Source organism: Arachis ipaensis, chromosome B10 (genome assembly GCF_059453495.1).
Source record: "Arachis ipaensis isolate K30076 ecotype BB chromosome B10, ASM5945349v1, whole genome shotgun sequence".
Taxonomy (NCBI): Eukaryota; Viridiplantae; Streptophyta; class Magnoliopsida; order Fabales; family Fabaceae; genus Arachis; species Arachis ipaensis.
Genome location: NC_142435.1, coordinates 136,387,839 through 136,459,927, shown reverse-complemented (window position 1 = coordinate 136,459,927; position 72,089 = coordinate 136,387,839). Strand labels below are relative to the sequence as shown.

General features: G+C 39.2%; 2 protein-coding genes and 1 long non-coding RNA gene across 5 annotated transcripts in view; 1 reads left to right on the top strand and 2 right to left on the bottom strand.

Annotated features, from left to right (window-relative positions):
• LOC107621494 (Mitochondrial substrate carrier family protein) overlaps positions 1 to 757 on the bottom strand; it is a 4,785-nt gene extending 4,028 nt beyond the window's left edge. The window contains exon 1 of the mRNA XM_088483698.1: positions 562 to 757. Within this exon, the coding sequence (XP_088339824.1) occupies positions 562 to 643 (82 nt within the window). The 5' untranslated portion in view covers positions 644 to 757. The remainder of the gene's footprint in view (positions 1 to 561) is intronic.
• A 41,253-nt stretch (positions 758 to 42,010) lies between these two features.
• Positions 42,011 to 45,024, top strand: LOC148581841 (uncharacterized). 3 transcript variants are annotated; one of them, XR_015880821.1, is made up of 5 exons: positions 42,011 to 42,128; positions 42,466 to 42,557; positions 43,613 to 44,243; positions 44,380 to 44,477; positions 44,568 to 45,024. It is a non-coding gene; the product is annotated as an uncharacterized LOC148581841 (long non-coding RNA). The 3 variants fall into 3 exon arrangements; XR_015880820.1 differs by lacking the exon at positions 44,380 to 44,477 and having other exon boundaries at positions 42,012 to 42,128; positions 43,613 to 43,688; positions 44,546 to 44,961; XR_015880815.1 differs by lacking the exon at positions 44,380 to 44,477 and having other exon boundaries at positions 42,011 to 42,557; positions 43,613 to 43,688; positions 44,546 to 44,961.
• Positions 45,025 to 54,704: 9,680 nt separating this feature from the next.
• Positions 54,705 to 59,088, bottom strand: LOC148581840 (uncharacterized). Its single transcript, XM_088494038.1, has 5 exons — positions 58,790 to 59,088; positions 56,566 to 57,061; positions 55,777 to 56,400; positions 55,207 to 55,698; positions 54,705 to 54,830 (listed from the first exon to the last, which is right to left on the bottom strand). The coding sequence occupies exons 1-5, from the start codon at positions 59,086 to 59,088 to the stop codon at positions 54,705 to 54,707; spliced, it is 2,037 nt and encodes a 678-aa protein (XP_088350164.1).
• Between the last annotated feature and the right edge of the window lie 13,001 nt (positions 59,089 to 72,089).

The window sequence follows — 72,089 nt, the reverse complement described above, 5'->3', positions numbered from 1 at the left end:
CCAAAAAGAGCCCAATTTTCTTATAGGGTTGTACACTTGTACTTCTCACAAGTAAAACCCTATGCTAATACCATGACTCGTTACCCAGAAATTCCTGAGTGTTAATCATGTATCAGATTAAGTACATATAGAGTGTATAAACCCCATATTCACCACATCATAACTTGATCCCAGTATGCAAATTTTTCTACTCATATAAATTCAACAACTAAGAAAAATCAAGAAGCTTCAAATATAAAGGATTTATCAGCTACCAAAAACATTCAAATGCAGCACTATCAACCTAGCTATCATCAACAAAAATAACAGAAAAATAAGTGAAAAAATAGCAAAAAACAAAAAAAAAACATGGGTTTTCATTCCTAATATATTACAACCATCCTAAAACTATAACTAGACGGTGGCATTATCCTAATAGCGGTGAACTTATAATGTTCCAAGTTCCAAGATTTCAAATAATGAGACTCGGTAAGTCGATCATGTTATTCCGTCGTTCAAGATCAAAGTGGTTACAAATTAAAATGAAACGGTTACGGAATATCGAGGATCAGAAGTGCTTACCGAAGAAGTGAGAACTGAGATCGTTCTTTGAAGGTTTTGCTTCGCGGGGATTGGAGCTCTGAACCGCCATAGAAGAGGTCATTCCCTCTATTTTCCTCGCTTATTAGGGCTTTCAAAGGGTTTTGGCAACACTGAAAAAGGAAACTACCTTCCACAACGAAAAAAAAATCATTCAAATAAATGAATAAATAAATAAGATTGATAATAATTAAACTCTTTTATTTATTTCATTAATTTTCTTTTATTTCATAACAACGCAACCTCTATCCTTTTTGAATTTAATGCTTCACGAAAATGGACTGACTTTTTTCAACGTAAAACCTAATTGCTAATTATTCGTGTCCATAATTTAGCCGGCCCAAAATGAATAAAACCTAATTTATAGATATTATTTTGATCTATCTCTATTCAATTTTATAGAGGTCAGTGACATGAGTTTGGTTTCACTTATTTAAATAAGACTGACTCCTAAAATATCTTCTATGTATTTAAAAGGAAGACTTTCCCAACAAAAAAAAACTAAAAAGTGGTTACCTATTTTACTATAACTATACTGACACCTCAGGTATATTAAGAACACAATCTACAAAAAAAATTTACTTAAAACCCTTGCTAATTTATATATAGAACATAGTTGTAAAAATCGGATCGGACCGGCCAGTTCGACCGAAAAACCGGTGAACCGAACCTTATACCGGTCCGGTTTAATATTCTAATCGCTTAAAGAAATGAACCGGTCAAAACCGGTACAAACCGATCAAACCGACACGGTTCAGAATCGAACCGGTCCGGTCAACAAGTGGTCAATGGTCAACCTGCGTGCCGAAGACCAAGTTAACAACCACTAGACTAACCCATTTCCTTGGCGTTTTAAATGCTTTTTAAAATATATATATCAATTCTTTCTAACTAATACATATATATATATATATATATACATGGAAATACTTAACTCATTTTTTAATTGAAGTATAAATTAATTAATTTTAAAATAAAAATGATAATGAATAAAAAAATAAAATAAAAATTACTTATTCTGAAAAAAAATTTATATAATTATTTAATTATATAAAAATATTTAGACCTTGAAATTATTTTTTGGATATAATTCATAGATTGTTATTCTTATTGTATCTAATTAAGATACTATATAGTAGTATGAACTAATTATATGTTTATATTTGTATTAGTTATTTATAGAATTTGACTTAACTGTTCTTAAAATGTTAGTAAAAATATGTATTTCAAATTTTAATTTTAAGTTTTTGACTATTTTATATTTTTTATTCATGTGAAACCGGTTTTATCGGTTCAACCAGCGGTTTATCGGTTGAACTAATAAACTAGTGAACCAGTAATCTGACCGATTTGATCACCGGTCCGGTTCTTACAACTATGATATAGAAGTCTCTTGTAGATACTATCTTTCACCTCCTCACAAAAAACTTAGACGACAGTACCTCGCTACTAGCACAAGTATAACTATAACTCATGGAATACTAATATTTTTAGAATCTATTATCAGATTATTATTATTTTTAAAAAATTTAATTTTAATGTATTAATAATATAAAATATTTTATATAATCTTTTAATTATAATTTTTTTAAATGTTCATTCATAAAATTAATTTTAAATTAAATACTTTAAAAATACTATCATGTCATCTTTTATTTTTAATTTATTATTTTTTTAGCATTTCCTATGCCAACCGTATAATGCACATAATATTTTACAAAAGAATTACTAACACTCTATGTAAATGACAATTTCCAAAAACTTAAATTATTATTTAATGTTAATATTTTTTACATGGTTTAATTCAATTTCCTTGTGTCAAGGATAATGATGTAAGTAAGTAATAAGTTTGTTAATGAAAAATAGTTAAAAAAGAATTTTATTATTCTGGTGTAACTTGATCACGAACCACATAAAAATTAAGCTAAAATTCAAAAAATACATAGTTTTCAGCACTCAATTTTGACACATTTAAAAAATTCTGATTTTTGTTCGATACATGCAAAAAATTGTTCAGTTGATAAGATATATTTCTACATTTATCATACAAGAGAGATGAACCACGATTTAAGATAAAGACTTTTTTTTGTCATTACACTCATTACCAACATAGGCTTACTCATTTGAAATAGAAACATCTGTAGAGGTTAAAAGATTTATATGACTTGCCCCAAAATTTGCATACCATACTGAGCGTTGTACATTTAAAAATCAAAATGTGGTTAATTGGTTAAAAAATTATAATCACATTTTGGTTAATTAATTTAATAAAATAATTTTAAAATTATATTTATATTTTTTAAAATTAATTAATCAAATGCATATTAAAAAAAATATTTTTAACCGATTAATCAAAATTAAAATTAAATTTTAAAAAATTTTAATTTTAATTTTTTAGATTAAAAATTTAATTTAAAAAAATAATTTTTTTAAGAAACCGGTTTTTTGTTATTTTTTTAAAATCTAATTTTTTTATTCAAAAATCAATTGTTTTTTTAAAATTGATTTTTATTTTTATAATTAGTTAAAAACCAATTTTCATATTTTATAATTGGTTAATACCCAATTTTATCATATAAAACTAATTTAATTAATTAATTAAAATTAAATTTTTGGTTAATTAAAAATAAATTTGGTTTTTTAATTAATCAAACCATGTATAGCCCTACATAATGAGTCTGGCATTACTGAATTGGTTGAAAGGTAAGATCATGGTTGTTGGTGGAAGGATATAGAGGATGGTGGTGGGTTGGTTCGTTTCATTATTTCTTGGGACTCGAAGGCTCGAAGCACATTACCTTCTTGACGAAAAGCTATTGATAACTCACAAAATATTCAATTCAATATTTCCTTGTGTCAAGGGTAATGATGTAATTAAGTAATAAATTAGTTAGTGAAAAGTAGTTAGAAAATAAGGGTTAATGTTGAAATTCGTCCCTGAAAGATCACGCGATCTTCATTTTTGTCTCCAAATAATTTTTTTAATCAAATTAGTCTTTGAAAGATAAACTGTTAGTCAAATTAGTCCTTCCGTCAATTGGATGATGACGTGTCACGTTAAGTGCCATGTGGCATGATGACGTGACACGCCACGTGGCAGGTCAGTAACACGTGGCACGCAAGGGTGTGCCCACAAAAGGTCAAATTGAATGAAAGATAAGCCCCGTTTTCTTTGCTGCGCTTTTCAGACTTATCTGTCAACTTTTCCACTATCACCCCCAAAAAACCAAACTCTGCCTTACGTAAAGTTGCCAGAGGCTATCTACCGAACCAGAGATTTCCATTCAAGTATGGTTTAAGTGCCCTTAAAAGTCAGTCTGAACGGAAGTCTACGGAAGATTCCCCAGTAGAATGGTTAAACATGATTGGATCTCTAAGAAGATCTACGGCACTAAAAGCTGGTCTTTAAGAAACCAACCTGGTCTTTCCCTTGCTGGCTGGATGACTACTATGGACAAAGATGACGACTACTCCCAGTCTCTGGTCAATCCATGCTGATGCTAGAATGAAAGGGTTTGTTTTCAGCTCATAGCGGTTGGCCCTAGCTCAAAAGGAAGAGTGAATCCATAGGGATTCCAAACTCCATGATGAATTAAGTGTCCGCATCCACGATTGGGAGAGGGAGCAGCTTTAGTACTGTGGATATGCCACGTGTCACTTGACATATAAAAAAGTTTTTTATTAGTCAAAATAGTCCTTGAAAGTCCAGACATAAGTCATTTTCATCCCTCAAATTTTAAAAATTAGTCAAACTAGTCCTTATATAATTTTTTTATAATATTAAATTTATAATATTTTTTTATACTACTAATTTTAATATTATTTTTTAAACCTTAATAAACAAAATTCTCTTTACATAAAATAATAAAAATAATTAAATTTTTATAAAGTTATTTTGTCATTTATATTTTAAAATTTTACATTTTCAAATTGTAATTTTTTATGTGAATTTTTTTATTTAAATGAGTTTATCAAATTATTGTTGATTATATATTTAAAAATTTAATATTTTAAATTTTTCTAAATAATATAGTAATTATTTTAAATTTTAAATTTTTTAAATTTTTTAAAATTATAACTTTTATTATTATTTAATTTATATAGTAAAACTCAATAATTGAAAAACTGGTTTATGGAATCACTTTTTGAATCTTAATATTCTAATATAATTTTTTAAATATTTCATTTAAAACAAAAGGAATTTTATTTTAATACGAAGCATATCTATTTATATAATGTAGTAGTGCGGATTAGCCTGTGTTATGCATAGGTATAATATTTTCTATTTCATTTTATCTCATTGATTTGTGAAATTAAAAGAAAAATTATATAATCTATCTCAAACATATGAAACACACAAAAATTTATTATGATGTTTGCACGTATTACGCTTAAGAAGCAATTCGTTTATAATAATAATAATAATAATAATAATTAACCAACAAATTTTCAATATTTTGTAAAATTTGGAATTGAAGCAAAATTTGTAAATCTTCTTGAATTTTGACTCTAAGTATCACTACCATTACATCCTGTATATAAGTAATATCGTAATGGAAAAAAAAAAGTAATAAAAAAAAATAGTGGTATAACTTTGTTTAGGTTAACATACATAAATTTTGATTTTGAGCATATAACTTTGTTTAGGTTAATAAATACATACACTTCAATTTTGAGTATATATATATATATTCCAGCAAAATGTAGTAATGTAAGAAAAAGGTTTTAAAATAGAAAAGAATAAGAGAGATTTTGAGAAGAATTAAAGGAGAGAGATAATTTTATGAAGAAAAAATAAAAAAAATTATATAAGGACTAGTTCGACTAATTTTTAAAATTTGAGGGATGAAAATGACTTACGTCTGAACTTTCAAGAACTATTTTGACTAATAAAAATTTTTTTTATATGTCAAGTGACGTCACGTGTCACTGACCTGCCACGTGGCGTGCCACGTGTTACTGACCTGCCACGTGGCGTGTCACGTCATCATGTCACATGGCACTTAACATGACACGTCATCATCCAATTGACGGAAGGACTAATTTGACTAACAGTTTATCTTTCAAGGACTAATTTGATTAAAAAAATCATTCGGGGACAAAAATGAAGATCACGTAATCTTTCAGGGACGAATTTGAACATTAACCCTAGAAAATAATTCTGTTATTTTGGTGTAACTTGCGTGTGTGGTAAGGTCATCACTGCTCAACATACTAGTATATGTGTAAAATACTCAAAAAGATATCTTCTTTTTCTTTAGGTTGTACCTCAAGTATCTTTCTCTTTGAGGTTCTGTGTTCTTGGTTCTTAGTTAGTGTTCATTTTCTTCGTAAGAATTTCACGAACTAGTCTAAATTGTAACACTTTAATGACTGCTTTACATCAGATAATTTTGTAATGGGATAATACATCTAATTTGATAGAACAATTTTATAATAAAAAAGCTAAGTTTTTGCGTGTAGAGAATAAAGATTGATATTTAATCTTATTTTAAACAATTAACAAAAATAAAATAACATAAAATTTGTTTAGGTATTATTAAGTTGTTAGAAAAAAATTATTTTTTTAATATAATATATAAATAAATAATATTTTTATATTATTATACTCAAATATTTTATTAAATAAAAATATTTTATATGAAATATTTAAATATAAAATTATTTTTATTTTTTTAAATTAAAAAAACATTTAAAAAATAATATTTTTGTAAAAAGTCACACAAACAAGTTTATACTCTTCTCTTTAATAAATGAAAAAGTCTAGAAGATCAGCATTTTTATTAAATCTGACCGACACTTAACCAACTAAAAAAAAAATAATTTCACATTATTAAATATAATCTTACACTATTAAAAATATTAATAATAATTAATTAATACATACACATTACAAAATCTATTGACTTACTAGTACTTCTCATAATAAATTAATAACTATCCAACTATTCCTAACAAAGAATTTCATCCTCCTTACTATTTTTTCTCTCCACATGCCATGCACCTTAAGATTGGAGAAATAGATGTGCCAACTTTACTTACAATTTATATGGCTCAACATATATTGATACGAAGGAGGAGGAGACTCCAATTAGCTTGAAGTAGCACCGGTGAAGGTGAAGAAGTATTGAAGAACTATAGCAGTAATGTTATGGTAAAAATGATTCTGTAAGTTTAGAACTCTTAAATATAATTCTGTGTCTAGAAACTTAAATATTAGAAAAAAGTGATAAATAAATTTTTAATTTTTTAATTTAAAAATAAATAAATTATTGATTAATTAAAAATATAAAATGTTCTTTCAAGATGAAAAACGTTTTTTGTATTTTTTTTTTTTGTATTAGAGTATCCATCGGGCCGGTTCTTCGGGTACTGCAGAGGCATACAAAGTGGACGATTCTCCCAAGCAAGCAAGCTCTATTCCCATCCTCTAGTGAGTATCAAACTCGGAAGAGATAGTTAAGGGACACAGACCCTCATTCATCTGTACCAACTTGCTTTGGTCGTTTTTTGTATTTTCAATTAGTTAACGACTTATTTATCTTTGAACTAAAAAAATTAGAGACCTATTTATTTTTTTTTAATTTTTAAAAGGCCTAAAGGCAAAAGAACAAAAAAAAAACTAAGCAGCAGCTCTGATTCTAGAATATATCCAAAGCAATTTCATAATCATTCAATACCATCCTCAATATGCCAATTGTAAGACTCCAAATTTTAAAAGGTTATTAATAAATTATTTATGATTCATTATATTTATTTAAGATTATATTTTTAGAGGTTTTTATATATAAGTTGAGTAAATTCTTATTTATTATTTAGAATTCTTATAATTAAAAAATAGTAAATATTTTCTATGCCTTAATTTTAAATATTTAGATTTTTAATCTTATTTTACAAATAAAAGAGAATTAATTTACTTATCTCTAATTTTTATTAAAAATAGGCATTTGAATGGAAATAATTTACAAATTGTAATTGGAAGGTATTTTAAAGATGGAAATTTTATATTTGATTTGGTTGTTGATTATTATTTTACCTTTTTAATTATTTTACAAAATTACACCACTAACCTTACTTTTAATAAAAATACCTAAGTTACCCTACACCACCCCAAACCCTAACACTACACTCATCTCTCTCTCACCCACTGTCACCCTCACTAACACATACACTTCTTAAGGAAGAAAGAAAGAGGGAAAAGAAAAGAAAGAAGGAAAAGGAAAGAGAGAAGAAGGGGGATTCGAGAGAGAGGGAGCGCGCCGGGGAAGGGGGAGCCGTTGCGCCACCACTACGCCGCTCAGGACCGCCGCCTCGCCATAGCCGCCGTCGCGTCGCCGTTTGTGCCAGCGCCGAGGAGACCGCGCGGGGAAGAGAGATGCGCGAAGGAGTGGAGGCCACGGGTTGCCAGTCCGTCCACGAGCCGCCTCCAGAACCGCGAAGAGAAGGAGTCGCGCTCGTCCAGTCGCGTCGCCATCCGTGAAGTCCTCAACGTCAGCTGTGTCGTCGCCGCTGCGTTCTGTTCCGTGGTCACCTTCGCGGAGGTTCATGTCGCCGGAGCTTCACGCCTTCTTTGCCGCCCGAGACCCATTGCTTCGTTCTCATATTATAGTAAGTATTTTACGTTTTGAAAACCCCCGCGTTAGTGTTCTATTACGTGTACTAAAGTCTTTGCCATATTAATGGGTTAGAAGTTAGTAACCGAGGTTGCATGTTGTGTTTTAAAGCTGTTTTTGCTATTGAGAAAGCAAGCGGAGCTGAGGTTTTGGTTGCCATCGATCTTGGGTCGAGACGAAAGGATTTTTGAGAGGCGTTTGGGTTATAGTTTCGACTTATTGAGGTAGGGGCCGTTTTCAGAAAATTATACTTTATAAATTGGAATTATTATATATAGATATCCATGTGAGAAATGTATTTTTAGTGATTATATAAGTCTTATGTGTTGTTTGGTTGTCTTGGATAGATATGAATGCTTGTTTGATTGGATTGTCATTCGGTTTTGTGAAACAGATTGTTTTAAAATGTTTCTTTAAAGTTATTTCTTCTAAAGTCTTGAAATTGAGTTCAATCCGTTGGAGGTTGGTTTGAGTTGAAGTGGTTTTCTTGAAAATAAAAATGGTATGCATTTTTGGGAATCAACTTGATTTTAAACTGATTTGGTTTTGAATCCATTAAAGAGGGTTGCGTAATGGTTTGATTGGTGATGAGTTTGGAAAACTCTAAATTAATATTAGTGATGACTAAACATTATTAATATAATTATTTACAAAATTATTAATTTGATCTTAATTCATACTTGTTTAATTAATAATTTTGTTGGTGCAGATTTTGCTATTGGGCCGGAAAAAATAGCAAGCCCAAAATGATGAAAGTGAATCAGCCTTGGTTATAAAAATTGCTAAATATTGTGGCTGAAGCAATTTTTGATTATTGGGTCAGATTGGTTTAAGCAAGCCCAAATTAAAATTAACATTCAGCCTTATGCAAAATTATAATATAAAAGTTGGCTGAATTGTTTAGTTGGGCCAGAATTCAATCATTACTATGAGTCCAAATTATTTTGCTTGCTTGGTCCGAAATCAATTGAGAGAGAAAGCAAATATTTTTGCTTCATGCTTCCAACGGATCCTATTTCATCATGTGGTGGATTTCAAAATTTTCTTTGTTTGAGTTAATTACCTTAGAAACATGAAAGAGAAAATATCAAAGTGATTTGATGGCAATTAAGTGTAGCTTACACGCTACTACACAAAGCATGGAGAGTTGCACCTAATTAATTTATTTGTGATAATACTCATAGCTTTGCTTTTTTTCTCTTTCTTCTCTCTCTACTCTCTCTTCTTCTCCTTCGGTCATTTCAACAGAGAAGGCATGGAAGCTAAAGCTAGCTACCGAAAAGAAGAAGAAACAAGCAACAAGACCATTGTAATGATCACAAGAAAAAGAAAACAAAAAGTACGTTGTGGCTGAGATTTTCATCATATATGGTAAGATTTGGTGAAGAGATCTCAGCTTCTCCATACCAAAAATGGAAGAAGAAGATTTCGGTCAAAGGAAGAAGATCCTTGGAGGAATGACTTGTCTCTGATTTTGCTCAACCACCACAGCGGGTAGCTACAGTGGCTACGTGATGGAGGAGGCAGAAGTTGGAGCAGATGAAGCTGTCATCATCATAACTCATCAAGGGCTAGGAATCCGTCGTGAAAAGCAAGGCAAGATGGAAGGCTCGGATTGATGAAGATTGGTGACCGAGGAAGAACCAGAGGTAATTGCATGTTGGGTTCTACATTCAGTTTCCTCTCCTCTCTCTCTGGCCGAACCGGTTTGTATGAAGAAGAAGAAGATTAGCTTGGTTTATTTGGTTTCAACCGTGGAGGCTTTCCCCTCTATATAAGGGTGAACAGCTGGGGCTTGAAGCAAGGAGTGAGAGTGCAAAGCACATGATTCTCAGAGCTACCTAAGCTTACAGAAGTTCTTCTCCTTCAATGTTTTCTGTTTTGTAATTTTCTGTTTAATTTTGTCTGTCTTGAGTCTCATGAAAAAAGGCAAACAGTGAGGTTTGTATGAAAAAGCCATAGAGCGGAAAAAGGCAGAGAGTGCAAAATTAAAAGAAAAAGTCATAGATGTCCTTAGAGGTCCTTTGTACATCTGTGTTGTGTTTCATGATTCTGTGGGAATCCCCTTACAAGTTGGGTTAGCACTTAGCAGTTGAAAGCTTAGCAATAACCAAGTCAAGTTCAGGATTGGGATTTAGATTCTGGACTTGTCCCGGATAGGAAGGGTAGTTCCTAGGGAGAATTGGTATTTGTAATCAAGGATGATTATAGTGAAATTCCATCATCATTGTGATGGAGACTGGATGTACGCTGCACTGCACTTAGCAGCTGAACCAGGATATATCTGGGTGTAATTTTCTCTCTCTTCTACTCCATTTCTGTTTCTGCTGCACAGGAGATAAAACTGAAAAAATATCTCGTGCTGGGTCAAGAGATAAAAAGAAAAAGTCTCGTGGCTGGGTACGAGACAAAAATCAAAAAGTCTCCAGAAGTTGTTTTAAAGACCAGCAAGTGTTATTAAGTGAAAAAGGGGCTAAGATTCAACCCCCCTTCTCTTAGCCACTGAAACCATCAGTTGGGACCCAGAAAGGGTGGCAAAGTCCAAATTTTAGAGGAGGTGCTGCCGAAATTCCTATGAAATCCGATGTTTTATTTGAAATGTTAATTGGAAAGTCATAAATTTAAGATTGGTACTATTTTATTGAACTATTTAAAGTGATGAATTGTATTTTGAAATGGCTTATTGAAGAGAGAACTATGATTTAGCTTTATTTATTAAGAAAGGTATTATATTTTTAGGAGCTAGACATTTTAGAAGAAACTTATGTTTTAAGCTGTTTTAAATGTGAAAAGGGTTTACGTTTCTGAAATCAACTTGAGGATTTCAATTGGAGGAGTTTACGTGCTTGTGAAAGAAGGTGAATTTGATTGATAAAACCTCATTTTTACAACATTTTAGAAAGAAGTTTAAAGTACTCTTTAAATTCTGAATTTTGCTCCGAGCCATTGGGAACGCTTTCGATTTTATCAGGCAATTGAAAGTGGTTTTTGGTCTAAGTAAAAGAAATAGTTTTGAAAATTGTTCGGGGTAATCGATTACCTGATTTGGTTTGGCTTGAATTCTGTTTTATTTATTCAAATAAAAAAGCTAAGGTTTTAAAAGATTTTAAACGAATTTGAGAAAATGAGTTATGTTATCCTTTCCTAAAGTCTTGAGAATCTACTGAGGAATTTTTGTTACCAAATCCTATTTTAGGGTAAATGATTTTGAATCTCTCAGAAGAGACTTTTAAATTGGCCTGGTTTTTGAAATGTTTTGGAAAGATGTTGTGTAGGGCGAATGTGTTTTAAAAAGAGGAATTTACGTTTGACGAAAAGTGGCTTATGAGCTTAAAATGATTTGAGAAATGAGGATTTTAAAGTTAAGACTGAAATGGATTGATTTTGGTTTCCAAGTAAAGAGATTTGAGAAAAAGTGACTTACGGCTTGAATGATGATTGATTTTATATGAATGGTTAATGAAGTGCAAAAATGATGATGAATAAATGAATATGTGGCTTTTGTACTTCTTTTATCTAAGATATGAGTTTTCCTGGGTAAAGTACCGTGGCTTGCCACCACGTGTTCCAGGTTAAGACTCAATACTCTGTTGACCCTATGACGTAAGGGTGACTGGGCACTTATAAATTCCCGAGAATGGTACCCTATGTATAGACTCATGGGGATGCACGTTGGGGGACAGTCCAAGGGTTTAGCAAACCGGACTTGTCGGGTTGGTAACCGATATATGAGACTCATCAGCCATAGGACAGGCATTCATCATATTCATCTATGTGACATTGTTTGTGTGTGCATATTGTACTTGATTTGCCTATGTGAATAATTCTATCTAATTGCTAATTGCTCTACTTGATGTAACTGTTTGATTGTGCTTGAACATCCCTACTTGTGTTTATGATTGAAATTGGTTGAATTTGTGGTGAATTGGCTATGGATTGATTTGTTTGGCCTAGGGCCATGGATGATTATGAGATAGACCGAAGACCATATTTGGTTGTGTTTTTTTTTTTTTTTTGCTTAGAAAAGTATGAAAAACTAAACTGGTTCAGCATAGACTTAATGAATCTATGCTTGGAACAGGTTGGTCATTCATGCTGTTTAGGAAAAAACTTTTGAAAGGCTTTTGAATTTTTGAAGAAATAACAGTTTTCTCTTTCAAAAAGGATTTCAGGTTTTTAATGGTAAATCTTTGGGTTTTAAAAGGATGCATAAGACGGTTATTAATCACTATGTTTTAAAAAGAGTTTTACTTTCGCGTATCCTATTATAGTAATTCTCAAAAACCCTCTACTGAGAACCCTTTCGAGGATGATGTTCTCACTCCCCTACAGGTCTTTTCTCATTTCAGGTTACGGACGATGAGGTTCGGAAGAGCTTAGTTATTTCCTTTTTGTTTTAAACGATGTTTTATGTTGTATTAGTTACTTTTCCCTCGCCCTCATCTGTACGATTTTTTATAAGAGGGATAGGAATTTGGTATGTATGTATGTATGTATGTATGTATGTATGTATGTATTCTCTGTAAGAATTGTAATTTGTATTGTAAATATGGACGTATGATTTTTAAAAATTTGGTTTAAGTTTTAAGCAGGCTCCTATCTTAGTATTAAATATTTTAAGAGTTGTCGTAATACCCAAACTATCAGAGTGGCACAGCCGGAAGCGCGAAATTTTGATAGTTAGGGTGTTATACCAATTCTTAAGGTTTAACAATTCTATTCCAACAATTCTCCATCAAAACCATACAACTCATCATTTTCAAAATCATCATCAAAGACTCAACATTTACAACAATATACAACTCAAAATCATCATTCTCATCAATCATCATCAAAGTTCATGACAACTCAACATTTATACCAAATATCACTAAACCTTATCAAGTTTACATAGTTTAACCTATCCTACGGTCATTTAGCCTAAGTTTCTACATTACATTATATATTATTTACGAGAAACCAAAACCATATCTTGGCTGACTATTTCTCCCTAACATTCGGGCATCTCAAAATTCCTCCGTTCCACAAGCTTTAAAGCTCCAATTTCCAATTCTGCAAGTCCAATCACCCAAATTTCGTTTTAAACTGCCAAATTGAACTCCAAATCAACAAAAATACAATATACTTCACACAACATCATTATAATCATTATAGGGCTCACTAATTCAGTGATTCATTAGGGTTTAATAAGTTCTTAGACCAATTTCTCAAAGAATGGACTCGGAGTCCGGAGTTAAAAGGCACAGTGCATTAAGACAAGTTCATCCTCGAAAGGGTTCTCAGTAGAGAGTTTTTGGGAATTGCTGTAATAGGATACGTGAAGGTAAACCATACCAGTGATTAATAACCGTCTTATGCCTCTTTTTCAAAAACAACGGTTTACAATAAAAGTAAAGTCTGAAATCTTTTTTGAAAGAGGAACTGGTCAATTTTCAAAAACTCAAAAGCCTTTCAAAAAGGTTTATCTATGCTGAACCAATTAGCCTTTCATATTTTTCTAAAACAGAAACACAAAACCAAAATCAACCATCGGTCCATCTCATTTCAACCACGGCCCTAGGCCCAAACAATCCAACAGCAGCCAATCCACCACAATCCAACAAAGTTTCAGTCACAAACACAAGTAGGAAGGTTCAAACACAAACAAACAGTTACAGCAAGTAGAACAATTAGCAGTTAATCACAAGTAATCACAAAGGCAAACCAAATACAATATGCACACCCAAACAATGTCACATAGATGCATATGATGCATGCCTGTCCTAGTGGCTGATGATATCATCTGTCAGTTATAAAGCCAACCCGACAAGTCCTGGTAGCTAACCATTGGACTGTCCCTCTGTCGTGTATCCTCAACTCGAGTTATTCTCGATCATCATCATGATCATAATCCATATCCAACACCCTCACTGGTGTATATTCACGGGGGCGAGCTCATCCGGGACTTTCACAATGTCCAACCACACTTACGACATAGGGTCAGCAGAGTCTCGAGTCTCCACCTGGAGCACGTGGTGGCTAGCCACTGCTTTCACCCAGGGAAACTCGTGTCTCAGATAGTGGAAGTGCAAAATCACAATTATCAATATTTCAGCATATATGCATTCATTCTCGGCCATGAATCAACATTCATCTCAGCCATCCGGCTTAAATTCATAATTCATAGTCAGCCATCTGGCTCATAACATATTTCGCAATCAGCCATGATTCATTATCATACACAGCCATTCCGGCTCATAACAAAATAGCACTTCCACCATTCAACATCATCAAATTCATAAAATCGGCATTTAAGCCACAAATCACTTTTTCTCAACTCATTTCACTTTGAAATCAAATTTCAACTCTTTTCAGCCTTGGCTTTAAAGTTCTCATTTCTCAAATCATCTCAGGCTCATAAGCCACTTTTACTCAAAGTAAGTTCTCCTTTTAAAACAAAGCCACCATCAGCATTCTCTTTCCAAAACTTCCAAAAACATGGCAAGTTAAGGATCTCTTTGAAATATTCAAAATCACCCATCCAACAATGGAATTTTATAACAAAAGTTTCTCGGCAGAGTCCCAAGTCTTTAGGGGAGACTAACTCAACTCGTTTTCTCAAATTCACTTAAAATCATTAAAACCTTGGCTTCCTGGTTTGAGTAATAAAATAGGATCTAAGCCAAACCAGGTTATGTAATCAATTACTCCTTTTAAAGCCGTTTCCTTTACTTAAACAAAAACTAGTTTCAACCTCATGAGAAATTCTAAAGCGTTTCAAACTGCTCAAAAATTGTTTTAGTCTTGCAAAAAATCAGAACTCAAGGAGTACTTAAAACTTTTCCCAAAACATTTTAGAATGAAACTTGTCAATAGACGCTCAGGTTCTTTCAAAGTCACTGAAACTTCTCTAATTGAAACCCTCAAGTCAAAATTCAAAGGCATAAACCCTTTTCACATTCAAAACAGCCTTAAAGCATAAGTTTCATCTAAATAATTTGTTCACAAGGGAGATATAGTACTTTTCTTAAGAAACAAGACTAAACCACAATTTTCTTTTTAATATTTCATTTCAAAAGCATAAGTCACCCCTTTCTTAATAATTCAAATACAATAGTGGAAGTCTTTAACTCATAAGTTTCCGAATAACGTTTCAGTAAAGTCCTGGATTCTACCGGAATTTCGATAGCACCTCTCCTAAAACTTGGACTCTACCACCCCTTTCGGGTCCCATCCAAACCAATCCAAAATCCTTATCAACGGTTTCAAGCCCAAAATCAGTCCAAAAACAACTGAATCTAACATTCAACTCATTTTCATATCTCAAGGAAACCGTTTCAAAATCAAATCACTATCAACAGAATAAATTCATTTCCAAAACTTTAAAGAAACCATTCAGCAACAATTCGTTTATTAAAACCTAATCAACTAAAGCAAACCAGGCTGAATCCAAAAGAGTGTTCTATTTTTCACATTATCAAGAAAATCAACTCAACTCAAACCGATTCCCAACGGATTAAACTCGATATCAAAATCTTTAAAAGAATCAACTTGAAAAGCATTCCGTTTCTCAAAACCGCACCACAATCCAACCAAACAATATTCATAATCATTCGAGATAATCAAACAATACATAAGGCTGATACAATCACCAAATACACATTGTCTCACATCAGTATCCATATGTAATAATTCCAATATATAAAATATAGTTTTCGGAAAGAGCCCCTACCTTGACACGTAAATCCATAACCCAAACGCGTCACAGGAACCTTCCTTCTTAAATCGAAATCAACAACAACCGCAACCTTAGCTCCAAGCCACTTTCGCGGTAACTACAGCAACACTAATCACGACATACAACAACCGAAATTCAATCTCATAGCAATTAACGCCGCAAAACCTCAGCATATGATAACAAAACAGTAACTAAAGGGTTTTCCAATCGAAAATGCTTACCGAACCGAAGAAGGAACGGCTGAACCGAAACAGCGGCGGTCAGTTCAGCGGCAGCCCGACTGCCACCTCAAGTGGCAGCGGTGACCTGAAAAATATGCAGAGACAATGAGATTCCCAGAAGCTCATCAGAAAGGAGAATCAGCTTAAAATCCTTACCGACAAAATTTTTCAGCGACGACAGTGGCATTTTTCAGCGGCCAGACACGGCGGCGCGACTCAACATAGAACCAGACAGAGCGGTGGCAGCCTCCAGCAACTCCGGTGAGCTCCCTCAATGACGATGATGGCTGGAGCCTCGGTGGCGCTAACGGTGGCAGGAACGGCGGCGTTAGCTTCGTGCAGCACGGGTCAGTGGCGGTCTTTGGGCAATGACGCTCGCGACGGAATGCACGGCCTCCCTCTCCCCACAGCTCTCTCTTCCTTCACGTGAACTTTTCTCTCTCGGGATTCAGCTGCTGTAATGCTTCCTCTCTCCCAACTCGGCGATGACAGTGACGCGGTGGTGCGGCGGCTGGACGGCGACAGATCTGACAAGAACGCGACCCTCGGCGGTGCAGGATGTGGCGGAGCAGGCAGCGGTAGAGCGCCACGGAGGTGGCTCCCTTCCCCTGGCCCCTGGCTCGTTCGCGGTTCTCCCTCTCCATGACCTGACAAAGATGAAGCTGGCTCGACGTGCACGGCGCGACGGCGGCAATGGCGGGACGCGGCGCGACAGCGACGAGGTGTGGGTCAACGGCGGGGCGCGATTCCATCTCTTTCTGTCTGCGAGCCCCCTCTGCTCCCTTTCCACTTCCCGTTTACCCCTCTCTGTTTCCCCTCTTCTCTTCTTTGAATCCCGTTCTCTTTGTTTTCCCATTCCTTCAGCATGTTTGCTGCTGAGTTAGGGGGAAGTGGGTTTTCAGTGGCTAGGTCAATGGTTTGGTGGTGTGTATGTGTGTAAATTAGGGTTAGGGGCAATATAGTAATTTCACATAAAATTGGGAATAATATTAGTAATTGAAACCCAAATTAAATTCAACACTAATCATATATAGGAAAATACTATTTGCTCATCAATTTTATAAATTATTTTCAATAAAATGTTCAAATCCAAAAATCAGAAATAATATAATTAATTTTTCTATTTTCCAAAATAGCAATATCAATATATTAAAATATTGATTATTTAGTCCATATCATATAAAATTCTTATTATTTCATAACTACCAACTTTATAATTTAAATATAGAAAATAATCTAATAATATTAAAATTGGATAATAAATTTTAATTTATTCCAAATTCAATTAATCAAAACTTGCTTTAATTATCTTTAATAAAGAATTTCTGAAATTAAAGCTACAGAAACACTGAATTTGAAATTAGCTAATGATAGCCCTTTTTCAAAAGTTCTGGGTACTTATAGCTAGAGTTCACCTAAACCATCGAAATCATTCAATTTCTCAATATCAAAACCTAAGATTTTCGAAAATGAAAAGGGGAGAAATGGGTAAGAAAATGTGATTTTTTTACCAAATCGTTCGGTGAGTTTTGTAGAGAATTTCGAAACGAATGTATAGCCGTAAACGACTCGTCAATCGGAGCTCCAGATTGAAAGTTACGTGAATTTGAATTTTGGGCAAGGGTTGGTTCATGTTTCTTGCTCCCCCTCTTGCATTCCACGTGTTTTCATGTGGTTTTGAGGAAGAAGATGACACTTTTGGGTTTTATACAATGGGTTTTGGGTCCACTCCAATCGGTTCGGTCTGTTGACTCGTTTTTTTAGCCAAAAATTTTAAAATTAGTGTTAAAATTTATTTTTTAATTATTTTAACTTTCTTAGACTATAAAATTTAATTTTTTAATCTCTTTGAATAATAATTAATTTATTAGTTAATTATTTATTAATAACTCAAAATTTACACTAACAAAGCATAAAATAATACCAAATTAATTAGATATAAAAAAATTATTCAATTTTTTAAAAATTATATGGAACAATATAATAAAATTACTTAGAACTTAGTTTTAAAGATTAAAACTTTAAAAGTTGTAACTTATAAAAATTTTTTATTAGTCTACCCTAATAAAATGACACCAATAATTAAATAATATTTTAATATTTTGTGTAAAAAATAAAATAAGACCAATAAGACATAAAATAGCATTAAAAAATAAAGTAATTATTATAATGATTATGATGATGAGTTTTATTGTATCGATTACTTTATAAAAGACCATTTTAGTTAGTGCATTACTACGACCAAATTCAAGAAAAATAATAAGATATCCCATTAATGTACCAACTTGAAGAAAAAATAGATAGTCGATTAATCTACGAATTTGAAGAAAAAATAGTAAAAATATAAGACATTTAATATAGTGTATAAAACTTTTGCCAATTGAACTCTAATCGTATTTTATATAATTTTATTATTAAATATTTTTAACAATAAAGTATATATTGAAGAATGTAACACCCTAACTTTTAGCACGTCATGATCGTACCAAAAGTAAAGTGTTACGGACCTGATTTCCTTTATTATAAATTTACTATTGAGCCTTTACGTCGATATCGCGTTTCCGTTTTTAAGAAAATTTCAGAAAATTTGTTTTAGTAATTAAAATCACACAATTATTAATAATAATAGATGTCGTACAATTAAATTCAGCGTAAAACTTAAATACAATACCTATCCTTCTGGACAAAATAAAAACCCTGAAGCAACAGGAATCACAAGGGCGAGAGAACTCTATAAAAACAACAGGAATCACAAGTAAATCTACTAATCGTCTGCAGCTTCTTACTGAATCTCCGAACCTGAGTCTCTGAAAGGGTGGAAGATTTGGGGTGAGAACAAATCACACGTTCTCAGTAGGGAATAGGAATGCCGTAAAAGTAATGGAATAAAGTGCAAATAATTAACTTTACTCAATAAAAATATATTTTTTTTATCAAACCCTTTGAAAATACTCTTGGTTCTACTTTAGATAATTAACTACCTCCTTTTAAAATATCTTAACTCAAAACAAAACCTAAATATAAAATTAGTCACACTTTCTGTCTCTCAGCCACATATTAATCCTCAGTCAAATGTCAACTCGTAATCACTTTAATACACTCACAAACAAGTAGTGCAAGCAAGAGATTCAATTCAATGTACAAGCAAGTAACAACAAGACAAACAATACAATCACAAAGTAATAAAACAGGCAAGCGCAATCAAATGCAAATGCGCAATCAATATGATGCATGTCTATCCCTAACGCAGGCCATGAGCTCATGTGTCGGTTGCCTACCCGCTCCCGACATTACCCGGGCACAAGTCCCAGATATGGTTTTCCAGATGCATCAGTGTGACTTTAAGTCGTACGGCTAGGCCGCATCAGTGTGACTTTCCAAATCAATAATCATACATCTGGAAAACAGTTCTCAGTGTGTGGGCGTCCCCACTTTACATTTGGCACTAAGACCCAAACAATGTCACATCTGCTCTCCTGTGGCAGACACTTCATTAATTAATATATTCTTTAAATCCTTGTTCTCTGCTCTCCTGTGACAGAGATTCCTTTTCTTAATAAATCGAGCTCAAATCTTTACTTAAAACAAAATCTCTCCTTAAAAGATTGGGTTTAAAACATTATATTTTTCTTAATAAATCAAACTTTAAAATAGAATAAATCTTTTCTTAACTAAATATATTTTAAATAATTTAATTTTCCAAAACCAAATCTTTTAAAATAACTTTTCAAATAAAACCTCAGATTTTATAAAATTTCGGCGGCATTTTCTCTAAAATTTGGTCTAAACCACCCTTACGGGTTCCCTCTTTTCAAATTCGGCTCAATCAAGACCAACATTTCGAATTAACATTTCCAAATCCATTTTGCATAATCAATAAAAACCATTTTCAAACCAAGGCTCAAAATCAACGTATTCAATCATTTTTTTTCCAGAAACTCAAAAAAAATGATAAATCAATAATCAATTCAGCCACAATTTCAATCACAGCAGAAAGTCATTTTCAGCACAGAAATTAATTCACTTGCATTAATCCACTAAACTCATCAGGTATTCAGCCCCAAAATATGTTAACTTTTAAACAAACCCCTACCTTCGTACGTAATCGAAATACTCGAAATTTCGGAGAAACTTTTGACTGAGCTGCTGAAAAGGAAAGCGTTAGAAATCATCTATGTCTCCTAGAACTCCAGTTGGCCGAACTCAAGGGAAAGAGGAGCTACGTCACCGTCAACTTCTACTGGATAAAAATAACGCCAACGTATAGAAGAGAAGGATACGAACACTTTTATCGAATTAGATTTTTTATTGGAGTTGCAGATCGCAAATAATCGAAGTTGGAAACTCACGGTTCCATGGTTTCGTTCTCTTCTCTCTCTCACGGTGTTTCTCTCTCTCTTTTTTTTCGTTCATTCGGTGATATGAAAGAGATGAATGTGATTAAAGGCTAAGGGTATTAATGAGAATTTTGTGATACTAAAACTCATTAGGTGTCCAAGTGTTATATATATACAAGCCACGTTTCCTTTCTTTTTGTTTCTTAATTGACTTGTTCATGATTTAAAAGAAAGAATGGATTAGTGCTGAAGCTTTTATTAAGAAAAGGGTTAGGTGTCATGAAAAAGGACATACCTCATTGGTTTTATATATATATATTAGTAAGTATAGTAAGCATAGTAAGTATAATAAGCATAGTAAATCACATTCTATTTCTTTCTTTGTTCTCTTAATGGCTTCGGCCATTCTTTTCTTCTTTTTTTTTTTAAAGTTTAATAAAATAATAATAATAATATAATAATAACAATTATAAAAGTTAATTTAAATATTTTGTCTATTAAAATAGTTTTTAATAAATATTTTAAATTAATAGAATAAGTCATAATTGAATTAAACTTTAATAATCATAAAATTCTATTTAATTATTTTTGTTAGAAATAATTTTCTTAAAAACAAAATTCAACAAATATAATAACTTATAAATAGCTATTTATTTAATTTTCAAAAATCTGGGGTCTTACAAAAAATGTTGTGATATCCATTATAACTAACTGCAAAACCAAGTAATTGTAACTTATTGAGAAACCAACAAATCTGTTAGTTGAAAGATTTATTTTGAATCAAATAGTTTACATAGTCACACAATTTTGACTTTATAATACAATTCTTTCTATTTTTTTAGTATCTCCTTCTTCATAAGTTAATTTAAGTCATTGTATATTTTGTTCAGGCTAGCATAATATTGGAAATGCATTTAATACTAACTCTTAATTTTTATAAACTAATTTTTATCTTTACCGCTCTTAACCGCAGCTAACACACTTATACCTTATGAAATAGAGTTTCATTAGAATATTAAAACACACATAGAAAGACTTAAAGACTTAAGTTACATAGCATTGTACTTAAACTTAATAACATTGCAATTACAGAAATGTTGGAAAACACTAATCTCTTTGCATCAAAACCTAGACTTGTGAGTTAAGTAAGATCTTGTTACGGTCTTTTACATAGTAGTTGCTACATTTAATAATACACTTGACACTGTACCATCTAACACATATAGCTTGAAAGCATAAGTGATCACACTGGAAAGCATCCTTGTGAATAAAGGTGAGCTAATATAAGTTGTACATGTCCTACATAGAATGGAGACTTGGATATCTTCTTATGTTGACTTAATGGGTCAAATCTTAAAAACATGGATTGAGATATTTCTGGACAGGCCAGAAATACATTTCTCTCTCTATGGTTTTTTTTTTTTAACAAAATAAGTTCTTCTTCAAGAATCAAAACAGAGTTTTCTAAACTTCGTATGCTGGTGAATGTGAAAATCTTATCCCATGCATAATGAATTCCATTTTTACGAATTCTGAACATATTTATTCTGTACCCATAAGGAGTATCTCTATTGGAAATCATGCGAAGAAAATCTTGATATATCACGAGCCGATGATCATGTGACACTACATGATATGGTATTGGTATAGTAAAAAAACTATTGTCTACAATGAAAAATACAACAATATAGGAAGGGTATGTTGAGTTATGCATGGACCAACTCAACCAAAAGGCAACTTCATCACTGGTGACACAAATTGGATCTAAGTTCCTTACATACTTTGGGCAAGGAATAACATATTGCCAATAAGAGCTTTCAGCAGAAAACATGGTTAGCCAAGAATCCTGATCGCCTAAATTCTTTTTAAATATATGAATTATTGCATATTTAGAAGACTCAGGATAGTATATAAAGGCATATGTAAATGTGCACATAGTATAAAAGTGTTGAGTAGTATCACGTATCTTGTGTAATGTATGAGTAGCAGGTTTCCATATTAATATTTGAGGTGCTTTACCTGTAGAGGAAAAATGCATACACACATTGCCGTTTGCAATGCCGATTATTCAAAACCAACCCCCAGGAATGATAGTTATAGGCAATGCAAGCTGCATGGCTTCGCTTGTTGTAGCATCTATCTTCACGATCCAATAAAGCCTTAGATTGAAGGGTCTAAGAGTAAATTGAAAATAGATATACTGGCCTCTTGTTTTTCACTTTGAGTGTGTCTCCTGCAAAAATAAAATCACATTCAATTTGTCCCTTCAATAGTGATTTGTAGCTCTTGGAAGAGTTAGATGGTAGACTTTTGTGGGAGATATGTCACTCATGCTTCCTTTTAGTTGAATAGATGAGCAGCTTAAAACTAGTTTTAAGCTGAGATGAAAAAGTTGTGCATAAAGGCAATGTAGTGGTAGTGGCTATTTATTACCAAACATGCAAGTTAAATGAAGAAACTATATTTTTTTGGACAATAATAATGAGGCAAACAACCAGCGCTTTAGTATTTTTGGCTAGAAATATATCACATGAGGTCCAAACAATATTTTATAGTATCCCATATCTAAACTTGCTATTCTGTTTAAGTTGTACTGTTTATTGGAACTTATTGATAAATGATACAAAAATTTAGAAGATGCCTTGTTTTTAAAGGGTAGGACGTGTTTTGTTTATGGTTTGGTTATTTTAGGTCCTCTTATTTTTTGGTACCAAAAAAATCTTTAATTTCTTGTACAATCATCCTAGATTTGTATTATTAGATGTGATGTGTGTTTTTTTTTATGGTGAGTGTTTTCGTGTATCTTTAAGTTGATAAATTAATTCTTGTTACCTCCATCATATATGTGCACTTTTTTCTATGCTAGTTGATGTGTATTATTCCTATTTAAAGATGTTTACTTTAATACATAGTTGCATACATGATTGTTTTATCTTTTACTGCATTTGGATATTCATGTTGGCTTTATCAATTGTGTTCTGTAAGTGTAGTATCAGCCTTCATTAAAACTGGCTACCTGATATATATAAAATCAAATAATAGAGGATGCAACATTGAAATTCAATACTGAAGGTGCCAAAAAACAAATAGAGTCCCAAAAAAAATTATATTTCAAACTTTGACATCTCACATACATGGCCAAGATTATCCTGAACTAGGATTGTAACTTTCGTTACTAGTGTTATTATTTTGCTAAATTATAGCTGCGTGCATTGTAGTTGTAAGACCCAGTTAATTAACGGCTAATTAACCCATATATGAGAATTTATTCTAGAAAGCCAAAAATGATATTTTTATGGCTTAATATGATAGAGGAAATTGAGACGAGAATTTCGGTACCAATTTTATGGAAATCGGACCAAGATTGGACCGAACGGGCCAAACCGGTCCAACCGGACTCAAAGTGGACCCTTGGCCCAACATAACTAAACCAAAACCCTAGTTTTCAGCACTCTCTCTCCTCATTTGAGACACTAAACACGCTGAAATGGAGGCCATGGAGGGAAGAACACTCTCTCAAGTTCTATCTCTCACTTGATCTTCAAACCACCATAACTTTTGATCTAGAGCTCCGATTGCCGCTCCGTTTGCGGCCACGCGTTCACCACGGAGAGCTCTACAAAACCCATACAATTAATCTTGAGGTAAGTCACGTTTTACTGTTCGAAATTCCAGCCCTTGATTTCGAGTTTCATGAGTAAAAATGTTGAGATTTTGAGTTCTTTGATGTTATAGGACCCAACTCTCTTGAAGGAGAAGGTTAATCTTGTCTCCTTGGACCTTGGGTGTGGTAAGATTCTCAAACCTAGTGTAATTTGTTGTTCTATGAGATTTGGACATTGAGATGTTGTGTATGGGTATGATGATTGTGGCTTAGGTTGTGTATATGTGAATATTGGAGCTTGATTGGTGATTTTGGAAAGCTTGGAAGAGGGTTTTGTGTGATAAAATCTGTTCTTGGAGGTGTTGATACCTTGAGAGCTTGTGGACAAGTGGTTTGGAAGTGCTCCGGTTGAGCTTGGGAAATTGGCTAAGGTATGGTTTCGGTTTCCCGTATCTAATATGTAATGTGGTAGGAAATACTTAGGCTAGAGGCCCTAAGATAGGCATTGAATTGATGATGTTGTGGAATGGTTGAGATATATGATGTGATCATATGTGTGATTATGAATATTGATGCCTTGATTGTGTGATATGTGAGAAAATGCATGTTGTGATATATGCTTGATGAATGATTGAGGTTGAATTGATGGGTGGTGCCATATTGTTGGTGAGTATGATGATTATGTATAATGATGGTTGATTGAAAATTGATATTGTTAGAAATTGGGATGAGAAGGATGTATAACATAATATTGTGTTTATCCTTTGGCCTTTTGATTGAGAAGTGTTAAAATGGTTGGAGGTAGTTTTGAGAATTTTGGTAAAATGTCAATGCGTGAGTTGAGGATGGCTTGTTGTTGAATTTGGTACACTTTGATTGATTTCAAAGAAAAGGGATGAAATTGGCATGTTTTAATTGATTTTGAAAAGAGTTGAAAGTGGCTTGTTTTGAAAATGGCACTTTGTGGTTTTGAATGAAAATATGGTTTTTGGGCATACTTTGACGGGACATAACTTAGACTACGGATCTTTGATTTGTGCCAATTCTGTTTAGAAATGAAATTGGATCCGGGATGTCCATGCCATTCGAAGAACGGGTGAAAAATGATTTAAAATGAGAGAGTTATGACCGTCGGAAGATTGGGGGTTGAATCTGTGAATTCTGCAGCTTTTAACTTAGAAAATTTTTAGCAGAATGACCCCTCGCGCGTAGGCACACTTGGCGCGTATGCGCCGTTCTTCGAGAAAGCATCATCCACGCGTGCGCATGGAGTGCGCGTATGCGTGGCCCTGTTTTCATCCCAAAGTTGATTTTTGAGTTTTAAAAGCCAAACTTCATACTTCTAAGCCTCCAATCTCACCACTTATGTCTTAAATCATTATGATATGCCTAGCATGAGGAAAAGGGCTAGTGAATGTGGTAACTTACGAGTGAAGCAAGGGAAAAATGAATGATCCATGAGGATCAAAGATGATTATGTGAGATGTGGAGGATGGCGGTGGAAGTGCTTGTTATGCCATGGGCCGAATGGCCGTAATTGTTAATGAATTGGCTGGTTATGGATTTAACCGTGAGCCGGATGGCTGAATTATGCCGTGTGACGGCGGAGCCATATTTATGGCTAAGTATAAATGCATATATGCTGTTGAATGAATTGTGAATGTTTGCACTTCTACCATCGGAGATGAGGGTTTCCCTGGGTAGTAGCAATGGCTAGCCACCATGTGCTCCAGGTTGAGACTCGAAGCTCTGTTAACCCAATGTCGTAAGTGTGGCCGGGCACTGTGAAAGGCTCGGATGAGCTCGCCCCCATAAATATTCACCAGTGATGGTGATGGATAAATATTCACCAGTGAGGGTGATGGATATGGATCATGATTATGATCAAGTTTATGATGAGTATAACTCGAGTTGGGGATGCACGACAGAGGGACAGTCCAATGGTTAGCTACCAGGACTTGTCGGGTTGGCTCTATAACCGACAGATGATATCATCAGCCACTAGGGACAGGCATGCATCATAAGCATACTACATGAATTGTTTGAGATTGTCTATTGACTGCATATTACTTGCTAATTGCCTAAATGCCTTATCTGTTCCTATTTGTAAATCTCTTGTCTGATATAACTGTGTTTGCTATATTATACTCCTGCTGGTGGTTGGGAGGTCTGAAGGAATTGGAAAGGGAAGTATTAGTTAGAATGAAGGATCTTTAGTCAGTTGCCACTTACGGTTTAGCTTGTTTATAAGCTTTGATATTACCTGGAGGAAGTTCTAGGATTGCCTTCGGCTTTCCTCTATTATTATGTATTATATATGTGGAAGCTGTTACCGTGCTGGGGACCTCTGGTTCTCACCCATGCAGATTTTGTGGTTTTCAGATGCAGGACGCGAGGCTTCTCGTTGAGGCATGCTGGAGACTTCTGGATTAGCGAAGATCCTTTGTTCTCGGGACTCTGTTTTGGGTTATATATCTTGTTTAGATACTTTTATCTCCATTAAATAATACAAACTGTGATGACTCCTTCTAGAGGGGATTTTTGGAGAATAGGTTTTCTGTATTTGTGTCCCTTTGGGTTTCCTTTGGGGTTTCCTTATTTTATCATATGTATATATTGCTATGCTCGGACCGGTTCTCTTCGCAGCCGGGTTTTGAGTCTTGATATTCTTGTTTTTGACACTCTTTATATATATGATCTCGCGTTAGCTTATCCCGGTTCGTTACGTTATCGATCGGAGTGTTGCCCGTTCGAGTTACGGTTTTTGTTTACCCCCTTTTTCTACAAAGGCTCCTAGTTATAATCAATTATTCATACTACTATACGTACTAAATTTTTGTTTTAGAGGTCGTAATACCTTGCCATCTCTGAATTATGACTTAAGCATAAGACTTTGTATGGTAGGGTGTTACATTATGGTATCAGAGCAGTTCGTTCCTGTAGAGCCTGAGGAATGGACTGACTATGCTTTTGTGCATTCTCTGTGTGTGTGTTATGTGCTACTAGTATATCTGCTTGATATAATTGGCATAAACGTTCATGAGCATGCATTTGGGACTTTGAAGCACTAGACTTCCGATATTGAGACTGATCAACTTAATATCGATTGTTTGGTGTGTATAGGAACTAGATGGCACCTCGTGGACGCGGTAGAGGCCGTGGGAGAGGACATACGAATTCTTGTGCGCCGGAGGCTAACCCTAATGACCCGGTGAACTTTTTGAATGTGTTGGAGAACATGGCTGCTGCTATGCAAGCCACTGCTGAGGCTCTTGGCCAACAGATGAACAACCATGGTAATGATGGAGGTGGAGTTCAGGGCCCGATGACACTGACAAACTTTTTGAAGGTTAATCCACCGAAGTTCAAGGGAACTACTAGTCCGACTGGAGCCGATACATGGTTTCAGGCCATGGAACGAGCACTGCAAGCGCAGGTGGTGCCTGAAAGGCAGCGTGTAGAGTTCGCTACCTATTTGCTCACTGGGGAAGCGTCGCATTGGTGGCAAGGAATCCGACGCCTTCTGCAGCAGGGTGATGATTATATCACCTGGGATGTCTTCCAAGAGGAGTTCTATAAGAAGTACTTTCCGACTTCTGCTAGGACGGCCAAGGAGCTTGAATTGTTGCAGCTGAAGCAGGGTACTATGTCCGTATCTGAGTATACTGACAAGTTTGAGGAGCTGTTCAGATTCTCTCGTATGTGTTAAGGGACTCCGGTGGAATATGAGGAGTGGAAGTGTGTTAAGTACGAAGGAGGACTCCGGAGTGATATTTTCGGTTCGGTGGGGCCAATGGAGATTAGGACTTTCTCCGAATTGGTGAACAAGTGTAGGGTTGCTGAAGAGTGTGTGAAGAGGGCAGCCGCTGAGAAAGGAAGTCACAAAGGATCATTTCCACAGAACCGAGGGAAGAGCTTTGCACCTAGAGGTCCGTCTTTCAAGAGGGGAGGTTCTTTTAGGAGGCCCAACAACAACTACTCCCAAGGAAAAAGGTTTGGGAAGCAGCCTCAGAATGATCAGGCTTGTACTAGGTGTGGGAGTCACCATCCGGGAGTACCATGCAAGGCCGGATGGGGTTTGGTGCTACAATTGTGGAAAGGCGGGGCATAAAGCCGCAAGTTGTCCAGAGAAGCAAAAGCAAGGTGCTGGGAAAGCACAACAGACTGGTCGGGTGTTCACCACCTCAGCTGTGGGTGCAGAGGGATCCGAGACACTCATTCGAGGTAACTGTGAAATGGCTGGTCAAACTTTAAATGCTTTATTTGATTCGGGAGCATCGCATTCATTCATTGTATTTGAGAAAGCCCATGAGTTAGGGTTGAAGATCGTAACCTTAGGTTATGACTTAAAAGTGTATAATGCTACCCATGAAGCCATGGTAACTAGGCTAGGATGCCCGAAAGTTTCGTTTAGGTTCAAGCAGCGTGATTTTATCCATAATCTAATCTGCTTACCGATGATCGGTCTTGATCTTATCTTGGGATTGGACTGGTTATCCGAAAACCATGTCCTGCTTGATTGTTCTACCAAGTCGGTGTACTTTATGCCGGAGGATACAGAAGGGCCGGTTGTGGTGAATAATTATTACTTGAATTCAATGATGGTGAACTGTTCTGGAACCGAATGTCAGGGTATCCTGTTGTTAACCGCGGGTGTTTCGGGTGATGATCAAAGGTTGGATCAGATTCCGGTAGTGTGTGAGTTTCCGGAAGTTTTTCCCGATGATATTGAGGAATTTCCACCTAACCGAGAGGTCGAGTTTGCTATTGAATTGGTGCCTGGGACGGGACCAATCTCAAGTGCTCCTTATAGGATGTCACCGTTAGAGATGGCCGAGCTAAAGTCTCAGTTAGAAGAATTGTTGGGTAAGAACTTTATCCGACTAAGTGTTTTCCCGTGGGGTGCTCCAGTGTTACTGGTAAAGAAGAAAGATGGAAGTATGCGACTCTGTGTGGATTACAGGCAGCTGAACAAGGTCACCATAAAGAATAAGTACCCATTGCCGAGGATTGATGATCTCATGGATCAATTACAAGGAGCTGAGGTTTTCTCTAAGATCGATTTGTGATCCGGTTATCACCAGATAAGGGTGAGGGGTGAGGATATCCCTAAGACTGCTTTCAGGACTCGTTATGGTCATTACGAGTACACTGTAATGTCCTTTGGGTTGACGAATGCTCCTGCAGTATTCATGGATTACATGAATAGAGTGTTCCATCCGTTTCTGGATAAATTCGTGGTTGTCTTCATTGACGATATACTAATTTACTCCAAGACTGAAGAAGAGCATGCGGAACACTTGCGGACCGTGTTGCAGATTTTAAAGGAGAAGAAACTCTATGCGAAACTGTCTAAGTGTGAGTTCTGAAAGAGTGAGGTGAAGTTTTTGGGTCACGTGGTGAGTAAGAAGGGAATAGCCGTAGATCCAACCAAGGTAGAAGCTGTGATGGATTGGAAGCAACCAACCACAGTAACTGAGATAAGGAGTTTTCTGGGTTTAGCTGGCTATTACCGAAGGTTCATCAAAGGCTTTTCGCAATTAGCTTTGCCGTTGACAAAGTTAACTCGCAAAGACACTCCGTTTGTTTGGACTCCTGAGTGCGAGGAGAGCTTTCAGACATTGAAGAAAAAGTTGACCACTGCACTTGTGTTAGTGTTACCTGAGCCGAACGAGCCTTTTGAGGTGTACTGTGATGCATCGTTAAAGGGCCTAGGGTGCGTGCTGATGCAGCATCATAATGTGGTGGCGTATGCCTCACGACAGTTGAGACCTCACGAAGTTAGTTATCCTACGCACGATTTGGAACTCGCTGCGGTTGTTTTTGCCTTGAAGGTGTGGAGGCATTATCTCTATGGGGTTAAGTTCCAAGTCTTCTCCGATCACAAGAGCTTGAAATACCTCTTTGATCAGAAAGAGCTTAATATGAGGCAAAGGAGGTGGATGGAATTGTTGAAAGACTATGACTTTGAGTTAAATTACCATCCTGGAAAGGCGAATATAGTGGCGGATGCGTTAAGTCGAAAGTCGTTATATGCGTCTTGGATGATGCTTCAAGAGGAGAAGTTGCTCAAGGGATTCGAGAGTCTAAAAATTGGTGCTCGAGAAGTATCTGGAACCTTGTGTTTGAGCCGATTAGAAATCTCGAGTGACTTTAAGTCCGAACTCCTAAAGGCTCATGAAAATGATGAAGCGTTATGGAAGGTGTTACCGGCTATCGAGCAAGGAAAACAGTGGAGAGTGTCGGAAGAAAAAGATGGGTTATGGAGATTCAAGGGTAGGATCATTGTGCCGGATGTTGGCACTTTGAGGCAAGATATCTTAAAGGAGGCACACAAAAGCGGATTCTCCATTCACCCGGGGAGTACTAAGATGTACCATGATTTAAAGGCGATGTTTTGGTGGCCGGGTATGAAGAATGATGTGGCGGAATATATTTCAAAGTGCTTAACTTGTCAAAAGGTAAAGATTGAACATCAAAGACCTTCCGGGATGTTGCAACCCTTAGAGGTTCCGCAATGGAAGTGGAAAAGTATTGCAATGGACTTTGTGTCGGGATTGCCAAGGACTAGGACTGGTTTTGATGCTATCTGGGTGATCGTGGACCGACTGACGAAGTCAGCTCACTTTTTACCCGTTCGGATGACTTACACCCTTGAGGAGCTAGCTCGGTTATACATAAAGGAGATTGTGAGACTCCATGGTGTACCTGCTACTATAATCTCTGATAGAGATCCTCGTTTCACTTCGAGGTTCTGGGGTGCATTTCAGAAAGCTTTTGGAACTCGATTAAGCTTGAGTACAGCGTACCATCCTCAAACAGACGGTCAATCCGAGAGGACGATCCAAACACTAGAGGATATGTTGAGAGCTTGTGTTTTGGACCAACCAGCGAGTTGGGATCGGTATATGCCGTTAGTAGAGTTTGCATACAATAATAGTTACCATGCGAGCATCGGAATGGCTCCGTATGAGGCTTTGTATGGGAGAAAATGTCAATCTCCACTATGTTGGTATGAAGTTGGAGAGAAAGGCTTGTTGGGGCCGGAAATGATAGCTGAGACCACTGAACAAGTCAAGAAAATCCGAGATAGGATGCTTACGGCGCAGAGTCGTCAAAAGAGTTACGCCGATCAAAGGCGGAAGCCCTTAGAATTTGAGGCAGGAGATCATGTTTTCCTGAAAGTTACTCCGACCACAAGAGTAGGTAGAGCGATTAAAGCAAAGAAGTTGAATCCTCGATACATTGGTCCATTTCAGATCCTGGAGAGGATTGGGCCGGTGGCGTATCGGGTGGCTCTACCACCCCATCTTTCAAACCTGCACGACGTATTTCACGTGTCGCAGCTTCGAAAGTACACTCCTGATGCTAGCCATGTGTTAGAACCCGAATCGGTTCAGTTAAGAGAAGATTTGACGCTTCCAGTGGCTCCAGTCAGAATTGATGATACTAGTATCAAACGGTTGCGTGGAAAAGAGGTTTCATTAGTCAAAGTGGCTTGGAGTCGAGGCGGTGTTGAGGAACACACTTGGAAACTTGAGTCGGAGATGCGAACGGATTATCCGCACTTATTCTCAGGTAATTGAATTTGAATTTGAATTTTGTGGGCAAAATTCCCAATTAGATGGGTAGAATGTAAGATCCAGTTAATTAACGGCTAATTAACCCATATATGAGAATTTATTCTAGAAAGCCAAAAATGATATTTTTATGGCTTAATATGATAGAGGAAATTGAGACGAGAATTTCGGTACCAATTTTATGGAAATCGGATCAAGATTGGACCGAACGGGCCAAACCGGTCCAATCGGACCCAAAGTGGGCCCTTGGCCCAACATAACTAAACCAAAACCCTAGTTTTCAGCACTCTCTCTCCTCATTTGAGACACTAAACACGCTGAAATGGAGGCCATGGAGGGAAGAACACTCTCTCAAGTTCTATCTCTCACTTGATCTTCAAACCACCATAACTTTTGATCTAGAGCTCCGATTGCCGCTCCGTTTGCGGCCACGCGTTCACCACGGAGAGCTCTACAAAACCCATACAATTAATCTTGAGGTAAGCCACGTTTTACTGTTCGAAATTCCAGCCCTTGATTTCGAGTTTCATGAGTAAAAATGTTGAGATTTTGGGTTCTTTGATGTTATAGGACCCAACTCTCTTGAAGGAGAAGGTTAATCTTGTCTCCTTGGACCTTGGGTGTGGTAAGATTCTCAAACCTAGTGTAATTTGTTGTTCTATGAGATTTGGACATTGAGATGTTGTGTATGGGTATGATGATTGTGGCTTAGGTTGTGTATATGTGAATATTGGAGCTTGATTGGTGATTTTGGAAAGCTTGGAAGAGGGTTTTATGTGATAAAATCTGTTCTTGGAGGTGTTGATACCTTGAGAGCTTGTGGACAAGTGGTTTGGAAGTGCTCCGGTTGAGCTTGGGAAATTGGCTAAGGTATGGTTTCGGTTTCCCGTATCTAATATGTAATGTGGTAGGAAATACTTAGGCTAGAGGCCCTAAGATAGGCATTGAATTGATGATGTTGTGGAATGGTTGAGATATATGATGTGATCATATGTGTGATTATGAATATTGATGCCTTGATTGTGTGATATGTGAGAAAATGCATGTTGTGATATATGCTTGATGAATGATTGAGGTTGAATTGATGGGTGGTACCATATTGTTGGTGAGTATGATGATTATGTATAATGATGGTTGATTGAAAATTGATATTGTTAGAAATTGGGATGAGAAGGATGTATAACATAATATTGTGTTTATCCTTTGGCCTTTTGATTGAGAAGTGTTAAAATGGTTGGAGGTAGTTTTGAGAATTTTGGTAAAATGTCAATGCGTGAGTTGAGGATGGCTTGTTGTTGAATTTGGTACACTTTGATTGATTTCAAAGAAAAGGGATGAAATTGGCATGTTTTAATTGATTTTGAAAAGAGTTGAAAGTGGCTTGTTTTGAAAATGGCACTTTGTGGTTTTGAATGAAAATATGGTTTTTGGGCATACTTTGACGGGACATAACTTAGACTACGGATCTTTGATTTGTGCCAATTCTGTTTAGAAATGAAATTGGATCCGGGATGTCCATGCCGTTCGAAGAACGGGTGAAAAATGATTTAAAATGAGAGAGTTATGACCGTCGGAAGATTGGGGGTTGAATCTGTGAATTCTGCAGCTTTTAACTTAGAAAATTTTTAGCAGAATGACCCCTCGCGCGTAGGCACACTTGGCGCGTATGCGCCGTTCTTCGAGAAAGCATCATCCACGCGTGCGCATGGAGTGCGCGTACGCGTGGCCCTGTTTTCATCCCAAAGTTGATTTTTGAGTTTTAAAAGCCAAACTTCATACTTCTAAGCCTCCAATCTCACCACTTATGTCTTAAATCATTATGATATGCCTAGCATGAGGAAAAGGGCTAGTGAATGTGGTAACTTGCGAGTGAAGCAAGGGAAAAATGAATGATCCATGAGGATCAAAGATGATTATGTGAGATGTGGAGGATGGCGGTGGAAGTGCTTGTTATGCCATGGGCCGAATGGCCGTAATTGTTAATGAATTGGCTGGTTATGGATTTAACCGTGAGCCGGATGGCTGAATTATGCCGTGTGACGGCGGAGCCATATTTATGGCTAAGTATAAATGCATATATGCTGTTGAATGAATTGTGAATGTTTGCACTTCTACCATCGGAGATGAGGGTTTCCCTGGGTAGTAGCAATGGCTAGCCACCATGTGCTCCAGGTTGAGACTCGAAGCTCTGTTAACCCAATGTCGTAAGTGTGGCCGGGCACTGTGAAAGGCTCGGATGAGCTCGCCCCCATAAATATTCACCAGTGATGGTGATGGATAAATATTCACCAGTGAGGGTGATGGATATGGATCATGATTATGATCAAGTTTATGATGAGTATAACTCGAGTTGGGGATGCACGACAGAGGGACAGTCCAATGGTTAGCTACCAGGACTTGTCGGGTTGGCTCTATAACCGACAGATGATATCATCAGCCACTAGGGACAGGCATGCATCATAAGCATACTACATGAATTGTTTGAGATTGTCTATTGACTGCATATTACTTGCTAATTGCCTAAATGCCTTATCTGTTCCTATTTGTAAATCTCTTGTCTGATATAACTGTGTTTGCTATATTATACTCCTGCTGGTGGTTGGGAGGTCTGAAGGAATTGGAAAGGGAAGTATTAGTTAGAATGAAGGATCTTTAGTCAGTTGCCACTTACGGTTTAGCTTGTTTATAAGCTTTGATATTACCTGGAGGAAGTTCTAGGATTGCCTTCGGCTTTCCTCTATTATTATGTATTATATATGTGGAAGCTGTTACCGTGCTGGGGACCTCTGGTTCTCACCCATGCAGATTTTGTGGTTTTCAGATGCAGGACGCGAGGCTTCTCGTTGAGGCATGCTGGAGACTTCTGGATTAGCGAAGATCCTTTGTTCTCGGGACTCTGTTTTGGGTTATATATCTTGTTTAGATACTTTTATCTCCATTAAATAATACAAACTGTGATGACTCCTTCTAGAGGGGATTTTTGGAGAATAGGTTTTCTGTATTTGTGTCCCTTTGGGTTTCCTTTGGGGTTTCCTTATTTATCATATGTATATATTGCTATGCTCGGACCGGTTCTCTTCGCAGCCGGGTTTTGAGTCTTGATATTCTTGTTTTTGACACTCTTTATATATATGATCTCGCGTTAGCTTATCCCGGTTCGTTACGTTATCGATCGGAGTGTTGCCCGTTCGAGTTACGGTTTTTGTTTACCCCCTTTTTCTACAAAGGCTCCTAGTTATAATCAATTATTCATACTACTATACGTACTAAATTTTTGTTTTAGAGGTCGTAATACCTTGCCATCTCTGAATTATGACTTAAGCATAAGACTTTGTATGGTAGGGTGTTACAGTAATTTTACTATAGAAAATAAATGATGATAACACACTGAAAAAAAATAAAATGATGTGGACAACCATCTTCAATAATTAGAGAATTTAACTATTATTTATTTTTAATAATTAATTGCAAAAGATAATTATCTACAATTTTATCAAATAATTTTATTTTTAAGATTTTAATTTATATCTATTAATTCAGATAACAATATTGTTCTTTGTACAGTATCACACGAATTCATTTTAGACTTATCTGTTTACATATTTTTTATATATGTAAGACTTCGTTGATTTAGTCTATGCTTTTTTGCACTAATTTTAATTGTTTAGACATATAAAATCTTCAGTTTTTGTAATAATTATTACCATTGACTATATATTAAAGAGAATTTTTTATGATATGATAAATAAATTTATCGCTGTATAATGAAGAATTTAAACATTTTTCATATTATGTATATTTCTGAATGACCTAACAATTTCTACAAAAATAGTAAATAATATTTAAAAAACTTAATAAGTCCAAGATTATAAATAATAGTATCATATCTTACACAAATTCTATTTTTTATTTTAATATCAATGCAGCATCTCTTAACTTTTAAGTATATTAAAGATAATGTCAGAATAATTGAAATGACACGAAATAATCTTTTATATCCATCTCTAATTAATTTTATATCTTGAACCACTTGACAATAACTGAGAGAAGTTTTAAAAAAGGCAAACTAAATACACATAGGTAAAAATAGATACTTAAGTAATAATTACACCTATCCTTTAATATCCTGAGAAAGTCAGGACCCATTTAGCATAGTGCATTAGCACTCAATTAGTATGGATATAAACGACTATCAAATGTAATTACTCTTGTTAATACACTAACAAAGGGTTACTTTAACATGCAAAGTATTGTCGTGTTTGCGATAATGCTTGGTGTGTATAGCAATATTTATTGACTTTTTCCAAATACTTTTCAATATTATTAGAATTATGTGTGTATGATAAAATCTTTAATTTCCTTTCTTCAAAGAACTTTTATTATGGTTGTAAATGCTAGGACAGTTTTACGTAAACAATATTATTCGTCAGTTTATTTTTTCAAACAATTTCTTTAAGACTGATATTGACCAATACTATAAACTTAAAAATTATTTATCAAGCAACTACAAGCTAAATTTTTCTCTGCACGTTAAATACTATGTTTAATGTGATCTTTTTTTTCATATATCCAAAATTGTTTCATAGCTTAACCAAACTCTCTTAGTGATTCAAAGATGCAATTTAAAATTTTATATTTTAAATATAAATTGCTCACATACGGTATACAACTGGAAATCATTTTGTAAACTTTGATTATGTATTGTGTCTTTCTAAAAGAAAGGGATCGAAGATTTTTTTTTCAATCACGCAAAATATAAATCCATTAAAAACACAACATAATAAATAAAATATTTTGCACTAAGTTAAAGAAACCCTTACAACACAAATAAGGCAAACTAATTGGAAAATAAAGGATAAATATTACAAATGACCCAGAAATATAATGTATGATCTTCCTTGGGCAATGCAAGTCGAACCAATATCTGACATTGGTGGTTACACTCATACACACTAAACAAACCACAATAAACAAACACATAATGTTCCACAAAAACCAACCCCAAATAGCACACAACCATTAAAGCTTTAAACCCTAAGTCCTAGTAAGCATAGTTTGCACCAAAGCATGACTGTTATAACTTTTCCATGTAATCCATCACATAGGAAATAAAGTTTCTCCATATGCATGGATAGATCTAATTTTAACATGATTATCATAAAAAACCCAATGAAGCCACTTTCTTGTGCTTTCAATAAGGTTATCGAACGATATAAAAGTGAGAGTAGACGATTACTTCAGCCCCAACCATTTGTAAGTGTCTCTCCATAATTTGGATAAGATCATGATCAACCATGATAGTTGGCACGTACAAAAAACCTATTCCACTAGATGTAAATAGTTGTGACCAATTTACACCTTCATCGGTGTTACTTACCTGCCATATAACTAAGTTGTATGAGTAGATTATGTGATCATTTGATGTCAAACATATATGTCCATCTCTAAGCAAAAGGCAACAACAATGAGACATAGCTTCAATAGGGACATAAATTTGACTAAAAGTCAGAGTCATCAATGAGAAAGATACAATGTATGGTTGTGAATCGTCTTCGTGGTCAGCAGATGATATTAGCCAATACACAACACCACTGGTTGCAAAATATGTTGGATCCAACCGGTGAACATATAATTGACATGAAACCCTAACATGCTAGTTCTTAGTGAAACTTGTATACATAACTAAAGTGTACGCAGTGCTATTGGGTTCGTCTTTAAAAATGTGTAAAATGGCTTAATGAATACTATTCGAAAAGTGCGAAAACGCATACGTAAAGGCACACTCACAAGAACTACGTTGCAAAGGATCATTTAGTACCCGAGACATTTGAATAACTGGGTTCCAAATCAGCAAGTGGCTTCTTCTGCCAAGGGAGGAGTAACGGATACAAAAGACTCCCATCTCGATTCCAATGAAGTGAAACTAACCGTGTTGGGTTAAAAGGAAAGGCAAGTTCAGATAGTCATTTTCTCTAGTAACAACATGAATCTTCACGATCCAATCCACCGAGTTGATCACAGGAGATGCAAACTCAAAGTGAATGAACAGTGAGCAGCCACGCCTTTTCCATATCTCTGAGATTTGAGTGAGAAAGTCAAACGACGTTAGCTTTTGCCTCTAATAACGGCACGTAGCACTGAAACTGAGGATGGTTAGAGTGTCACATAAATAGAGGATTTCACTTATAACCTCATCAGGGAGTTGTGGAACCTCTACTTTTTTGGGAGGTATATCACTCATACTTGATCTCAAACGTAGAAAAAGTTTAAAAGGAGGAATAAAAAAGTGTAAAATGGAGTACTTGATAAACTCCAAACAATGCTTTGTGATGACAAATACTTGCTGAAGTCCGTTTATAGAATACTAACATATTGAAAGTACACCTACCTTCCTAACATGCAATAAATTTCACAAGTTTTATGTCTTTTTGCATGGTGGTTTAGCTAACGTTAAGTACAAAATTACATTATAAAATAGTAAATAATAAAGGATATGGGGTGGATAAATAAAATTTGGCTTTTAAGGAGCAAGACTCAAAATACTATATTAGTTGTTAACAATGAAATCGTATTCTCAAATTTTTTATTACAAAATTTCTCCAGAAGTGTTTAGAATTGCTAGATCATAGTTAGAAATTTGGTAAAGTATATGTTTTGTCTCTAAAATTTGTTAAAAATTTTAAAAATACTCCTAAATTTTATTTTGTTTCAATTTTATCCTAAAAGTTTCTAATTTTGAATCAGATATACCGTTGAAAGTTAAATTGTATAAAAATTTAGGACTAATCTAATAATAATATATGACGATTATATTTTATTTGATGTGTTAAAGGTTATTCTTGTGAAATTATTGTTGTTGAATTGATCATAATTTTTTTGAAAAAAGTAGTCACCAAGAGTATATTTAATTCAAATTGAAAACTTTTTCTAAGACAAAATTGAAACAAAATAAATCTTGATGGTATTTTTGAAACTTTTAACTATTCTTCAAGAACAAAAAATATACTCTACCCTATAAATTTATTTAGTGTTACTTTTGTTATTTATTTAATTATTTTTAATATATAATTAGACAAATTTTTTAAATAACCGTTGCTAATCATATAAATAATTTTTTAAATAGCTCTAATAATTGATAACTAAGATATAAAATATATGATATAAGATAATTTACTCAAATATTAATATTAAATTATTATATAATCTCAACCAATTATATATTTGATATACTGAGATTATGAAATAAAGTTATCGTTAAACTTTCAGCAATCCAAATAATTAACGTTCTGGATTATTGTTTATGAATGAATAGATAAAAATTTAATACATATGTTATTTTTTTAAAACATAAAAAGACAAAAGTTTTGCAAGCTTTCATATTTAAAAATTAGGAATATAATTAAAATTTTTAATCATTTTTCATTACTTGCATATGATGTGACTATATTATTATTTTTATTTTTATCAAATATCCTTTTGGTAAATATTTTTTGTAATTCTCTATCTATAGTTTCATTCTCCTACACTTTATAAGTTGTTGGACATAACACAGCTTTGAATAATAATAATAATAATAATGGAATACTGATAGGGATAAAGTAATTTAATAATGTTCATAAATATGCAGTTTAAAAAAAAATTCCTCCAAAATATTAATATTTACAAGAGATTCTGACATTTTTTTGAAATTGTTAAAGTATCCATGTTCAAAATATGGGATCAAAACAAAAATTAATCCAACACTATCAAATAGTTTGTTAACAATTATGCTTTATTTCATCTATTTCAAATTGCATGTTTTTTTATTAAGAAGCTAGTGTTATTAATAGAATGAATCGAACCACATCAATCGCAAATGTCCGACAATAGCAAGTCTGGAATTTTGCTATCTAGAAGCCATACAATTTGTATGTCTCCTTTAAAAGCAAACATTAATGGTTAACAATGACAATTGCTTTTTCTTCTAGGGTATTATGAACCCTAAGTAGCAAAAATAATAGGTAGTTGTAAACTACACTTGGTGTACATGAACTATGTATGTTAAGAGATGAGCTTGATTTAAAATATGAACGGTGAAATACAACCGAAGACTTGAACGCAATCAAAATTTGAAATGATGGCCTCCATCAAAGCACAATAATCAATAGGTTACTTTACTAACCATGGTTGGTTTTAAACGTGTTAAAAGAGTGACTGAGTTAACAAATTATTATTTTTTTTTTTGAAAATAAAAAACTTTAACCTTAAAGCCTATACAAAATAATAACAAAATATTGCCAACGGTATCGAATTGTGTTTCAAAAGTCAATGTTAAATATTAAACAATCAATAATATACTATAATATAAAAACCAACTTAGAATTTAATCAACGTATATTTCAATTGTATAATGATATATATTAATAACATAAAAAAAATACGAAATCATTGTTTTTTTTTTTTCAATGTATGCAATAACTTAATTTATCTTTTCTGTATTAAGTATTAACTGATTTAATCATTAACCATAGTATATTTTCAGCTTAATTCCCTAATGAAGGATCTAGTGTCCTCTATGTCTCTATGACTCTAGTAACCAATAGCACACTTTAATAGATAGAAAAAAAGGAGTATGAAATTATTAAGCAATTTTTTTTTGTATTAATCATTAACCATTAAACAACTGATAACACACTTTAGTAGATAGAAAATATAAAGGAGTATGAAGTCATTAAGCAAATTTTTTTGTATTAATCATTAAGCATTTCTTTGAAAGTAATACAATGAAACCATTAAGTTTGGTGAGAACATTCAATGGCCTCTTCCAATTCTTTTTAGTATTCAGTTTGTATTTGGTTGGGTTCAGGACTGGCGGCTGTCCAACCCAGCATTATGACAAAAAAAAAAAAGAGTCAAACCATTAAGTTTACATATTGTAAAAGTCCTAGACCAATAAAATAAGAAAAAAATATAATATAGGAGTGCTTACATAGAAGAGTATGGATGGATCGGGTTCATGGGCGGATTTCTCGGCAGGTTGAGTTCTTTCTTGGTTGGGTTGAGTCCACGACCAAATAAAAAAAAAGTGCTTATCACTATTACTAAAGAATTCAACATCAAAATTGTTACATATTATTTTATAATAAAAATTCTATTTACAATTTCTTTATAAAAAAATATATTCATTTTATTAACCATTACTTACGCTAATTAATAAACTTTAGTTTATAGTATTCTATTATTCTTTTTGTATGGAATTGGAAAGATAAATTAAAAAAAAATGGTCTTCATAATTTTTTAACTAATGATGGAGTTTGTACATATTTATTGTTAAAAATGCGCTGATAGCCCGAATTGGTCTCCTATTTCCCAAGTATAAAATTACGCTCAAACAAAGGTCTCTTTAGATACATGCTATGGAATACTAAAAATAAAGATAAAAGAAATTGGATTTAGATTCTCTAAATTTTAGATTTCACTTTAGAAAGTAAAATATAATTTCTCATTATTTAATTCATAGGTGAGACCAAGAGAAAACATGAGAGAGGAAATATTCAAGAGTGAAAAATTATACTTTATCCTCTCAAGTGCAAATCCAAAATTTAGAGGATCAAAATAAAAAAAAAAATTAGCCATAATTATATGTGGTTAAGTGAGTATTGCGTGATTTAACCATGGTTATGAAAATCGAATCGGTTATCAAACTATTCTAATTACTGGATTATTAATTTAGTAGTTTAACCGGTTCAACCGCAATTTAACCAAAATAATCGTTTTATACTAAAATAATAAATAAAATATAAATAAACATACTAAAATATAATTAAAGTCTAATATAAACTTTAAAATATCATCTAAATTTAAAATATAAATAGATATTCTCATCAAATATTTACGTTATACAAATATAAATAATAACATTATATTCTCATCAAATAAAAAGATATAAATATTTTATAATTATTTTAGTCTATCTAATTATTATTTTTTACAAAAAATTTTAAATTAATAATACTATAAAATTGATTTTTTCTATTAAGTTTAAAATTAAATCCATCAAAAAATACTATATAACTCGTAAGTTGTTATTAGGAAGAAAAATACAATAAATTTAAACAAAAAGAAAAATAGAATAAGATATTAATTATAAATATATAAATGTAAACACATCAAAATTATATGTATATTGATGGATAGTTAAAAAAAAATAAAATAAAAGATGGATATGCTAAACACTTAAACCTGCCAAGCCCAAAGACTTTAACCTTATTCTCATGACCCAAAAAACCTACTTTTTTTTTGTCGTGGCCAAACAGGCCCGGGCCCCCAAACTACATTCGGAAGGAAAACAAATCCACTTCCAATGTATTCTTCTTCCTTAGCGGTCTTGAGTTGCGCCGTTTCCTGGATGTCTTCCGAGCTACGCCTTCTTCCTCATCAGCCACATTGTCCCGTCGATCGGCCCGATATCAATTGCCACCGCCGGCTTCTACCAAAGGTTGCATTAATAACGTACCTTCAAGCCCGCTGCATTGCTCCTCCGTTTCCGAGGACCGTCGTCGCTATTCGCTGATTGCTTTTTGTTGTGCTTGTGTTCTTCGATGCGACTCAGCCACTTTTAATTTTCATCCCTATTATAAAAATTTCAAAACATCATTATACAGTTTTGTCCATGAGTTACATATATTTATTCCCTTATCTGTACATATTATTTTCTTTTTTAGTTTTTTTTTATTGTGATGTCCTGGACCTTTACAGATTATTTTATACAATGTGGGTCTTGTACTCTACTCCGTGTCCTAAAAATGTTACTTTGTTCTTTCCTTGATTTCCAGCACTTTACTTGTTAACCCTCCAAATACCAATTCCAGAAGAGGAGCCGAAGTGGAGACATGGCTATTTCTGCCTCCAGGGGTGACATTAACAGGTACAAAAACTTCAATCAAATTACTATCATCATTCTATATTCTTTGTTGTATGCTATTCGACACATGCATGTGTGTTCCTTAAAAATCGATGTGTGATATATTCAACTTGACAGAGATCGTATATTCTACCCATCCATAGTTTCGTTGTTGAATCTCCTAGGTGAAAATCGTTCGTCTAGATTCAACTATGAATCTGTCAATCAGAGTTGAACTAAGATTTCAAGAGTATTTTCACGGCCCATGGTTTCAATGTGTTGTATTTTTTCAGAGGTTTATACTGCAAAGTAGGTTACTTGTATTTAAATTTCTTTATTATGTTTGAATATTTGTTCTATGGGTATAAATCGAAAAGCACGTTACCCTTACCACTAGGGCTGGCAATTCATACCCTACCCGCGAGTATCCAACCCGGTCCAACCTGTTCGGGTAAGGTAGGCTACCCGACCCGCTGCGGGTAGAATAGGGTACGGTCCGGGTATGCCTGCGGGTAGGGTAGGGTACGGGTTTAGGGTGTACCCTACCCTACCCGCACCTCATATATAACACATATTTTATAAAAATTAGATATATAGTGAAGGAAGTGAGAGTTGAACCCACAACTTTCCTTATGTAATAACTTACAATAAGTGAACAACCACTAAACTAATTAGTTAATTTAGTAATTTAGAGCATTAATTTTTTATTTTTTTATATTATTAATATGTATAAAATTTGAAATGATTGAATTTTATATTTACTTTGAAAAAATTTGATAATTCTGCGGGTAGGGTAGGGTTTAGAACTTTAAGGTGCGGGTAGGGTTAGGGTTGAGAGATTTTCAACCCGCGAGTAGGGTAGGGTAGAGTTTTAATAATTTTCAACCCGCGGGTAGGGTTAGGGTAGGTCCAAACCCTACCCTACCCTACCCATTGTCAGCCCTACTTACCACGAAGAGAATTTGTTTCAAAACTCAATTTGTGCATCTTCTTGACAATTGGATTACCTTTTGTAAAAAAGGGTACTTACTAAATCAAAACAGTACAATCTAATATTGTTTACCTTTTTGATAACACAGAAGATTTATAGCAACAATGAATAGTTGGCCTTCAAATAATGGCAGAATGATTAAGTTTTGTCTCGTGAAAGGAAAGGTAAGTACATTTTTTCGTAATTTTATATTAAATAGACTTAAATTTTGAGTTTTCATCGCGAGTAAAATATGTTCATATAATGTTAGGGTGAGAGGCATTTTCCCAAACACTTCTTAGAAACATAGGGCAACGAATTTGTTAATATATGTTTCGCAATTGATCACTGTGACAACTGCCGGAAGTTACAATTAGCCAGTAATCATATGAATAGAGTTATAGAAGAAGACACATTAAGAGTATTAGAGCCTTTTATCATTCAGAAAGAGATGTAACAGTTAAGCTTTGGTATGTAGGCTTTTGTCTCTTTTATCTTTTCCTGTGGGATATGATAACCTTTGAGTTAGCCTTGACACCAAACCTAAATTTCTATGTGAGAGACCAACTGACCTCTCACACACTTGATAAAAATGAAGTGAATTTTAATATGAAGTATTCACAAGAGGATGAACAACCTGAAGTGACCACAATTAGCGATGATTCTAATCAGTCAACAGATGTTGAAGAAGTAGTAAGCCCTAACACAGCTGATCTTGTGGAAATGAATAATCACATGAGGTAACATGATTCTTATTCCGTATTTGATACCTTTTACTTGAACAGGTTGGCACATGTTATTCCTTTCAACAAACACAATACTAAAAATCAATTATCTGACAATTACATTGTGTTTAAATTTGGTGTTCTATTTTAGAGACATGATTTTCCACACTTACTCCAAAGAACTTCAGCCAAGTGATATGAGAGCCAACAGATTGGCAAAATTGCACAACACTAATATCAGTCTATCCTGTATGGTTCACTTAATTTAACTTGTTGGCAATTAGACTTATAATTTTGTTTTGGAATGACGCCTGCAGTATATGTCAATGGACTTCGCAGAAATATTGAAGACCTTCGAAGATGGCGCCATTTGGACTATAATAGGTCCCCTTTGCCATGGGGGAACACCTTCCTATTCCAAGCCCATCAAAGCCCTACTAATCCTTTTGATATCAAATTTGGATTGGGATGACATAATTTTTGCAAGGCTCATGCGCTGAAACCAAAAGATCTTCTAGACTTTAGGATAATCTGTAAACGTAATTTGCGAATTGAAATAGACATTCAAAGGTATCTGAGGATGTAGAACTTCCATAAGTCTTGCCAGAAGATTGTTTTCTATGAGTTGACCCCTGATATAATGATGTATCTTTTGAGTTAGAGTTATCAATTGATGTAAAATATTGTCTAATATTATGAATATTAATTAGGATTTTGGCTGTGTAGCATTTCATATTTTGTTCAAAAACATTGTCAAACATATATATATATAAACCTGTTGTGATGAAACCCGCAAGATGGATCTTCTATGAAATATTTTATTAAGTTTACTCTGCATGTGTATCGACAAATTATAGGCTTTGCACTTACTTCTTTCTTCATTCAAAATTAGGAATTGTCTTGTCAGAATATTTTGTAGCCAGAGAAAGAACCCTTATCATAATACTTCTCCTAATATATACTTGCTAGATTACTCTTTAAAAGCATTTCAACCTTAGTGAACTATGTGTATAAAAAAAAGCTTGTTCAAATAATTTTTAATACAACCACATTGTATTATAATTGACTCTTAATTCCACTTTAATTGCAATCCCTTATTTTCTTGTATAACCATATATCTATTTAAAAACTAACCAAAGCTTAGTTACATATAGTCATCAATATTCTAAAGCACCATGGTTATGCACCCGTCGAAAAAACATTTTTCAGACAAAGCAACAACTAAAATAAGAAGCAACCAAATTTAATATTAGTCTTTTATATATATACACCTTGCTCCCATTTCCACCTACCTTCGTGAGTCAACTCCTAACTAATTAGAACTCACGACATGTTCCACTTAATTCTGATGTTCTTGACACTACACTACTAAAGCAACAACACGTAATATAACATATTCAACATTAATTTTACGACATTAATTCCTCATTTCACCCTTATGCAAATAACTAAAACCAAGATTACTCCAGCTACCTATTTTCAGCATTTCTCTTGAATGTCTTGTTGCTGGAACCTTGACCATCTGGAATACATATCCCTACCATGGCAGCATTCTCGACGACCTCATCAACCACCGATTTAGTGGGAGTGGCATGGACACTTTCACATTTGCTTTCAGTTGGGGAATCTTACGTGTACCAAAAAAGTAAGGCATTCAAAAACTAACATCTTACAAATTAACTTTTGGGCAATATTTAATTGCCTTCTAACCTTCGACGAATATATCAAACCCAACCCATTTGCTTCTGATTCAGTTTCCAATTGGCCAGTACCACCCAAAGTGGTGGAAAAACTATGATCTCCATCATGAGAACCACCACCCAAACTGGTAGAAAAACTCTGAACCATTCCTTGAACCACCAAAACATACTACTTGTAAGCAACAAAAGAGGTAATCGGTTAACAAATAAAACATGTTAAACAAAATGTGAGCATACCCCAATATTAACGGATGCCGAAGATTTCGTCCAATAAAGATCCATCAACGACTCATCATCACTTATCTTAACTACATTGTAACCCTGGTCAACCGACCTGATATTCCGAAATATCACAGGCAATTTAAACAAATACTTCCTCTCAATAATGGCATGAAAAGCTTTTGGATACAAACTCCCTAGATATATGTCCTGTGTTTTGGCAATTAACAACTTAGAGACAACTCCTGTCGATAATTAAAAATATTATTAATCACAAAGACTTACACTCGGATCATGTATTTCACTGGCTGATTTTCCAACAATAGCTTTGGCTTCTGAATTCCATAGGGTCACCTTAATAGAACCGGTACCATCAGTAAGGATGACAGCAAGGCGATATCTATAAACATATAACACAGTTTTAATGGCAATTAGGAACACCAAGTTGTATTGTGACAGATGCTAAATAAATGCACATTAATACATCCCCATTGTCATCTAATTACTTGAGAGCGCCATTAAACCCCACCTTTCTACAATGGTCACACCAATAGCAGTTCTTATTTGGCTGCACTTTTCTGGGATATGTGTTGCATGATACGTAAAACCAATCCTTCAAACCCACATCGATAGAAATTATAGTACCAACAACCTAATAGGATGTCTCCTACTAATTAAAAAAACATAACGTCTTTCCATCAACAGATTACATAAAATAAAGGAATGTTTAAACTAAAAAACTGAATGAACAAGCTTACGTGGTCTAAGTTGAGAACTTCTTCCATTGACTTGATTGGAATTGTTTCCCGAGATATTTCATCAGACACGAAAAGGTTGGCCTTGACTCTCAATAAGATTGATTCTCTGAAAAGCTAGATAATCTTGCTTAAGTAAACTACATAACACAAAAATATTGAACATCACACAACACAGTTTTTGGTAAAAAAATTATGCATATTTGAAGACAAAAAACTAAAGAAATTGGTCCTTCACTATTTATCATGTTAGCGTACCTCTTTTTAAAACTAATAACAGCAGAAAAGTTAGCATTACAATATACTCGAGAAGGATCAAAGCTACTTTGGATGTTAACATCATTTAAATACACATATGGTTTAAAAAGATAGGCGACTATAACTAATGGCTCACAATCTGGCCTATGTAAAAATGTAACCACTTCATCAACAAAGTTGCCAAATAGAGTACACTTCATCTTATTTTTCCTAAAAATACAGACAAAATGCATGAATAAGCACACCGCCAAAGTCACACACAAACACCCGATATAGAATAAATTATAACTCCATAGGAATAATTTATTCAAAATTGATTCAACACAAACGAAGTCTCTAAAAAACAAACTCTAAATGCTTCAAATAAACCACCATGTGTTTAGTGTGTTGCCCAGTTTTGGTTACCAAATCTCTTGCATCTTCTTTAGCTACCACATGACCAATGCAATCTACATAAGACATTGAAAAGATACTCTAATCACTAACTCTTCACTCAAAATCAAGGTGACCAAGAATTAAAGCAACCATAACAACTTAGAATGAAAGCCTCAATACTAACCAATAAGGTGGTTTTGAGCGACGACCAAAGCCATTGACACAATTTCTGTATACTTTGTGAATCGAAACAGGTTGAAAAGAAATGTGTCAAGGGTGAGTCTAGACATAAACGTTTGTATATAAAAACTTAGTTTATATTTGTGAGGTGTAGTCCTCGTTGACTTTCCATAGTTTTGCACAATAAAGTTCTTCATGGAATAGATTTCATGCTCGCAGATAACACTCCTAAATATCACAATGCTGTTCTTTGATACAGTACAATGGATCGGATCACCCTATGAACAACAGCCAACAACAAAAAAAAAGTAAGAAAAATATAATAAAAACATTAATAAACCCACAGACTTCATCACACTAAAATAATAATGATATCAATATACGATACACTTACCTGTTCATCCTAAAGGATCATCTCGATGCTAAAAGCTTCATCTGGATTCCACTGGCTCAGAACCTCGTACATTTATACAACGCCAACCACCACAGATCATTCTAGTTTAGACGGGTTGATGTCTACCACAGGATCAAATCCATAGATTACATTGTTTGAGACATTAACTGTTGCCTTCTAAAACTATCTCTGCAGTGTATATACGTTCTACACGACCTTATCACACAAACATGTGTATATATATAGCACCAGCTTCACACAACGCGGACAAAAAAAAGTTGCCATTGAAATGTATTAATAGTGTGGAAAAATTTAAGATATTTTATACCTATCCAAGTTGGCAATCCTGCAAACTACTTATTAACTAATGAAAAAAGAGAAAGTTAAGTTTATTGCATATATAATCTTGGGATTACTGAAAGTAAATTGGTAGCCGAGAAGGAGTAAATTGGTGAGTAACTAAATGCTTCATACTTGGATAATAACTTGGGCAATTACATGAGCAAGCAAGTTCTGTTAGGCTGCGTTTGTTATTTAGAATAGGACAAGACAAGACATTGAGAACAAAACACAAATATCGAGACACAAAATTGTGTTTTTGTATTTTATTTGGTGATAAACTAGAAAAAATTATAAAAATCTAATTTCTTCTTATTTTTTTCATTCAAAAAATTTGAGAAGAAAAATATAGTAATAAAAAATATAATTATGAAAAATTAACAAGAATAATAAAAGAAAAAATAAAAAATAAGTCGCATCTCTTGTTAGTGTCTCTGTGTCATTTTTGTCAGGATGGACATAAGATATACTAATTTAGTGTCTCTGGACACAATGTCTCTATCCATGTCTCATTTGTCAAATATAATTTTGTCTTTGTGTTTCTGTATTCTTGTCTTTATAAACAAACGCAGCCTTAAGGAGTTGATAACCACTTGTCAATGTGTTAGCCAATATGGGTTTTTATTGTGAGGAGTGCTAGGAGACCAATAAATTTTGTGATTTGTAACCATTAATTAATCATCATTGGCGTTTTTAATGGTGGGAGATTTCATCCAATTGTGTGGGATTACTTACTTTTCTTTTGTTGGTTAAGTGTGGGCTAGATTTTAACAAAAGTGCTGGCGCCTAAACTTTCTCTTTTATTATTGTTTTGCTATCTTATTTTTATTTTAACTAGTGTATCTTCCCGTACACTGTACGGGATAATTAATAAAAATGTATAATTTTTTTATTAAAATAGATTAAACAAAAAATATATAATAATTATTACTATAAATATTTTACAAAATTATAATTAAAATTAAAGTTTAATTATTTTTAATATTAAAATATTAAAAATAATTAATATTTATTTTAACTGGTTTGAATTGGTTGAATGGTTATCTCACTTGTCTACCTAAGTAAGTATTAAAGTTTTGAATCCTGTCTTGTGTATATGTAACCACTAAAAAGTAAAAATAGTTTTTCTGATCGTGCTTGTGCTATTTATGGGCCTTGATTGTGTAGGAATTTTCGGCCAAGAAGTTGAGAATGATTTGGGTCACCCAATATCCAAAAACGTCAAAACAATTTTAATAATGGTATTACTATTCAGTGTGTTGATCCATGAACCATGACCAAAACTCCAAAAGTCAATAAAAAAGTGCCAATAAACTTTAGTTCACATGGTATATCGCTCTTTTTTCACCTCAAAAGTCGCAGGTTCAAATCCTACAGGTCGCAAGTTCAAATCCTACCGGTTGCAATCGTACCTAAGATAAAAAATAAAAAAACATTACTGCAAAATAACATTACTCTTACTCCTTATACCCAAAAAAAAAAAATATTATACATCTAAATTTTTTATGAATCAAATCTATTCTAATTAAATGATAAAATTTAAAATAATATTAATTATAAATAATTTTTATTATGTTAAATAAATTTAATTAAACTTAATTAACAAAAAATTTAAATATATAACATTATTAAAAAAAAACCTACTCTTACTCCTACTGAAAAATGGCATGCGTAATATTAGCATTCAAACATCCGATAAGAGATTAAAAAAATAAAAAAAGAAAAAGAAAAGAAAACAGCCAATAAGTGAGAGTCCTTAGCTATGAAGGCTGAAAAGCTAATATCAAAAGCCTAGTAGAGGAGGTTCATATTATTTGTAAACTAAAATTAGATAATTAATTATTTTTATATATTAAATTGCGAGCTTTTATTTTTTACTCATCCAAACTTAAAATAGATACTGTACGAGATGTCTCTGGTACGGTTTGAAGGGTGGATCGGGAACCCGCGGACAGAGCTGGAGCCGGATCGCTTGACTTGGAGCAATGGGGGTGGTACCTGCAAAGACACTCCGACGCTCAAGTCAGAACGGATCTAAGAGGTAGAGAGTGTGAGGAATGAATGGATACCTGGGGGGACCTGGGTCCTCTTATTTATAGGTGAATATCTTATCTTATCTTATTTGGTTAAGATAAGAGAGAGATATTTGGGTTAGAGGTTTTGAAGGGCCGGTGTTTGGGCCTTTGTGTGGAAGCGGGTTATCCCCGGGTAACCGGGTATGCGGGATCCGTGGGTTGGATCCGTAACAGTTGCCCCCGCAGCGGGAGAGCGGGCGAGGTCGGTCTGCCGCTGAGATGTTTGTCATGGGCTCGATTTTCTCGGGTGCCCGTCTGGTTTCTTGGAGATGAGGTCGGTGCCTTGGTCTCCGTGTTTGTGGAGGATTCGTCTGACCGTTTAGGTCTGACGTGACTCTTCCGTATCGGTCGCGTCTGTTGCGTTCTTCGAGGCGTTACCTTTTTTCGAGGGGTATTTATTGCGGGTTGTGCTTTTTCTTTTTTGCCCTTGCTTTGTTTTGTTTTTCTAAGGGTATTTTCGTCTTTGTACTTCTTTCAAAAACCATTTTTGGTTTTCTTCCTTTAGTTCCCTCGTTTCGCTTTTACTTCTCTATTGCTTCTCTTTCTGGTTACAGCATTTTCCTTTCTCCATTTTTGCTTTCTGTGGTTTCGGTTGGATTTCTTTTGCGGCGTCTTTCCTTGGGGTTGTCTTACTTCGATTTATCAGGTTAGCATCTTTTTTGTTGCTTTTTGCTTTCTTCTGCTTTATTTTCTGCAGCATTTTGTTTTTGTTTTTGCTAAGTGTAGGCTGTTTTAGAGTAGTTTTGTGGTGTTTGTATGGTGGTTTAGATAGTTCTGTTGGTTTTCTAGGAAAGGGTTAGGGCGAGTGCCACCGTATAATTGGTGGTGTGCGGTGGCGGTATTTTTTGGTTTTTTACCCGCCGTCGTTTTCTGCCGTGAGGTTTGGCTGACGGTGGTGCTCGTCGATATTTTAGGTATGGCTCGCCGACGGATGGAGGGTGTGAGGGCTCCGGTGGCCCCGGCGGGGGGTGTCCCTGACCTTTTTTCTTGGGTCACCAGTGATGTTTGGGGGACACCGTCGCGGATGACGGAGGCGGACCTCCAACGGCTCCGTGATGAAGGGGCTGTTTGTGGGGGTGGCGATGCCGAACGCCACTACGAGCTTGCCCTCTCTGGGGTTGACGAGAGGGTTTGCTATACTAATCTCGACTCCCCGACCGTGCCGGATTGGATGTGGGTGTATGAGGCGATGTTCACCCGACTTGGTGTTCGGCTTCCCTTTTCTCCTTTTGTTCAGCAGTTGTTGAATCGGTGCTCCGTGGCGCCGTCCCAGCTACATCCGAACAGCTGGGCGGCAATACGGTCTTTTGAGCTCGTTTGTGATTATTTAGAGTTACCTGCCTCAGTAAACGTTTTTCTTTTCCTTTTCTTGTGCACTCTTCCGACTAAGGAGGGGAAGCATAAAAAGGGGTATGTGTCTTTCCGAGCTCAGCCCCATCGTCGGATTTTCGGTTTGTATGAAGACTCCTTCCACGGTTTTAAGAGTGGTTATTTTAAGGTTCGTCCCTCGGAGGGACGTCATCCCTTTTGGTTGACGTTGGAGGGTGATCGTCGGTTCCCTACTTACTGGAATTTTAAGGCGGGACCGTCGGTTTTTACTCGGGTTTCGAAGGAGTTCCTGTCCTCGGAGGAGCGGGATATTGCTCTTGTTTTGTGGCAGTTGTTTGGAGAGCGTCCTCTTAATCCCCGGGATGTAATGGGTGATCCGATTACTTGTCGGTCATATGTTGGTGTGTGTCTGTTTTTTCTTTGGTTTTTTATGTTTTGTTTTCCCGTTTTTGTAACTTGGGAATTTTTGGTATTTGTTTGCAGTTGAGATGGCTGGTGGCTTGACATCCTTGGCGCGTCTGAAGGCGGCGATGGCCCAGGAGGAGGGGTCGTCGTCCCCGGCTACTCCCGTTTCTAATCCTGCCGTGGAGTCGCAGCCAGTTTCTCAGGAGGTGATTTCCTCGGGTGCGCGGGCCGATACTCAGGTTTCCCCTGGCCCTGCGAACTCTCCTGAAGTCGTCGTGGTGACGGCTGCTGAGGCTTCTCGGAAGAGAAAGAGGCCTGAGGACCCGAGCAGTGATACTTTTGAGGATGAAGGTCTTGTGCCCAGCGTGATGGACCGACGCTTCGATGCTCCGGGGTTTATTGACCAGCACTTGATGCCTGGAACGGAGCCGTTTTTTGACGGCTGCGATGTTTCGTTTCAGGCCAAGTCGGTGTATCGTGCCCTCCTCCGGTCTGCCGTTGTTGTTCGGAAGGCTGAGCCTGTGATGGCTCAGGTCGGTTTGCTGGACAAGAAGCTTCGTCACTCTCATGCTGAGGTAGCCAAGTTGAAGGGGGAACTTGAGGCTGCCGAAGCTGCGAGGGGGAAGGCTGTGAAGTCTTCTGAGGAGGCCGGGTCAGAGATTCTTCGACTTGCCGAGGTTGAAACTTCGCTTCTTTCTCAGCTGGCAGAGGAACGGCAGCGGGCTTCTGATGTAGGGTCTCAAGCTGCCATGCTTCTCGCCGAATCGGAGGCTCTAAAGGCCGAGGTTGCTGCCTTGAGAAGGGAGAAGACGGAGTTACTAGCTGATGTGAAGGACGCAATTGCGGCTACCGAGGAAACGATGAGGGCTCAGGCTTCAGTGCTGGCTCCTGGTGTGGATACGTCCGTGATGGGGGCCTTCAAGACTGTTCGTGATGGCCAAATCGTTGACCTCTAGTAGTTTTTACTTTTATCTCTTTGGATTTTTGAACTGTGCTTTGGATATTTTCGGATGGCCGGAGGCCGTGTATTTTGATTTTGGAACACTTTTTTGTTTTAATGGTACTTTATCGGCCGTTCGGGCCTTTTGTATGTTCCGTAGTTATATTGTTTTTGGGCCGTCCGGGCCTTCTTTATATTCCGTTTTAGGCTATTTTGTTCCCTCGGACCGTCGTTTGGTCGGGTTTTTTCATGGATATCCGCGTTTTTTGGGCCTGGGGGGTGATCAGTCTCCCAATTGTGGCCGCGTTTTCGTTCCGTTTTTGGGACATTTAGGAAAATATAAATAGCTGTTTTAATGGAATTTTTATTGATGGTTGGGCCTCGTTAAAACCCTCCGTTGGTGGGGGGAAAGAGTACCCGAGTTAAAAACTTAGATGAAATAAAACTTAGAATTTGTGAACTGGTAGGAGGAGTACAAAAACAGAAATGAGGGCGAGGGTGCGACCTTGTGGGTTGGTTTAGGCGTAGTATCGTCGCAAGTTGGCGGCGTTCCATGTTCTCGGGACTTCGTCGCCGCTGAGCTGTTCGAGTTTGTACGCTCCTTTTCCGATTACGGCCTTGATTCTGTATGGTCCTTCCCAGTTGGGGGTGAGCTTCCCTTCTCCTGGGGTCGGGGGACCGATGTCGTTTCGTCGTAAGACGAGGTCGTTGGCCGCGAATTCTCGCCGGATGACTCCGTGATTGTATCTCAGGCTGATTCTTTGCTTTTGAGCTAGCTCTCTGAGATGGGTTATACTTCTTGTTTCGTCAATGAGGTCTCGTTCTGCTTCCTCGTCGTTACCTCCTACCGTTTTCCTGGGGCTTGGGTCTCCGATCTCTACCGGGATGACCGCCTCGACACCGTATGTTAGTCGGAAAGGTGTTTCTCCTGTTGTCGTTTGGGGTGTGGTTCGGTATGACCATAGGACCGACCCGAGTTCGTCGGCCCATAGCCCTTTGGCTTCGTCGAGCCGCTTTTTAAGTCCTTTGACGATTATTTTGTTTGCGGATTCCACCTGTCCGTTTGTCTGGGGGTGTTCTACCGAGCTGAAACGGTGGGATACACGCAGCCCCTCTAAAAATTCTCTGAATTTTTTGTCAGTGAATTGGGTTCCGTTGTCCGAGATGACGATCTCGGGGATCCCGAATCGGGTGATGATCTGTCGCCAGAGGAATTTTCGGCATTGGGTTGCCGTTATGGTGGACAGGGGTTCGGCTTCGATCCATTTAGTATAGTAGTCTATGGCGACGATGAGGTATCTGAGTTGGCCAGGTGCCGTAGGAAAAGGTCTGACGAGGTCGATGCCCCAAGTGCCGAATGGCCGCTCTGCCGATATGGTGCTGAGCTGGTGCGGTGCAGCTTGGTGGATATTGGCGTGTCTTTGGCATTTGTCGCAGTTTTTGACTATTTGCATGGAATCTCGGATGACCGTGGGCCAGAAGTAGCCTGCTCTGATGATTTTTTGGGCTAAAGTCTTGCCTCCGACGTGGTGACCGCAGCAACCTTCGTGGATTTCACGGAGTATGTACTCCGTGTTCTCGGGTTCGATGCATTTGAGTAGTGGTTGCGAGAATTCGCGTTTGTATAGCTGTCCTGCGACAATGGTATAGTTGGCGGCTTCCCTCTTTATTCGCTTTTCTTTCTTGGGATCTGGTGGTAGTGTTCCATCGAGGAGGTATTGCAGGATCGGGTAGGTCCAAGATTCCTGGTTCGAGATTGTCAGGTGAGCGTTGTTTGTTGTTGTCACGGAAGGTGTCTTAACGACTTCCTGGATTAACGATTTGTTGCCGTATCCGGGTTTGGTACTGGCCAGCTTGGAGAGTAGATCTGCTCTGGCATTTCGTTCTCTATGGACGTGCCGTATGGTGACGTGTTCGAACCCTTCTCTTAGTTCGTTTACCTTGGCGAGGTATTGTTGGAGTAGGGGGTCTCGTGTCTGGTAGTCTCCGTTAATTTGGAAACTGACTACTTGTGAATCGGTATTCACTTCTAGGACCTTTGCTCCGACTTCCTGGGCTAATGAAAGTCCTGCCAAGAGGGCCTCGTATTCTGCTTGGTTGTTTGATACTGGGAATTCGTATCGTACCGATTGTTCGATCGTGATTCCGTTTTGATTTTCGAGTATGACTCCGGCGCCTCCGTAGGTGGAGTTTGATGAGCCATCGACATGTAGTTTCCATGAATCGGGGGTGAGCTTTCCCGGGGTCATCTCGGCGATGAAGTCGGCCATAGCTTGTGCTTTGATTGCATTCCGGGGTTCGAATTTGATCTGGAATTGAGATAGTTCGATGGACCACGCTAGCATTCTTCCGGCTAGGTCGGGTTTCTGCAACACCTGTTTGACCGCTTGGTCGGTTCGAACCGTTACGGGGTGAGCTTGGAAGTATTGTCGTAGGCGTCGGGAGGCTGTAAGGAGTGTGAAAGCTAGCTTTTCTAAGCGTGAGTAGCGGGCTTCCGCGTCCTGTAGGACTTTGCTTATGAAGTATATGGGTTTTTGTTCCTTTTTCTCGTTTTCACGGACGAGTGCTGCTGCGAGTGCCTCTTCCGTTATGGAGAGGTATAAGTAAAGTGTTTCCCCCATCTGGGGTTTGGCGAGGATTGGTGGTTCCGCTAGGACCTTCTTGAAGTGTTGGAATGCTTCTTCACATTCTGTCTCCCACTTGAAGGGGGCTTCTTTTTTCATTAGTTTGAAGAAGGGGGTCGCTTTTTGGGCTGAAGCCCCGAGAAAGCGTGACAACGCCGTTAGTCGGCCAGTAAGTCTTTGGATGTCTTTGAGGTGTTTGGGGCTCGTCATCTCGAGGATGGCGCGACATTTTTCTGGGTTTGCTTCAACTCCGCGTTGCGTAATCATGAAGCCGAGGAACTTCCCTGCCTCCATTCCGAAGGCACATTTTGCCGGGTTGAGTCGCATTTGGTGTTTTCGTAGGGTGTTCATTATGACTTTGAGGTCGCCGGTTAGTTGTTCGCCGGATTCGGTCTTGGCGAGCATGTCGTCTATGTAAACTTCTAATTTGTTACCGGATAAGTCTCGGAATATCTTGTTAACCAGTCTTTGGTAGGTTGCTCCAGCGTTTTTTAGGCCGAAGGGCATTACTGTGTAGTAGTACGTCCCGTCTGGGGTGACGAACGCTGTTTTCTCTTCGTCTGGTCGGTGCATCGGAATCTGGTTGTATCCGGAGTATGCGTCCATGAAGCTGAGGTATCGGTGACCGGATGCGGCGTCTACCAATCCGTCGATGTTTGGTAGGGGGAAGGCGTCTTTCGGGCAAGCTTTGTTGAGGTCCGTGTAGTCGACGCACATTCGCCACTTTCCATTAGATTTTTTCACCAGTACGACGTTGGCTAGCCAAGTCGTGTAGGGGAGTTCTCGGATAAAGTTGGCCTCGAGTAGGGCTTTAACTTGTTTTTTGACCTCGGTGGCTCGGTCCGGTGACATTTTTCTTCTCCTTTGTGCTATTGGTTTAGCTTTGGGATCCACGGCTAGACGGTGAGACATTAGGTCGGGGCTTATTCCCGGCATGTCGGCCGGTGTGAATGCAAACAGGTCCCTATTTTGTTTCAGGAGTTGAGAGAGCTCCTCTTTGAGGTCGTATGGGAGGTTCCTGTTAATGAAGGTGTACTCATCCTTGGTTGGCCCTATTTGTAATTTTTCCATATCCCCTTCTGGTTCCGGCCTGGGTTGGCCGTCTTGTCGGGCATCCAGATCGGCTAGGAATACACCGGCCGCATCTCGTGATTTCTTCCTTAGGGCTAGGCTGGTGTTGTCGCATTCGGCTGCGACTTCTCGGTCTCCGTGGATGGTGCCGACGGAGCCGTCGTCGGTTCTGAATTTCATAAGGAGGTATTTGGTAAAGATAACTGCGGAGAAGTCGTTGATTGTTTTCCTTCCGAGAATCACGTTATAGGCTGTGGAGTCTTTTAGGACTACGAATTCAGATAGAATTGTCTTCTTTTGGCTGCTCGTTCCTATGGTGATGGGAAGTGTGATTGAGCCGTCTGGTTTGAGGAAGTTGTCTCCGAGTCCCGTGACGCCGTGGCGGTGTGTTTGGAGGTTGTCGTTTCGGAGTCCGAGTTTATCGAAGGCTCCCCGAAAAAGGATGTTTGAGTCTGCCCCGGTGTCTACCAGTATTCTTCGTACGAGTCCTGTTCCGATTCTAGCTGAGATGACAAAAGGGGCGTCCTCGGCTGAGGTGCCGTGTTGGCAGTCCTCTGGTAAGAACGTTATCGTATTGTCGGCCGCGGAGATTGGGACTTGGTTCCTTACCGCCATTATCTTGAGGTCTTTCTTCATTGTTAGTTTTGACTTGCTTGATACGTCTTTGCCTGTGATGACGTTTACTATGATGGTTGGATCTTCCTCTGGGTTTTCCCTCGGGGGTTGCTTTTGGGTTCTCGGGTTACGTCCTTCCCTCTCCGACGATCTGTCTCTCTCCGCGCGTCTCAATTCTCTGATGATTTTGGCGAATTCTGGGAGTTTGCCGTCTCGTATGGCTTGTTCAATGGCGTCTTTAAGGTCGAAACAATCTTGTGTTCTGTGACCGTAACCTCGGTGGTATTCGCAGTAAAGGGTCTTGTTGCCTCCTGTCCTTTCTTTGAGTTGCCGTGCTTTCGGAATGATGCCTCGATCTGCTATTTGGTGGTATACTTCGGTAATTGGTGCTGTCAGAGGCGTGTAGTTTGAGAATTTGCCTATTCTCGGTGGTCGGCTGGTCGGCCTGGGGTGGTCCCGTTGATTCTCTTTGAGTGTTGGATTTTGGTGAGAAGCCGAGTTGCCGCGCTGGGTGTTGCCGTGCTGCCGTTTGTTGGCGGCAACGACCTGGCTGACTTCTTCGTCGTTGATGTAATCTTTGGCGACGTTCTGGATCTCGTGCATGGTCCATACTGGTCTGGTGGTGAGGTGTTTGCGAAAATCTTCGTTCATTAGCCCATTGGTCAGGCAAAGGCTTGCGACGGAATCCGTGAGTCCGTCGACCGTTAGGCATTCGTCGTTGAAGCGGTCGAGGTATTTTCTCGTGGATTCTTCTTGTTTTTGCGTGACCCCTAGTAAGCTGATGGGGTGTTTGGCTTTGGTGATCCTAGTAGTGAACTGGGCCATGAACTTTCGTGTAATATCGTGGAAGCTGGCTATGGATCCGTTCGGGAGGGCGTTGAACCATTTGATCGCTGGCCCGGCGAGGGTTACCGGGAAGGCTCTGCATCGGACCGCGTCGGCCGCTCCTTCTAGGTTCATTCTGGCCTCGAAAGCCGTTAGGTGTTCCTGGGGATCCTTAGTTCCATCGTATTTCATATCGGTAGGTTTGTCGAAGCCTTTGGGGAGTTTTGCCCTCAAGATTCTTTCTGTGAAGGGTGTAGCTCCCATTATTATATGGTCGTTTCTCGTGCGTTTGGTGTTTCGGTTCCTCCGATCTTCGTCTGAGTAGTGTTGATAACTCAGATCTTGAGAAGCGCTGCGGTTATGTTTCTTGTTGTATCGCCGTTCTGGCGATTTCTCGTGCCTGTGATCGCGTGTTGAGCTGCGACCGTCTCTTCTGTCGTGTCGTCGGGTTGGCGACCTTCCGCGGCGAGATCTTGATCTGGAGGTTGCATGGCTTCCGTGCTCGTTGTTGTGTTTTCCTTTATCGGTTATCCTGCCTTCGAGTTCTTGGACTCGGAGGCAGAGATCCTGGATGATCTGCGCTGCTTTGTCGCTGGCTTTTTCAGGATGTCGTCGGTCCGTGATGTCGTGATCGTTCGCGTTTTGAATAGTGCTTGCTATTCTCGCTTGGTTCGTTACTTCACGGTGCTCGGGGGTTGGGTTAATTGGTTGAGAGTCATCTTGGCTTGAGGGGGTTTCTTCCAGGACGTCCCCCATTGGGTCCAGCTGGCGCAGGATTCCCACAGACGGCGCTAATGTACGAGATGTCTCTGGTACGGTTTGAAGGGTGGATCGGGAACCCGCGGACAGAGCTGGAGCCGGATCGCTTGACTTGGAGCAATGGGGGTGGTACCTGCAAAGACACTCCGACGCTCAAGTCAGAACGGATCTAAGAGGTAGAGAGTGTGAGGAATGAATGGATACCTGGGGGGACCTGGGTCCTCTTATTTATAGGTGAATATCTTATCTTATCTTATTTGGTTAAGATAAGAGAGAGATATTTGGGTTAGAGGTTTTGAAGGGCCGGTGTTTGGGCCTTTGTGTGGAAGCGGGTTATCCCCGGGTAACCGGGTATGCGGGATCCGTGGGTTGGATCCGTAACAGTTGCCCCCGCAGCGGGAGAGCGGGCGAGGTCGGTCTGCCGCTGAGATGTTTGTCATGGGCTCGATTTTCTCGGGTGCCCGTCTGGTTTCTTGGAGATGAGGTCGGTGCCTTGGTCTCCGTGTTTGTGGAGGATTCGTCTGACCGTTTAGGTCTGACGTGACTCTTCCGTATCGGTCGCGTCTGTTGCGTTCTTCGAGGCGTTACCTTTTTTCGAGGGGTATTTATTGCGGGTTGTGCTTTTTCTTTTTTGCCCTTGCTTTGTTTTGTTTTCCTAAGGGTATTTTCGTCTTTGTACTTCTTTCAAAAACCGTTTTTGGTTTTCTTCCTTTAGTTCCCTCGTTTCGCTTTTACTTCTCTATTGCTTCTCTTTCTGGTTACAGCATTTCCCTTTCTCCATTTTTGCTTTCTGTGGTTTCGGTTGGATTTCTTTTGCGGCGTCTTTCCTTGGGGTTGTCTTCCTTCGATTTATCAGGTTAGCATCTTTTTTGTTGCTTTTTGCTTTCTTCTGCTTTATTTTCTGCAGCATTTTGTTTTTGTTTTTGCTAAGTGTAGGCTGTTTTAGAGTAGTTTTGTGGTGTTTGTATGGTGGTTTAGATAGTTCTGTTGGTTTTCTAGGAAAGGGTTAGGGCGAGTGCCACCGTATAATTGGTGGTGTGCGGTGGCGGTATTTTTTGGTTTTTTACCCGCCGTCGTTTTCTGCCGTGAGGTTTGGCTGACGGTGGTGCTCGTCGATATTTTAGGTATGGCTCGCCGACGGATGGAGGGTGTGAGGGCTCCGGTGGCCCCGGCGGGGGGTGTCCCTGACCTTTTTTCTTGGGTCACCAGTGATGTTTGGGGGACACCGTCGCGGATGACGGAGGCGGACCTCCAACGGCTCCGTGATGAAGGGGCTGTTTGTGGGGGTGGCGATGCCGAACGCCACTACGAGCTTGCCCTCTCTGGGGTTGACGAGAGGGTTTGCTATACTAATCTCGACTCCCCGACCGTGCCGGATTGGATGTGGGTGTATGAGGCGATGTTCACCCGACTTGGTGTTCGGCTTCCCTTTTCTCCTTTTGTTCAGCAGTTGTTGAATCGGTGCTCCGTGGCGCCGTCCCAGCTACATCCGAACAGCTGGGCGGCAATACGGTCTTTTGAGCTCGTTTGTGATTATTTAGAGTTACCTGCCTCAGTAAACGTTTTTCTTTTCCTTTTCTTGTGCACTCTTCCGACTAAGGAGGGGAAGCATAAAAAGGGGTATGTGTCTTTCCGAGCTCAGCCCCATCGTCGGATTTTCGGTTTGTATGAAGACTCCTTCCACGGTTTTAAGAGTGGTTATTTTAAGGTTCGTCCCTCGGAGGGACGTCATCCCTTTTGGTTGACGTTGGAGGGTGATCGTCGGTTCCCTACTTACTGGAATTTTAAGGCGGGACCGTCGGTTTTTACTCGGGTTTCGAAGGAGTTCCTGTCCTCGGAGGAGCGGGATATTGCTCTTGTTTTGTGGCAGTTGTTTGGAGAGCGTCCTCTTAATCCCCGGGATGTAATGGGTGATCCGATTGCTTGTCGGTCATATGTTGGTGTGTGTCTGTTTTTTCTTTGGTTTTTTATGTTTTGTTTTCCCGTTTTTGTAACTTGGGAATTTTTGGTATTTGTTTGCAGTTGAGATGGCTGGTGGCTTGACATCCTTGGCGCGTCTGAAGGCGGCGATGGCCCAGGAGGAGGGGTCGTCGTCCCCGGCTACTCCCGTTTCTAATCCTGCCGTGGAGTCGCAGCCAGTTTCTCAGGAGGTGATTTCCTCGGGTGCGCGGGCCGATACTCAGGTTTCCCCTGGCCCTGCGAACTCTCCTGAAGTCGTCGTGGTGACGGCTGCTGAGGCTTCTCGGAAGAGAAAGAGGCCTGAGGACCCGAGCAGTGAGACTTTTGAGGATGAAGGTCTTGTGCCCAGCGTGATGGACCGACGCTTCGATGCTCCGGGGTTTATTGACCAGCACTTGATGCCTGGAACGGAGCCGTTTTTTGACGGCTGCGATGTTTCGTTTCAGGCCAAGTCGGTGTATCGTGCCCTCCTCCGGTCTGCCGTTGTTGTTCGGAAGGCTGAGCCTGTGATGGCTCAGGTCGGTTTGCTGGACAAGAAGCTTCGTCACTCTCATGCTGAGGTAGCCAAGTTGAAGGGGGAACTTGAGGCTGCCGAAGCTGCGAGGGGGAAGGCTGTGAAGTCTTCTGAGGAGGCCGGGTCAGAGATTCTTCGACTTGCCGAGGTTGAAACTTCGCTTCTTTCTCAGCTGGCAGAGGAACGGCAGCGGGCTTCTGATGTAGGGTCTCAGGCTGCCATGCTTCTCGCCGAATCGGAGGCTCTAAAGGCCGAGGTTGCTGCCTTGAGAAGGGAGAAGACGGAGTTACTAGCTGATGTGAAGGACGCAATTGCGGCTACCGAGGAAACGATGAGGGCTCAGGCTTCAGTGCTGGCTCCTGGTGTGGATACGTCCGTGATGGGGGCCTTCAAGACTGTTCGTGATGGCCAAATCGTTGACCTCTAGTAGTTTTTACTTTTATCTCTTTGGATTTTTGAACTGTGCTTTGGATATTTTCGGATGGCCGGAGGCCGTGTATTTTGATTTTGGAACACTTTTTTGTTTTAATGGTACTTTATCGGCCGTTCGGGCCTTTTGTATGTTCCGTAGTTATATTGTTTTTGGGCCGTCCGGGCCTTCTTTATATTCCGTTTTAGGCTATTTTGTTCCCTCGGACCGTCGTTTGGTCGGGTTTTTTCATGGATATCCGCGTTCTTTGGGCCTGGGGGGTGATCAGTCTCCCAATTGTGGCCGCGTTTTCGTTCCGTTTTTGGGACATTTAGGAAAATATAAATAGCTATTTTAATGGAATTTTTATTGATGGTTGGGCCTCGTTAAAACCCTCCGTTGGTGGGGGGAAAGAGTACCCGAGTTAAAAACTTAGATGAAATAAAACTTAGAATTTGTGAACTGGTAGGAGGAGTACAAAAACAGAAATGAGGGCGAGGGTGCGACCTTGTGGGTTGGTTTAGGCGTAGTATCGTCGCAAGTTGGCGGCGTTCCATGTTCTCGGGACTTCGTCGTCGCTGAGCCGTTCGAGTTTGTATGCTCCTTTTCCGATTACGGCCTTGATTCTGTATGGTCCTTCCCAGTTGGGGGTGAGCTTCCCTTCTCCTGGGGTCGGGGGACCGATGTCGTTTCGTCGTAAGACGAGGTCGTTGGCCGCGAATTCTCGCCGGATGACTCCGTGATTGTATCTCAGGCTGATTCTTTGCTTTTGAGCTAGCTCTCTGAGATGGGTTATACTTCTTGTTTCGTCAATGAGGTCTCGTTCTGCTTCCTCGTCGTTACCTCCTACCGTTTTCCTGGGGCTTGGGTCTCCGATCTCTACCGGGATGACCGCCTCGACACCGTATGTTAGTCGGAAAGGTGTTTCTCCTGTTGTCGTTTGGGGTGTGGTTCGGTATGACCATAGGACCGACCCGAGTTCGTCGGCCCATAGTCCTTTGGCTTCGTCGAGCCGCTTTTTAAGTCCTTTGACGATTATTTTGTTTGCGGATTCCACCTGTCCGTTTGTCTGGGGGTGTTCTACCGAGCTGAAATGGTGGGATACACGCAGCCCCTCTAAAAATTCTCTGAATTTTTTGTCAGTGAATTGGGTTCCGTTGTCCGAGATGACGATCTCGGGGATCCCGAATCGGGTGATGATCTGTCACCAGAGGAATTTTCGGCATTGGGTTGCCGTTATGGTGGACAGGGGTTCGGCTTCGATCCATTTAGTATAGTAGTCTATCGCGACGATGAGGTATCTGAGTTGGCCAGGTGCCGTAGGAAAAGGTCCGACGAGGTCGATGCCCCAAGTGCCGAATGGCCGCTCTGCCGATATGGTGCTGAGCTGGTGCGGTGCGGCTTGGTGGATATTGGCGTGTCTTTGGCATTTGTCGCAGTTTTTGACTATTTGCATGGAATCTCGGATGACCGTGGGCCAGAAGTAGCCTGCTCTGATGATTTTTTGGGCTAAAGTCTTGCCTCCGACGTGGTGACCGCAGCAACCTTCGTGGATTTCACGGAGTATGTACTCCGTGTTCTCGGGTTCGATGCATTTGAGTAGTGGTTACGAGAATCCGCGTTTGTATAGCTGTCCTGCGACAATGGTATAGTTGGCGGCTTCCCTCTTTATTCGCTTTTCTTTCTTGGGATCTGGTGGTAGTGTTCCATCGAGGAGGTATTGCAGGATCGGGTAGGTCCAAGATTCCTGGTTCGAGATTGTCAGGTGAGCGTTGTTTGTTGTTGTCACGGAAGGTGTCTTAACGACTTCCTGGATTAACGATTTGTTGCCGTATCCGGGTTTGGTACTGGCCAGCTTGGAGAGTAGATCTGCTCTGGCATTTCGTTCTCTATGGACGTGCCGTATGGTGACGTGTTCGAACCCTTCTCTTAGTTCGTTTACCTTGGCGAGGTATTGTTGGAGTAGGGGGTCTCGTGTCTGGTAGTCTCCGTTAATTTGGGAACTGACTACTTGTGAATCGGTATTCACTTCTAGGACCTTTGCTCCGACTTCCTGGGCTAATGAAAGTCCTGCCAAGAGGGCCTCGTATTCTGCTTGGTTGTTTGATACTGGGAATTCGTATCGTACCGATTGTTCGATCGTGATTCCGTTTTGATTTTCGAGTATGACTCCGGCGCCTCCGTAGGTGGAGTTTGATGAGCCGTCGACATGTAGTTTCCATGAATCGGGAGTGAGCTTTCCCGGGGTCATCTCGGCGATGAAGTCGGCCATAGCTTGTGCTTTGATTGCATTTCGGGGTTCGAATTTGATCTGGAATTGAGATAGTTCGATGGACCACGCTAGCATTCTTCCGGCTAGGTCGGGTTTCTGCAACACCTGTTTGACCGCTTGGTCGGTTCGAACCGTTACGAGGTGAGCTTGGAAGTATTGTCGTAGGCGTCGGGAGGCTGTAAGGAGTGTGAAAGCTAGCTTTTCTAAGCGTGAGTAGCGGGCTTCCGCGTCCTGTAGGACTTTGCTTATGAAGTATATGGGTTTTTGTTCCTTTTTCTCGTTTTCACGGACGAGTGCTGCTGCGAGTGCCTCTTCCGTTATGGAGAGGTATAAGTAAAGTGTTTCCCCCGTCTGGGGTTTGGCGAGGATTGGTGGTTCCGCTAGGACCTTCTTGAAGTGTTGGAATGCTTCTTCACATTCTGTCTCCCACTTGAAGGGGGCTTCTTTTTTCATTAGTTTGAAGAAGGGGGTCGCTCTTTGGGCTGAAGCCCCGAGAAAGCGTGACAACGCCGTTAGTCGGCCAGTAAGCCTTTGGATGTCTTTGAGGTTTTTGGGGCTCGTCATCTCGAGGATGGCGCGACATTTTTCTGGGTTTGCTTCAACTCCGCGTTGCGTAATCATGAAGCCGAGGAACTTCCCTGCCTCCATTCCGAAGGCACATTTTGCCGGGTTGAGTCGCATTTGGTGTTTTCGTAGGGTGTTCATTATGACTTTGAGGTCGCCGGTTAGTTGTTCGCCGGATTCGGTCTTGGCGAGCATGTCGTCTATGTAAACTTCTAATTTGTTACCGGATAAGTCTCGGAATATCTTGTTAACCAGTCTTTGGTAGGTTGCTCCAGCGTTTTTTAGGCCGAAGGGCATTACTGTGTAGTAGTACGTCCCGTCTGGGGTGACGAACGCTGTTTTCTCTTCGTCTGGTCGGTGCATCGGAATCTGGTTGTATCCGGAGTATGCGTCCATGAAGCTGAGGTATCGGTGACCGGATGCGGCGTCTACCAATCCGTCGATGTTTGGTAGGGGGAAGGCGTCTTTCGGGCAAGCTTTGTTGAGGTCCGTGTAGTCGACACACATTCGCCACTTTCCATTAGATTTTTTCACCAGTACGACGTTGGCTAGCCAAGTCGTGTAGGGGAGTTCTCGGATAAAGTTGGCCTCGAGTAGGGCGTTAACTTGTTTTTTGACCTCGGTGGCTCGGTCCGGTGACATTTTTCTTCTCCTTTGTGCTATTGGTTTAGCTTTGGGATCCACGGCTAGACGGTGAGACATTAGGTCGGGGCTTATTCCCGGCATGTCGGCCGGTGTGAATGCAAACAGGTCCCTATTTTGTTTCAGGAGTTGAGAGAGCTCCTCTTTGAGGTCGTATGGGAGGTTCCTGTTAATGAAGGTGTACTCATCCTTGGTTGGCCCTATTTGTAATTTTTCCATATCCCCTTCTGGTTCCGGCCTGGGTTGGCCGTCTTGTCGGGCATCCAGATCGGCTAGGAATACACCGGCCGCATCTCGTGATTTCTTCCTTAGGGCTAGGCTGGTGTTGTCGCATTCGGCTGCGACTTCTCGGTCTCCGTGGATGGTGCCGACGGAGCCGTCGTCGGTTCTGAATTTCATAAGGAGGTATTTGGTAAAGATAACTGCGGAGAAGTCGTTGATTGTTTTCCTTCCGAGAATCACGTTATAGGCTGTGGAGTCTTTTAGGACTACGAATTCAGATAGAATTGTCTTCTTTTGGCTGCTCGTTCCTATGGTGATGGGAAGTGTGATTGAGCCGTCTGGTTTGAGGAAGTTGTCTCCGAGTCCCGTGACGCCGTGGCGGTGTGTTTGGAGGTTGTCGTTTCGGAGTCCGAGTTTATCGAAGGCTCCCCGAAAAAGGATGTTTGAGTCTGCCCCGGTGTCTACCAGTATTCTTCGTACGAGTCCTGTTCCGATTCTAGCTGAGATGACAAAAGGGGCGTCCTCGGCTGAGGTGCCGTGTTGGCAGTCCTCTGGTAAGAACGTTATCGTATTGTCGGCCGCGGAGATTGGGACTTGGTTCCTTACCGCCATTATCTTGAGGTCTTTCTTCATTGTTAGTTTTGACTTGCCTGATACGTCTTTGCCTGTGATGACGTTTACTATGATGGTTGGATCTTCCTCTGGGTTTTCCCTCGGGGGTTGCTTTTGGGTTCTCGGGTTACGTCCTTCCCTCTCCGACGATCTGTCTCTCTCCGCGCGTCTCAGTTCTCTGATGATTTTGGCGAATTCTGGGAGTTTGCCGTCTCGTATGGCTTGTTCAATGGCGTCTTTAAGGTCGAAACAATCTTGTGTTCTGTGACCGTAACCTCGGTGGTATTCGCAGTAAAGGGTCTTGTTGCCTCCTGTCCTTTCTTTGAGTTGCCGTGCTTTCGGAATGATGCCTCGATCTGCTATTTGGTGGTATACTTCGGTAATTGGTGCTGTCAGAGGCGTGTAGTTTGAGAATTTGCCTATTCTCAGTGGTCGGCTGGTCGGCCTGGGGTGGTCCCGTTGATTCTCTTTGAGTGTTGGATTTTGGTGAGAAGCCGAGTTGCCGCGCTGGGTGTTGCCGTGCTGCCGTTTGTTGGCGGCAACGACCTGGCTGACTTCTTCGTCGTTGATGTAATCTTTGGCGACGTTCTGGATCTCGTGCATGGTCCATACTGGTCTGGTGGTGAGGTGTTTGCGAAAATCTTCGTTCATTAGCCCATTGGTCAGGCAAAGGCTTGCGACGGAATCCGTGAGTCCGTCGACCGTTAGGCATTCGTCGTTGAAGCGGTCGAGGTATTTTCTCGTGGATTCTTCTTGTTTTTGCGTGACCCCTAGTAAGCTGATGGGGTGTTTGGCTTTGGTGATCCTAGTAGTGAACTGGGCCATGAACTTTCGTGTAATATCGTGGAAGCTGGCTATGGATCCGTTCGGGAGGGCGTTGAACCATTTGATCGCTGGCCCGGCGAGGGTTACCGGGAAGGCTCTGCATCGGACCGCGTCGGCCGCTCCTTCTAGGTTCATTCTGGCCTCGAAAGCCGTTAGGTGTTCCTGGGGATCCTTAGTTCCATCGTATTTCATATCGGTAGGTTTGTCGAAGCCTTTGGGGAGTTTTGCCCTCAAGATTCTTTCTGTGAAGGGTGTAGCTCCCATTATTATATGGTCGTTTCTCGTGCGTTTGGTGTTTCGGTTCCTCCGATCTTCGTCTGAGTAGTATTGATAACTCAGATCTTGAGAAGCGCTGCGGTTATGTTTCTTGTTGTATCGCCGTTCTGGCGATTTCTCGTGCCTGTGATCGCGTGTTGAGCTGCGACCGTCTCTTCTGTCGTGTCGTCGGGTTGGCGACCTTCCGCGGCGAGATCTTGATCTGGAGGTTGCATGGCTTCCGTGCTCGTTGTTGTGTTTTCCTTTATCGGTTATCCTGCCTTCGAGTTCTTGGACTCGGAGGCAGAGATCCTGGATGATCTGCGCTGCTTTGTCGCTGGCTTTTTCAGGATGTCGTCGGTCCGTGATGTCGTGATCGTTCGCGTTTTGAATAGTGCTTGCTATTCTCGCTTGGTTCGTTACTTCACGGTGCTCGGGGGTTGGGTTAATTGGTTGAGAGTCATCTTGGCTTGAGGGGGTTTCTTCCAGGACGTCCCCCATTGGGTCCAGCTGGCGCAGGATTCCCACAGACGGCGCTAATGTACGAGATGTCTCTGGTACGGTTTGAAGGGTGGATCGGGAACCCGCGGACAGAGCTGGAGCCGGATCGCTTGACTTGGAGCAATGGGGGTGGTACCTGCAAAGACACTCCGACGCTCAAGTCAGAACGGATCTAAGAGGTAGAGAGTGTGAGGAATGAATGGATACCTGGGGGGACCTGGGTCCTCTTATTTATAGGTGAATATCTTATCTTATCTTATTTGGTTAAGATAAGAGAGAGATATTTGGGTTAGAGGTTTTGAAGGGCCGGTGTTTGGGCCTTTGTGTGGAAGCGGGTTATCCCCAGGTAACCGGGTATGCGGGATCCGTGGGTTGGATCCGTAACAGTTGCCCCCGCAGCGGGAGAGCGGGCGAGGTCGGTCTGCCGCTGAGATGTTTGTCATGGGCTCGATTTTCTCGGGTGCCCGTCTGGTTTCTTGGAGATGAGGTCGGTGCCTTGGTCTCCGTGTTTGTGGAGGATTCGTCTGACCGTTTAGGTCTGACGTGACTCTTCCGTATCGGTCGCGTCTGTTGCGTTCTTCGAGGCGTTACCTTTTTTCGAGGGGTATTTATTGCGGGTTGTGCTTTTTCTTTTTTGCCCTTGCTTTGTTTTGTTTTCCTAAGGGTATTTTCGTCTTTGTACTTCTTTCAAAAACCGTTTTTGGTTTTCTTCCTTTAGTTCCCTCGTTTCGCTTTTACTTCTCTATTGCTTCTCTTTCTGGTTACAGCATTTCCCTTTCTCCATTTTTGCTTTCTGTGGTTTCGGTTGGATTTCTTTTGCGGCGTCTTTCCTTGGGGTTGTCTTCCTTCGATTTATCAGGTTAGCATCTTTTTTGTTGCTTTTTGCTTTCTTCTGCTTTATTTTCTGCAGCATTTTGTTTTTGTTTTTGCTAAGTGTAGGCTGTTTTAGAGTAGTTTTGTGGTGTTTGTATGGTGGTTTAGATAGTTCTGTTGGTTTTCTAGGAAAGGGTTAGGGCGAGTGCCACCGTATAATTGGTGGTGTGCGGTGGCGGTATTTTTTGGTTTTTTACCCGCCGTCGTTTTCTGCCGTGAGGTTTGGCTGACGGTGGTGCTCGTCGATATTTTAGGTATGGCTCGCCGACGGATGGAGGGTGTGAGGGCTCCGGTGGCCCCGGCGGGGGGTGTCCCTGACCTTTTTTCTTGGGTCACCAGTGATGTTTGGGGGACACCGTCGCGGATGACGGAGGCGGACCTCCAACGGCTCCGTGATGAAGGGGCTGTTTGTGGGGGTGGCGATGCCGAACGCCACTACGAGCTTGCCCTCTCTGGGGTTGACGAGAGGGTTTGCTATACTAATCTCGACTCCCCGACCGTGCCGGATTGGATGTGGGTGTATGAGGCGATGTTCACCCGACTTGGTGTTCGGCTTCCCTTTTCTCCTTTTGTTCAGCAGTTGTTGAATCGGTGCTCCGTGGCGCCGTCCCAGCTACATCCGAACAGCTGGGCGGCAATACGGTCTTTTGAGCTCGTTTGTGATTATTTAGAGTTACCTGCCTCAGTAAACGTTTTTCTTTTCCTTTTCTTGTGCACTCTTCCGACTAAGGAGGGGAAGCATAAAAAGGGGTATGTGTCTTTCCGAGCTCAGCCCCATCGTCGGATTTTCGGTTTGTATGAAGACTCCTTCCACGGTTTTAAGAGTGGTTATTTTAAGGTTCGTCCCTCGGAGGGACGTCATCCCTTTTGGTTGACGTTGGAGGGTGATCGTCGGTTCCCTACTTACTGGAATTTTAAGGCGGGACCGTCGGTTTTTACTCGGGTTTCGAAGGAGTTCCTGTCCTCGGAGGAGCGGGATATTGCTCTTGTTTTGTGGCAGTTGTTTGGAGAGCGTCCTCTTAATCCCCGGGATGTAATGGGTGATCCGATTGCTTGTCGGTCATATGTTGGTGTGTGTCTGTTTTTTCTTTGGTTTTTTATGTTTTGTTTTCCCGTTTTTGTAACTTGGGAATTTTTGGTATTTGTTTGCAGTTGAGATGGCTGGTGGCTTGACATCCTTGGCGCGTCTGAAGGCGGCGATGGCCCAGGAGGAGGGGTCGTCGTCCCCGGCTACTCCCGTTTCTAATCCTGCCGTGGAGTCGCAGCCAGTTTCTCAGGTGGTGATTTCCTCGGGTGCGCGGGCCGATACTCAGGTTTCCCCTGGCCCTGCGAACTCTCCTGAAGTCGTCGTGGTGACGGCTGCTGAGGCTTCTCGGAAGAGAAAGAGGCCTGAGGACCCGAGCAGTGAGACTTTTGAGGATGAAGGTCTTGTGCCCAGCGTGATGGACCGACGCTTCGATGCTCCGGGGTTTATTGACCAGCACTTGATGCCTGGAACGGAGCCGTTTTTTGACGGCTGCGATGTTTCGTTTCAGGCCAAGTCGGTGTATCGTGCCCTCCTCCGGTCTGCCGTTGTTGTTCGGAAGGCTGAGCCTGTGATGGCTCAGGTCGGTTTGCTGGACAAGAAGCTTCGTCACTCTCATGCTGAGGTAGCCAAGTTGAAGGGGGAACTTGAGGCTGCCGAAGCTGCGAGGGGGAAGGCTGTGAAGTCTTCTGAGGAGGCCGGGTCAGAGATTCTTCGACTTGCCGAGGTTGAAACTTCGCTTCTTTCTCAGCTGGCAGAGGAACGGCAGCGGGCTTCTGATGTAGGGTCTCAGGCTGCCATGCTTCTCGCCGAATCGGAGGCTCTAAAGGCCGAGGTTGCTGCCTTGAGAAGGGAGAAGACGGAGTTACTAGCTGATGTGAAGGACGCAATTGCGGCTACCGAGGAAACGATGAGGGCTCAGGCTTCAGTGCTGGCTCCTGGTGTGGATACGTCCGTGATGGGGGCCTTCAAGACTGTTCGTGATGGCCAAATCGTTGACCTCTAGTAGTTTTTACTTTTATCTCTTTGGATTTTTGAACTGTGCTTTGGATATTTTCGGATGGCCGGAGGCCGTGTATTTTGATTTTGGAACACTTTTTTGTTTTAATGGTACTTTATCGGCCGTTCGGGCCTTTTGTATGTTCCGTAGTTATATTGTTTTTGGGCCGTCCGGGCCTTCTTTATATTCCGTTTTAGGCTATTTTGTTCCCTCGGACCGTCGTTTGGTCGGGTTTTTTCATGGATATCCGCGTTTTTTGGGCTTGGGGGGTGATCAGTCTCCCAATTGTGGCCGCGTTTTCGTTCCGTTTTTGGGACATTTAGGAAAATATAAATAGCTGTTTTAATGGAATTTTTATTGATGGTTGGGCCTCGTTAAAACCCTCCGTTGGTGGGGGAAAGAGTACCCGAGTTAAAAACTTAGATGAAATAAAACTTAGAATTTGTGAACTGGTAGGAGGAGTACAAAAACAGAAATGAGGGCGAGGGTGCGACCTTGTGGGTTGGTTTAGGCGTAGTATCGTCGCAAGTTGGCGGCGTTCCATGTTCTCGGGACTTCATCGCCGCTGAGCCGTTCGAGTTTGTACGCTCCTTTTCCGATTACGGCCTTGATTCTGTATGGTCCTTCCCAGTTGGGGGTGAGCTTCCCTTCTCCTGGGGTCGGGGGACCGATGTCGTTTCGTCGTAAGACGAGGTCGTTGGCCGCGAATTCTCGCCGGATGACTCCGTGATTGTATCTCAGGCTGATTCTTTGCTTTTGAGCTAGCTCTCTGAGATGGGTTATACTTCTTGTTTCGTCAATGAGGTCTCGTTCGGCTTCCTCGTCGTTACCTCCTACCGTTTTCCTGGGGCTTGGGTCTCCGATCTCTACCGGGATGACCGCCTCGACACCGTATGTTAGTCGGAAAGGTGTTTCTCCTGTTGTGTTTGGGGTGTGGTTCGGTATGACCATAGGACCGACCCGAGTTCGTTGGCCCATAGCCCTTTGGCTTCGTCGAGCCGCTTTTTAAGTCCTTTGACGATTATTTTGTTTGCGGATTCCACCTGTCCGTTTGTCTGGGGGTGTTCTACCGAGCTGAAACGGTGGGATACACGCAGCCCCTCTAAAAATTCTCTGAATTTTTTGTCAGTGAATTGGGTTCCGTTGTCCGAGATGACGATCTTGGGGATCCCGAATCGGGTGATGATCTATCGCCAGAGGAATTTTCGGCATTGGGTTGCCGTTATGGTGGACAGGGGTTCGGCTTCGATCCATTTAGTATAGTAGTCTATGGCGACGATGAGGTATCTGAGTTGGCCAGGTGCCGTAGGAAAAGGTCCGACGAGG

Bases quoted from the DNA above. Each gene is read 5' to 3' on its own strand.
- LOC148581840 (XM_088494038.1), bottom strand. From the start codon at position 59,088: ATGGGGGACGTCCTGGAAGAAACCCCCTCAAGCCAAGATGACTCTCAA. The intron at 56,401-56,565 runs GTGAAAAAATCT...GGATACAACCAG, and splicing joins GGCTAGCCAACGTCGTACTG to ATTCCGATGCACCGACCAGA. The intron at 54,831-55,206 runs GTAGTCAGTTTC...CCATTGTCGCAG, and splicing joins AAGTGAATACCGATTCACAA to GACAGCTATACAAACGCGAA.